The following is a 71829-nucleotide window of genomic DNA, read 5'->3' on the forward strand; positions in this document are numbered from 1 at the left end:
CACGGCAGCATGCAATCAGACTAGATGAGGCTGGAGAACGACAAGCTCTCAGAGGAGCCATGGTTGATTCAGCACTAGGTGATGGCTGTGTGTTGGATGTCGGTAAAATAAATACAATAAACATCATTACAGATTATCTTATTGATTCTTAAATCCTCATAGTTCTAAGATCATAATATATGCAACAACAAAAGAATCATAATGGTCTTCAATGCCAGCTGTGAAGCTCTTATGGTCTTTAAGGAATCATATTAATGAATCATATGAATCATATAAATGAATAATGACTCAATCGCTTTGTGAAGTGATATCACATAATGGATTTTTATTTGGTTTTTATTTTCACACGATTTGTTTATTTTCACATGATATTTATTTCAGGTTAATTAACTTTTTTATGCACTCAAAATTCACTTATGTTTACATGTGATTCACATCTTTACTTGATTAATTTTTTGTTCATGTTTGATTTTCTTACACAGTATGTATGTATTTTCATATGATTTTTACAAAATCAATTATTTTTGTGATTTTCTTTTTTGAGGATGCTTTTAAGTGACTTACAAATGAGGAAATACAAGTGGAACAATATTTTGAGCAGATTAGTGCTACTATACAAAATTATTATACAACGTGAGTGAAAAGAGTAGATTTCTTTCCACCTGATTCAAGTGATTTTTACACAATTCAGATTTTCCATCAGATGATTCGTTTATATTCATGAGATCCCTCACAATGATTCATGTTTTACCTGTGATTTGTTTCACTGATTCATTGTTTCATATGATTCATATGTTGTTTTTTCCACAAAATTAATTTTTCATATGAAAAATATGATTTTTTTAGTTGTATGAGCCCCCCACATACACACAGTTTGTCTTTTTACATATGACTTGTTTTTACAAATTATTTATTTATTTATTTATTTATTTATTTATTTATTTTATTTCCAAGTCCAAGAATCACAAATTCAAATTTTATGAGTGCATCAAAATTCAAACTGTATTTCATTTCTCAGGTGAATAAACAGGAACGAACATTAACTTAAGGTAATATCTAATACCTGTAGTGTGTGTAAGCCTAAAATAAAAATCTATAATCACCTTCACCTCTCTGTTCTTGCTGCAAAATTTGTTGCTTTGTTTTAATCAGTTGCTTCAAGCTTTTTTATGAAAAAAAACTGACTATATGACATTTTTTTCTTAACTAATAAGACTTATAAGGTTATTATTAATAGATTATTTTCTTTTTAATATTTATCACTTAAATTTTTATTTCAATTATTCCTTACTATATACATCTAGGATCTCCAAAATACTGTATTTGTTTTTAAAGCAGAAACCACACACTGTTTTTATTTCTATTCCTTTATGTGTTTTATGTTTTGTTAGGGTTGGAGATAAGTGTGTGTGTGTGTGTGTGTGTGTGTGTGTGTGTGTGTGTGTGTGTGTGTGTGTGTGTGTGTGTGTGTGTGTGTGTGTGTGTGTGTGTGTGTGTGTGTGTGTGTGTGTGTGTGTGTGTGGGAGTGGACTGGGGGAGGGATCTTTCCTGGATACTGCAATTATATGGGAGTAATGATGTTTATTGTTTTTAACTCTCATTGTTAAAACAAACAATTACAAAGGTGTGTGACATGAACTGCATTGTGTTTTAATGCACACAGACCTGTTTTAAAAAAATGTGTTATTTTAATAAATAAATCATGGAATTTATAGAAATATAAAGCAAACATTTTTATTATTAGGTTTATTTAGATGGACTGATTTCACAAGTAAAAACAGATTTGGATCAATTTCAAGAACAATATAAATGACATTAAAAAAAACAAAAAAAAAAAACAAAAAAACAAACTCCACCATACATGTGAACAAAAAACAAGTAAAAATAAATGAAAATCATGGGAGGGGGGTTGTCATTGTAGAAAAATAAGATTTAGATGTAGAAAATCAACCTGCGAAATAATTTGAAGATAGATAGATAGATAGATAGATAGATAGATAGATAGATAGATAGATAGATAGATAGATAGATAGATAGATAGATAGATAGATAGATGGATGGATAGATGGATAGATAGATGGATAGATAAATAAATAAAAATCACATGCTTTACATGAGAACACTAAATGTGTCCAAATAAATTAATTATATGAAAAAAATAACATCATGTACATGGGTAAAATTATCATTTGACAATAAATGCTTAAAAAAAATCACGTGTAAAAATAAAAGAAATAAAACCTCTCTGTCTACACGTGTAATAATCTGTAATGTTTGAGTTTTACATACTAAAATAATTTTAGTAGACAGAGTAACAGAGAGTTTTACAGGACATTTCATCTATCACATGGTCGGCACTCTATTCCTGTCACTCAGGCTCATGTGTGCCACCTTGTGGCCAGGGTTGGCGTTTGTCTAATCATCTCTAGTGCTTCCTGCTATCACAAACATCATCAATTACTTGTTTGTTTCTAGGACAGACTTCAGTATAGGCTACACATGAGGAGATAATATATTAGAGGCTTCATTTGTAGCCAGTAAGTGTGCATAAGTAATCGTAATAGCAGTTATTAGGCAAAATGAGTCGGATATTACTGCTTTATTTAGTGTTTTCTTATTATAATAGATGGATAATGAAGGATGAGTGAAGTGATTGAAATAAACCTTTTAAATTACAGTTTTTAAATGTTTTTTTTCAGCACACAGCTGTTTGTTTTACAGTTTCAACACCAAACTACTTAGTAGTTACAGAATTTAATACAAAACATTGCCAAATATCAAGAAAATGGAAGTGAATTATACTATATGCAATTAAATGAAAGATTTTGGCTTTTAGGAAAAAAAATCTAGTAAATTATGTATGTAAACGATGTTCGTTAACATATATAAATATTTCCTAAATATTGTTATCAGGAAGATATGACTTTACATGCAACATATTGATCCAAAAATAATTACTTTCTGAAAAAAAAAAAACCTCTGTCAAGTCTAACAACAAAAGAATCTTTATATTCTCTTAATATCATTTCTGAGATAAGGAATAAAACATGCTGTAATAGGAATCATCAATGATGGGATATTGTTTTTTTTCCCTTCTTGTCGCACTTTTTAATCTATTTGTTCTCACTTACATTATAGCAGCTGTAAACAGTCTTTCCTTCATCGTATAAACTGCTAAATACAATTTCCTCTGTACTAAAGATCTTCCTGTGGTGCTGAAAGTGTAGAATGATTTTCAGATTTCAAGTTTGTTAAATACAAACACACTACTTTTCAGTTTTAGATTATAAGGAGTAATATAATAATGTATTAGAATTAGTATAAAACTGATTTTTTTTTTATTACAGTGGACCATCTGTCAGAGCTGTTACCTTAGAAAAGAAAAAAAAAACACCTTCAGCTCAATCAGAATCAAGTATTCTTACAACCCTTTGGGATAAAAGCGAATGATTAGAGAACACCAAGCTACATTTTTTATTAAGTATATGTAAAACTATTAGTTATGGTTTCATTTGCTTGTAATAAATAACACTGTTCCTGCTTGGACAAATGAAGAAATTCCTCTTCAGCCTGTTTCCATTTGGCTACCTTCTGTTCCAGAGTATTATATCGATTTTGTTACCCATTCCTGTGTGAGGAAACTCCTGTGGGCTTCCTATGTAGATGTCATTGCTGTACTGTGTGGAAACATCGATTACGGTGGAGGACACAGGATATCTCTTTCCTGGTTCCATCCCAGGCCATCAGCCTCCTCTTGCCTTTTGTAGGAGGGTCGTAAGCGGGACTGTGGGAAGGGTGAAAGTCCAGTGATTTATTGAGCTTCGCAGGCCTCACTGCCCCTCGCTGTCAGCCAGCTTATACGCACAAGTGGAAACTTCTTGATTGCTTTGCCCCCTCTTTTTTATATGCCAATCATAGGCAGCACAGTGGGTGTCTGTAACATCCTTTTTCGGTAGGTTACGAGACCCAAATGTTACAACATTTTGTTTTGATTTGTAATGAGTGCATAAAGAGTGAATTTATTTAGTAAATCCAGAAAATTATCATCATCATTTAGAGTAATAAATCAAAAATTTTTACGCAATTAAGTTATCCTTAGGATGCAATTGGGTTCGCTTGCTATATTTATTCTATAAGATACTACTACTACTACTACTACTACTACTACTACTACTACTACTAATAATAATAATAATAATAATAATAATAATAATAATAATGTCAGTAAGAAATATTTGCAGTAGAACAAAGTTTCTTTGTGTCATCAATAAAAAGCGTAAATGGGAACGACCTATGTGATGCTGACATCATCAAAACACCTCTCGGTTTTGCAGCTACACAGTATTTTCTCCTGAGCAATGCTATTTCTCCCGGCTATGCAAATAAACCATTTCCTTCGTATGAGCATCTGTCTTTTCCGGGTGCTGAGGGTAGCTTCACCTTGAGGTCCTGTCGCCCTCCCTCTCTCAATCAGGCCTCTCAATTAAACCCCAAGCTGCATATGGAGAAAAGGAGACAACGGCAACAGCCTATTGGTGTGAGTCAAGGCCAGCCCAGGTTTGTTGTTTATCACAGCAAAGCACCCAAACCGTGTTGCTATGAAGTGAGCTATATAAATGCAAATGCCATTGGGCATCTATTAGAGAAGCTTGGGAGAAAGGGGGCTGTATGTAAATGTCCTATAAGAGGCTGGGGCACTCATCCCGAGCAGATTACTATGGCCCCTGATGAAAGCCAGGCCAGTGCACGGAGAAAGTGCCAGCGCTTTGTGGTAAATCACAGCAAACAAGGTGAGAACTTCAGGTAATTGAATAGTTGTGGGACCTGCATTTGATTTATTGTATATGCAGGAGCGAAAAATTGCTGGATTGTGCATATGCACGGTGGGGTTTTGTCTGACTTGTATGTTTTGTGCAGTGAACTGGTTTGGACTGTGATGCATAGCTCACAAGAGGTGGCATCAATTCAATATGAGGTATTTTAGCAGGAAGTAATCACTGTGATGTCATGGTTCAGTTAATTCTACATGAATTGACTTGTATTGAAATGTGATACTGTGTTGATGAAATATTATCACAAGAACATCAAGCATAATTCTTAATCGTAGTCTTAGTAGACATTACAGTCACTTGCTTTCTAAATACACCAAAATAAATGCTCATGAACAAAGTACAAATACTGGATTGAAACAGAAGATGCAGCATTTTTTTTTATTTAACAGATTGAAAAATGGATATCAACAAAATAATCATTATTATACATTCAGATGTTTATTTTAATGACTCTAACATCCATAAATCAAGACCAAGAGAACAAGTGAATGAACCATCACAAAAAGACACATTCCGGCTTAGTGTTTTGTCATAAAAAATCACGAGGATGATAAATATTTATTGTCCATAAAATATATGTCATATTTGTTTCATAAACATGCTACAACATTAAATGTTCAAAATTAAAGTCCAAAAAAAAATTCTTTATTTCATGATCAACTGTAGTTAATGCTGTGGTGTTAATGGAATAAAACACTTCAGGATTTGTTGTTATTCGAGTGACTCATTTCCTACAACAGCATTCAGCCATGTTGTATTATCTACATGTAACACATGAAGGCTCGCTTTCCATTAGAAAAGTCTTACCATTTATGAGAACAGCACAGATTCCTTTTATGACAGTTTAAAGGAAAGATCAGCCTCGTTGTACTGAATTTGTCGTGGAAGTCATTAAAGCTTTTTCGTCCGATTCTGAGCTTTCTGCCTTCATGAACCAATGTGTGTCATAAAGACAGTGTTTGTTTTCTGATACTGAATAAACTTTTAGTTAGATTCCAGTCGAGGTTTTCTGTTTTTTTTCTTCTTCTTTGCTTGGGTTACTGAATGCAGACGTTCATGTTCTCCCTGTGTTTGTGTAGGTTTGCTCACATACTTTAATAATTGTCCCTTGGTTAGAATGTGGATGTGAATGGTGCTGCAAGACGGACTTAGTGTCCCATCTGAGCTGTATTCATACTTCTCTTTCAACGTTCCCAGGATAGCTTCCAGGATCATCCCTGAACAGAATAAAATGTGTATCTAAAGATGAACAAGAAGGTCATGTTGGTCAGTGGGTTGTGGGTTGCATCACACAATTACCTCACAGGTCACTAGCTCTATCCTGAGGTCATGTCCGTACAGTATGAATGGGGTTTTTCATGTTCGGGTTCGGTGGCTTCCCCTGTGGTATCTCTATGGTATCCTTTCATATCCCAAAAGCATACTGGCAGGTAGACTGGCTATGTTAAACTGCCACTAGTTGTGAATGAGTGTCCAAATAGCACCTTGGTGTCCAGTTTCCGAATATGTTCCCAGTGTTCCCAGTACAGGCTCCAGATTCGCCTCCATTCTAACCAGGATAAAGCAAGTAGGTTAGAAAATATATTCTATATTTATATCTTTATATCTATATTTTGTAAATAAAGCTAGGCTTGTACTAGCATTAGTAGTTGAATGTCCTCAGGAGTGACATTAAATTGGTTCTAGTGGAAACATGGGGGAAAGTCGCCCCCTACAGGCGAGATGCGGTACGCTCTTGTGGGTATTGCTTTCTAGGGGCTTGCCTCAGTGCGACGCGACTGAAAACGAAAATATGTCGCTTGACATTTCTATCAGCTATTCTACCGATTAGTTTGTTTGTTTTTTTTCTTAGTATTTTTTATCTCTATGGTTTCTGGTGCTTTCTTACCGAAGATGAGGCAGAAAACTCTGGGTTCTGTCGTGGGCTTGCTTTGCACAGGGACCTGCTTGGCGCAGGTAAGCCAAGCTGAGCGCTCTGGATGCGGCCGCTTGTGTAACTCGAGCTCGGGGCTCACAGCTGGACGCAGGCCTTCTATTGTGCACTGTTTTTGTTTTCGACATAAAAGAAACTAGGCGTGCATTTCAAACGGCTCAAAGATTTACCGTAGAAGGACGACATGACATTTAATTTTGAGGTGGCTGTATTTTCCTGGTATTCTTAATGACAGAATAATTGTTAGCCTTTAACTGGGCAGTCTTTTTTTATTTCGTAACGTTCAGTTATAAATGCTAAGCTATTAGCCTGCCTCGGAACTAGCCGGCTAACGGTAACTGCATCAAGGTGAACAATAGTTCGGTTGTTATGAATTTATGAATAGACGTTTGTAAGAGTTGACATTCGGCGCTTGTTTATAAGTTACATTCCAAGTTGGCTAAACTAATTAGCTGAAGTGCTAACTCGCTTTAATTGTATTTGTTATTGACATAAAATTAGATTTATTAGCTAGCAAACCGGCTGTAAGAAAAAGCGAGTAACGTTTGTTTGACTGTGAATTAGCAAGATGGCTAATTACCGAGGAAAGTTACTGAGAAACTATCCGACTTTCTCATGTTTAATTTTCGCTTACGTTTGTCTTAAGTGTGTCAATTTAACTGCAAAATAACATGGTTACATATTCTTTGTTTTTATTTTTAATTTAACTTCTTTTGGTTTCGCTTAGACGACGTAAACGAAGGCTTAAACTGGACCATTACTTTTATAGCTCAGTATATCATTTTTATTTTCATTTTGTTTACACCGAATATCAATTTAATTCAACTAAAAAGTGCTTTATTTGGATTGTAATTTGTGTAAAACTTTCCTGGAAAACGGAAAGAATTGATTTCAGCTCTTGCTCTATTGTATAACATGAACTAAATTTCTTGTCTATTTATTTCCACTTCATGTCTCCACAGAATAATTAATTAAAAACAGGATAATTAAGCTATGGGATTAATTCTAGTATTCCAAGAGTATTTTCTAATTATTTTGTAATTATTATTATTATTATTATTATTATTATTATTATTATTATTAATCAAACAGTTTCTATATTGGTTTTTATTTTAATGCAACAAGTTACTATGTTATTAAATGACATTTCCTTAAAATTATGACAGTGCTTCGAAATGTAAAACTGAAAATTTGTAAATAAATAAAAAGAGGAATAAATCAAGCCTCATTAATATTCAAACACACTGCTGCACGAAGGATTAAATTTTCATATGACGTAAAAACAGTGAAATAAATATTTACCAGCACAGGAAGATGACTCATAACTACCTCTAACCAACACCCAATTAGAAGTATTATTAACAAATAGGTTTAAATACTTATAAGCAGCTTAATTTAAAAGCAAATGATAGGAATTAACGTGCATGTAAACATGTTGAAGTATATTTGTAATGAGAATCATTTCTGATGTATCATGTAAAAGGTACTGTTATATACACATATAATGTAAATATTGTTATGTTGTGTGTTTTTACTGTTTATGGTTTCACAGGGCAAGGAGTTCTGTTTCGGCGTGAACAATGAGAAGTACAGATGTGAGATGGGTTACTGTTGTGGTGAGACCGAGTGCTGCACTTACTACTACGAGCTGTGGTGTGAGTGTCATACACTGTCCTGCTTTGTTCTCTCCTCTGAGCTTTGTGATGTCTTTTTGTCAGGCTGAACATGGGGCAGACTGGTACCCATGAGCTCTACAAATATTTACTCAAATCTAAATGTATCTGTAGGTGTGTCATTTGAATCCCTAAGTATCATAAGTATATGAGGAAGCATGAGTAGTGAGAATGAATCTTTAGATATCCTTAAAACTGCAAGCTGCCTTTGAAGAGGAAATGTAGTTAGAACAATCAGTCAGTGCTGGGGAAGAAGTTTGTTTCTAATGTTTTTTTAAATAGCTGTGTGTGTGTGTGTATTCAGGGTTTTGGTTGGTCTGGACTCTCATCATCATGCTGAGCTGCTGCTGTGCATACAGACACCGGCGGGTTAAGATGCGCCTGCAGCAGGAACAGAGGCAGAGAGAGATCAGCCTCATGGCCTATCAGGGAGCCTCCAGTTCTTTCATCTCCCCACCACCCCTCAACCTGCGTAAGTGTGACTCTCTGACCAGTGATCTGATCTGTCTTTTTGTGCAAAGGAAAAGACAAGAGAAAACCTTGACTGTTTCCAACATTTCATCGTAATGTTTACCTCTGCAGCTTCAGGTCAGAACTGACTGAACAAACCGGTATGTTGTGAATACATCCTCACAAGTATCACAAGGTTTTACTGATTAGGGTGCAGGTTTGTCAGAATTTGGTAACCATTGAAGTGCTAAGCTTAAAAAAAAGGTGTACCTCAAATTTTTTTATTTGATAGAATAAACTATCCCTATACTGGAGTTTGGGCTTAAGTAACACGTGGCAATGTATATTTTCATTCATTTTGCTCTCATTTGTTTATCTTACATTAACAATTTGCTCTTGCTGATATCACCTTTGTTTTATGCTTCTTAGCCAAAACAGAATATGTTTAAAAATCCTCCAAGACATTTACGACTCAGAAATGGCTTCCTCTTTGCTATGTGTGTGCACAACATGGAGCATACACCACTATATTATGTGTTGGGAAAACATAGTTGTTTATGTGCATGTTTCGGTGCACGGTGATTGAGTCCTTTTGTGTAATGCTATTTAAATGCTATTTAAAGATTATCTGTTAAAGTTTAACTTTTAGTAGTCTTAACCAAGTATTGGCACCCTTGGTGGTTATTGCTGCATCTATATAATATAGACACTCCAAATAAAATTGTCATCATTTGATAGGTTTGATGTTATGCAGGTAGGAAGAGTAACACGTGAAGTTTAAGCATTTGAAAGATGTTGAAATTGACAGAATGATTTATATTTGTTGTAGTGTCTCTGTATTAGACCCTTATCCTCACTGCTCCAAGGGCTTTATGTCTAACCTGGCAATCTTTTCTTTCTATTTTAGGCTTCTGGACAGACTGTAAGCTCCCTGACTATGAGGAAGTAGTAGGCCATCCTCCCACACCTCCTCCACCTTACTCTGAGAACCCTCCAGAAATTTGCGCTCAGCCGTCTGTCGCTTGTTCAGAGTCAGCTGTGGTGTTGGAGACGGCGCAGGCGGAGGGCAGCACTCGCGAGTCGCAGGAACCGAACCTTGCAACAGCTGCGGCCCAATCAGAATGCATAGAACACGAAGTATCGGACATGCACCTGGAGGAGGAGCTGAACACCAGACGGAGACACGTGACGGGCGACTCGGGCATCGAGATGTGTGTGTGCCAGCTGGACACAGAGGAGTGCTCCGGGATTGAGGAGGACGAGGACAGGATGTGTCAGGGGCCCAGTGGGAGCTGCTGTTCAGAGAGACAGGCTCTCAGACCCAAAGAGATCTCTCACACACCAGAATCCAACGGCGATCATGTGGTGTGAGTGTCATAACTCGTAAAGTTACCTGCAGTTGAAGGGCATACAGCTTTTCCATGGTTAGCATGTTTTTTTTGTTTTGTTTTGTTTTTTCCGCTTTTTTAAAGCCAACCCGTAAGGTAACCTTGAAGGCAGGATGTTGGCATGTTTTGCCATTCAAATATCAACCGAATAATATAAGGACTTTGCTCTTACATTATCATTAACAATAACAATTAGTTTTTTTTCTAGAGAGAATTTTTGTATGTAGATTTTTGAAATCCTTTCATTTTTGCCATGCGTTTGAAAACATGAGAAGAGCGAGCCGCGCTTTGAAGCTCCTTCACATTTCACTTAATTGCACATCTCACTTGTCTTTGTGGCCTGCAACAGGACACTCACCACCACCACCCCCTCTCTCTGTCTCTCTCTCTCCCTCTCGCTATCTTTTTTTGTAAGATTCGAGTTCAGCCATGTCGTCATGGCCCGTCAGTCACTGACTTTATTGCACAGAGGCTGAAAGACGGAGCTCGAACTAGAGCACCAGGACAAGTCTGACTGCTCGTCTTTGTTTTTCACAAGGCTCTGCTAAACAGAGTGCAGCTGAGGAGCTGACATCAGCCGAGCTTCATCCCTCAGGAACAGAGACACACTCTGAGGAGCACAGAACTGTAAGAACACCTTCTGAAGGAGAGCTACATAAAGAAACCATCCTGTGCTTTGCGTCTATTTATCGCCTTTTTCACCTTTATTCATGACCCGTGGAGATGATGCAGGGTTGAGTCGCTACAAACCGCAGTGATTTGAAGCGGTGTCCTTATTAGCATCTTAATATAAGGATGGGCAGAAAAGATAAAAGGACTGACTTGATTCTAACCACAAACCAGCAAAGCAGCAGTGCCACAGTATAACGGCTTTTTGTTTTCTGATTCAAACTGTTACAAATCTAAACGATTTAAGTAGAAGTGAGAGTTAGGATTTTTACCTTTTTATGGAAATATGGGACAAAAAACCCAGGTCTCTATAATTAGGCTGCTTTCACAGTTTTTTTTTTTTTTTGATTAGCTTCTCTGTAACATTTAAGAACTTGCGTGATGTGATGTGACTATATTCGGATATTCGGAACTGTATACAGTTTAATTAGGAACGCCACATTGCACAGCAAAAATGTGAATCTCAAAAATACAATACAAAAAAGTTGTTAGTTATATGGTCATTTTGTAATATCTGATTTTTTAAATTTTTTTTAATAACATAAATCTCCACTCAGACTCGTTTTTCACCAGCATTATGCCCTCCGTGTTGCTTTTTTTTTTTTTTATGATACAAATAATACTCTCTACTTGGTGACTTGATTGGTCCGGAGGGATAAGAAGAAAAAAAAGACGTCACTTTTTCATTTTCTTCTTTTGAAGCTCCGCTGTGACTGAATGATATACAAAACACACTTCAAATGAAATTTTAGTTTTTAACCCTAACCCGGGATCATTTCGCCCCATGTTTGGGTTTGAAGCCAGCAATGAAGATGAAGAACATTTCTGACTGCTGCTTCTATTTATTTAGGAGACACTGCCAGCTTCACCTTTAGCTCCCTTGGACCATATGCCTGTAAAGTTCATTTACAAAAGAAAATCATACAAACAGAAATGTAAACCAGTGCAGAACGTGTACCAAGGAGGTTTTAATAGCTTCTAAAAGCAAGGGCGCTTTTTCATGATGAGAAACGGCATGCGTTGTGTGTTCAGAAACCAGACGTGGAATGAAAACCAGACGTGAATGATAACTATTCTTCAGCATGAACCTTTTAACGTGGGCCCGGATTTTGTAATTGCACTTGAGAAAAGAAATTTTTGATACCATTTTTTGTAAAGTGACTCATTTGCTTTAAATGGAAAACTCCAGCATATTTTTCAACCTTTTTAGCAAATCGTGTGTGTGTGTGTGTGAGAGAGAGAGAGAGAGAGATTAAAACAAACATTATGTAGAAAAATAAAACAAACCTGTTTATACCAAAACTGCCTTGTACTGGCAGTCTACGGGTAGTTTGGAGCGTGTCCTACTGACAAATATTTTTATGAACGTTTAAAACTTCAGTTATTGACACATTAGAGTGAAAGATTAATGACAATGTTTTACAAAAATAAGCTTTGCATAAACATTTATTTTGCAGTTCAACAGCTGCCCTTAGGCTTTTATTATAAGTGAGTTTTGTGTAAACAGGATTTCGGTTCTTTTCGAATTACAGCAGAGGTGCCAACTTTGCCGTAGGATTTTTACGATTTTGTAAACAGCCGACATCTCAAGACTATCCTTTTCTGCTTTTTCAATAAATAAATAAATGTAATAAATCCGGACGGCAGAAAATCCAGTAAAAAGGATAACGTTCGAATGGACACGACGTCAAAGAATTCTTCCACATCTGGATGATCTTTGACTGGATCATCTGGAGGATATTTGACTTTGACTAATGATTTCATGAGCCAGGGTCTTGTGAGCCAATAGAGAATGAGGGTGGGGCTAAAGTCTCTTTGGTCCATTAAAAATGAAGATGCTACTTACAGTGATGTACCTAATTGTTGTCATAATGTTCTCTGTTGCTTGGGGCACATCTAGAGCTAAAATTAGCCATCTTATTCACCAAAATTGTTTCCTTTCCTGGTAAAATTCTGCGAGTTTCTTTGTAACACAGTTGGCACCGCTGATGTGTATTCACACAGTCCATCATCCATTGTAAATTAGATTTGTTCTCTTCTCAGTACAGAACATGTTAATCTTTTCTACGGTAATCACACAAACTGTGTGTGTGTGTGTGTGTGTGTGTGTGTGTGTGTGTGTGTGTGTGTGTGTGTGTGTGAGTGAAGGTGAAAGAACATGAAATCTAATGTTTCAGCGAGGTGTTGGTAGGAAAGCGGAGTCTCGGCCAATGCTGCTGTTCTGACTCATATCTTAAGGGCTTCAGTCAGAGTTATATGCACGGGTGTACCAATGTTTTATATTGTATCATGCCGCATGACTGCACCGTGTTCAAGTACATGCTTTAGGATGGCTGCCTGCAAGATTGGCATTTATCCGTCTTTAACTAAGGTTGTTTATTTTCATAAGCCAACCCAACTAAAAAAAAATCGCACCGGACATACAAAGGTTTCTGTAATGCTTTACTCTATGATTATTGGCGCCAGCAGGAAATTACTAAGCACGTTCATGACACACCTAGAAAACTCCATAAAAGGCAAAGCTCACTAAATCTCCCACTAACGCAGCTCAGCCACTGCAGCGAATCACCTACTGGTTTACAGCTACCGAGTTTTACCACTGAACGCATTCCGTTTGATAAACGAAGCCCACTGATGCAGTGCGAACCACTTGATGATAATTTCCAGTCATATTGGAATTCCTGTGTGTGCGCTTGCACTCGACATCAACAATCCTGCGGAAAATGTGAAACACATGTCGGCGCATATATGTAACGATGCTCAGCCCTCGCATTCGATTCACTGTTATTAGCACTTGCTCTTATCGTCCCTTTGAGTAGCTTGTTTTCGTTTAATCTCATCATTTTTGACTAATCTGTGTGTATTTATAATCTGTGAAAACAATGAATTCTGTTACCTTCGTGCGGAATAAAGTACAGAAAACATTTTGACACATCGCGAAGCTGCTCTGCTAGGTGACTAATGCTAATCTGAACATACTGAGCATACAGCAGATGACCCGTTGGTGTTGCCCCACACTTAGCAGTTAATCAGTTATTATTATTATTATTATTAGTAGTAGTAGTAGTAGTAGTAGTAGTAGTAGTAAGACTGCTTTGGAATGATTTCTGGAACGTCCCACTGCAGGATTAGAGACTCTAAGTGGTAGATAATTGATCAATGAATAGTTTTTTTTTCTCCCCATGTTTGTTTTGTTGTTCGAGTGATTTCAAACAGGAAATGTGACGGTGCGATATACAGTATCTAATTTCAAGATAGATATATTCAAGATAGAATTTCAAGATAGATATTGTTCCATGTTTCTGGAATAATATATGGCATGAGGAATAAAATCTGATTGTCTGACTTTTTTTCATCTGGTTGAATCTCAGATGTTGGACTTGTCTTAAAATTGTTGTGATCATCTTAAATTTTTGCTCAGAATTTTGATGTGGTGATGGGTCTGTGCAAAAATAGATAAATAAATAAAGGTCTTTTGGGTAGAGTTTACTTTGTGTAGTGCATAGGTCAGAAAACTGGATAATCTACTTAGCTAGCTTTGCAGGTAGGTGACTAGCTCACTGGACTGATGTGTAACATTTGGTGAACCCCATCACTTTTTTTCCCTTGTGTAAGTAGACTGTAGTGATCAGTGTTTGAAAATGGGATCATGGGCTGTCTCCTATTAACCAATCACAGTTCTTTCCTCCAAAAAAGATCAGGAAGTCGGGAAAATTCTGACTCCTGAATGTTTGAATAAAGAAGCACATGAGCCAGAAATTTGAGAGTTAAAATTTTGACACAACGTGCTGAAGTTTTGAGATAAGCCAGAATTCTGAACTGGTTATTTAAAAAGTTGGAGAGAAGTCAGTTGTTTAAAGTATGATCTTGCAGTAATAAGCCAAACATCAGATAAAGTGTTTTGAGCTAGGCCAAAATGTCCAGACTTTGAGATAATAAGTCAAACATAATTGACAGACTGCAACTGGCAGAAAAATATTTAATACGATTACATTTTTATTTTCTGCTTGGTGGAATTGGCCTGTGTGACTGTTTGTGGTGGTTTGAGAGAGGTTTGCTGAAGCATGTGGTTGTGTAGATGCAAAGTTGCATGTCTCCTGAGTAGCAGTGTGAGCTGTAGCAGCATCTGAATGAGATTTGATAGGTTTTTTAATTTTTTTTTAATTTTAGGGAATGAAGCATTTAGCTTCCATATGTAATGTGTGGCAGATTTTGCCCAAATAGTATGGCGCTATTATTTGTTTTTTCTTCTTAAAAAAAAAAAAGGGCTAGTAAGTAATTTAGTTTATATTAAGGTTCATGTGTCTATTACATACGAACGATTGTACATTTTAAGGCCGCTGTTGTGGTGGGTGGTTAATTGGCTGCCATGTTTCTGCAGTTTTGTGTATATATAAATGTATGTACTTAGAGATGTGCAATGATCTCGATCTCTCTCTCACTTCCTCCCTCTTTCCCTCTCTCTCTCTCTCTCTCTCTCTCTCTCTCTCTGGACCTGTGGGAATATGTATGAATCTATCTGGAGACGTGTGTAATGGAGAGAATCATCTCTCTCTCTCTCTCTCTCTCTCTCTCTCTCTCTCGTATCTCTCAGCACAACCGAGGCGACAGGAACCTTGGAGACGGAGCTGCAGGTGTTTTGGCCAGAGGTTTAGATCAGTGATTCACAAAATGAGGTCTGATTATTTTAGTTACACATTGTCAGAACCTGTTGATGGACCATTTAGAAACAGAAGACTTTCAATGTCCCTGTAAAACAAAAATCTTATTCTGATCTTTAGACTGTTCAGGGATCTGTGAGGTTCAATGTTTAAGGAGTCACTGACTACAAAACACTTCAGTCCTTCTGGTTTAGCAAAGAAGCCTTGCAGCATTTCAGGTCTGTTTGGGTTGTGTTTTCAGATCCTCTCTGTCTCTCTCTCTCTTGCTCTCTCTCTCCCAAGAATTTAGCCATAACTCAGTTTCAGTTTCCATTACACATCCAGTAGGGATGCTTACACTCACCGTGCCTTGTTCTTCACAATGAAGCTTTCCCAAGGAAAAATTCCCACCTTCTCTCTCTCTCTCTCTCTCTCTCTCTCTCTCTCTCTCTCTCTCTCTCTCTCTCTCTCTCTGTGTTTTTGTGTCTTCACACCTTCGTACTGTATCTAACTATAGGCTATGCACGCGAAAATGAAATGTAGGTAGGCTCTGCAGTGGTTTTGTCAATACAAGCAATACTATTCTCAGTCCACATTGCACTGCATCTCAGTACACGTCTACTCGGAGATGAGAAATAATTTGCTACTACAGTCATTTTGTACACAAACGCTTTTGTACATTTAGTGACTTTTGTGATCTAAAAATAAAAAAGGGTGAAAGAAGCGAAAAAGTCTCTGACTTAAGACGGCTCAGCTTGCAGCCTGTCTCTCGCTCCCCTCTGGTCCAGACCTGTTCGATTCATTCAGTCCGGGCCGTACACTTCCATCTTGTCGACTTACTTTGATTCATTACTGCTACGTTACACACGATACACAGCTTTGTGTTGATCTCTGAGCACATCCCGTCGTTGGAACCGGTTTCTAATTTTGTTGATCCAGTTTTCAGCGACTGAAATCTGAACCGCTGCCTCACAGGACAACGCGCAGACTCGGCGTAATAGAGCCGTGTCCTCATATAAGCCTGTTCGAAGGCTGTAGGATTTTTTTATTTTTTTTTTAAGTCATGAGTAGGACAGAATTTCTGTCGCGCATCCACTGACATTTTTAGCTTCATAATCCATACTATCATTCAGTTCAGTTATAAAAAGCGTGTACACATTTATGTTCTTTGTTACTTATTTTACTTGTTACTTAGAAAAAGCAGTTGTTTAAGAGCACAGAACTGTTCCTTTTCTTTGTTGCTGTTGCTTGTTACTTAGATCAAGCCAAAAAATAAAAAAGGATTGTGAAATGGGAGGAAAAATCTGAAAATCACTGAGGAGCGTGGGAAATCCTAACGCTCGGGGTTGGCAAGAAGTCGGCTGTGTACTCTTTGTATTTTATTTTTGTAATAAAATAAATATCGCACACGACTGCCTCACTGACGTGTTTATTTGCTGAAAATGTCAAGCCTGCCTCGATCGTATATAACATGATATAATTAGCAGTATTGCAAACCAGGATATGATGATCTTCCAGCAAGTCTGAACATTTAAAGCACTTCTGTCATTTCTGAAGAATTTTTGAACAAGAACGTTCTGGAAAGGATGTTCTGTAGTAAGGAAGTGTGTGTGTGTGTGTAGTTTAGTTGTATAGTTGTTTGAGATATTGTGTTTCTGTCGAATGTCCTCTCAGGAACTCAACAGCTCTTGGCACAAACACTGAAATGATCTCGAGTCACATTCAGTAACGACGCCTCAATGACACAAGTGACCTTTTTGCCCCTGGCATGATGACAAGCAGACAACTCATGTTATGTACAACAGCACTAGAGGAAAGACAGCACGAACAAGCACAATCGATTTGCAGATTATTTTGCAACCTGTATTGACGACTGACTTATTTTAAGCTGTAATAATACTGAACAAATGCCATAGGCATAAATACTTTTTTTTTTTTTTAGCTTTTAGCAACCCCTAGGGGACAAATTCTGTAGTGTAATCATAATGGCACATTTATGTCCTCGAATCTACATGCTGACTAAAACATAGTCAATCAAAGGCGATTATTTTCGCATGGAAGTGTTTTATGTGCTGACTCTGGAGACATCTTCCAATTTCTGAGTACAATTTTAAGCAGAAATGCAGCCTGTTGGTAAAACTAGATGGTTTTAGTCTGTAGAAAAAAAAATGTCTGATATTAAGTCAAATTGGTTTATTTTTCTTTGGCTTTCTCTCTCAAGGAAATAATTTAGGCAGCTAAACATGCAACTAAATGTTTTAAGTAAAATATTGTTAGAAAAAAATTAATGACAGGTTTCTTAGTGTGAGGTTTTCATAGTGCAAACTCAACATTAATCATTCTATTTCTCCTCAGTCTGAATTTTATTTAGTATTTGGTGCAAGTTCACAGAGATGATCTATATATCACGACAAAAAATCTTTTCATGATGCAAAGTTTTGTCAGATGCAAACATTTAGGTGGACTTTAATACTTGAGCTTAGGGGGTTATCCACCTGTCAGTATTTGTGAGAACTGGATAAAGAATGATATAAAACCACTGCTGGGGGAATAAAAAAACAACCAACCAACCAACCTATTTCTGATTAACAGGTATTTGAATGTCATAGCACTCCCTGGTGGTCAAATTACACGGTATTTGTTTACTAAAATTCCAGCATCATGGTCACAACATATGAATTAAATTAATATCGGCTAACACGGCAAATTCCTGTCGGCGGTATCATATTCTACCAGCACTGCTCGACCGGTCCCACCATACAGCAAGACTCTTTTCTGTTCTAGTACCAAAATAGTGGAAAGAACTTCCCCTAGATGTCTGAACAGCTGAGTCGATTAGGTTGATGGTATCCTAAGTCTGTACCCTAGTGAAGTAGTGTTAATGTATTTATTGATATAGACTTCAAAGCATTTTGCATGTCGCTCTGGATAAAAGGCGTCTGCCAAATGTAGTAAATGTAAGTATATTCCCTTTTAGCATGACATATAATGCAAAACATCAACAGAATAACAGTTTCATAAATACTGGAAGTGGAGACTTGTAGTGAAAGACAGTCAAAGGCAGTTTTCTATTTACACGCTATTTAAAAAGCATTTATCCCAAACCCGTTCGAACGGATAAGGCCCTGCTGGTAGGGGGTTGAATCCTGTTCCCTACGTTGCTGCACCCTTCCTGTTTAAAACCCGTTTAAAATGTCTTTCTCAAGCTCGAGTCTTTCGTCCTGCCTTTCCTGTGTACAGAATCAAACCCCTTCGCTTGGTGCACACTGATGCTGCCAGTGTTTTGGTGCCAGTGAACCCGTTGAGCCCAATTTGCATGTTCTAGTCACAGTTTCAGCCTGCGGAGAGCTCAGTAGAAACGTTTGCGTCGACTCTCGTTCCAGTGGCTGTAAACCACAAGGCCGACGACGATGAGAAGAAAGAGGCCCAGCATGGAGAAGAGCACGGTGAAGAAGATGCCAATGCTGCTGATTGCTTCCCCTTCCTGGTAGTCTGCAAGAGAAAGAAAGATGTTTTGCTTGGAATTTTATGGAGCAGATCATCTGAAAACCAAATGTGTTCATTTAGTTTTTAACATAAATCATGGGCCTCTAGTTTTACTAGAACTGTGTGGAAAATTATATTCTTTTCTTAAAAAAAAAATAAAAAGTCTTTGAATTCTGATAATGATAGTTCTGTTAATCTGATAATCCAAAGCATTCACAACACAGCTGCCTAAAAAAGGCACAATGACTAAAAATGTACCAAAAATAATGTTCCAGTAATGCAGCTCAGCCACTGCAGCTACTACACACACAGACACACACACACACACAAACCTTCCCTTCTTTTTAAGGGCACCCTTTATTATGTCCAAATTCAGTCCCTCCGGTATTTTGCGATTTTACGATCACAGAAATCGTCTCACTATCAAACAAACTCAATAATCAGAGGCACTTGCAATTCTTCAAAATCCCCTCAGAGTTTTCACAGATTTACGCTGAGACATGTTACACCCTCAGCCAAATTGATTCAGTGTCGAACATAAGTGCAGCCATCAGGGAAAGTCATTACATATGTCTTCAGTGGTAGGAGCTTAAAAGAAGAATCCTGTGCTTCCAATTTAACCAATTCAATGAATTTCCTGAAGAAAAACAAAACAAAAACAAAGCTTTCAAGCTGCATTACAAATTGGGGGGTTGATGGGTGGAAGGATAATTAAGGATTTTGGTTGTAACAATCTTGAGGAGTGCGAACTGATGAGCAAGTTTTATCTACTTAATCTTCACAAGTTAATATGTATATCAATATTTCACAAGTTTTTAATACAAATCCGAGCTGGATTCTTACGAATATCTCACTTCTTACCAAAAAAAAAGCTTGTGTGAACGATTTAGGGGTAAACCTGTTCGTATCCTGCTGTGTTACGAGCTACTTCTGAAAATTGTCACTATTGTCACCTGCTCAATGCCTCTCTAAGTTGTGATAAATACAATTCCGCCTTACTCCTTATTAGCTCCATATTGTCCACGCTTGGAACAGTGACCTCTTCCTCGTCGTCTTCGTCTAGCTTACTCCGGAGTACCGTCAGCTGGTAGAGCTTCAGAGAGATGAGATCGTGGTTGTCTTTAAAAATAAGAGAGAGAGAGAGAGAGAGAGAGAGAGAGAGAGAGAGAGAGAGAGAGAGAGAGAGTTGGTTCTCTGCCTGGGACTCGAAACCTTGCCATGGCAATGAGATTGCCGGATCCTGCTTCTGGACCAATAGCGGTTCTGCGTGTCACTAATAAATAGCAGTAATGTTTAGGATGGTCGTGAGGAAGGTCATGAGTTTGACCCCCAGGTCCACCAAGCTACCACTGCAGCAAGACCCTCAGATGTATAAGACCCTCAGATGTATAAAATGAGATACAATGTACGTCACTCTGGATAAGGAAGTCTGCCAAATGTTGTCAATGCTTTTTAAATAAGGATAACATTCAAATTCATCCTTTAATTCTTATCCAGCAACAGAACAGAAAAATAATGGATAATAGTTTTGCTGTTCAGTGTCGTATGATGTCAGCAAATCACTGAAAAAAATCAATCCCGAATTTGATTTACATTTGTTTTCACACAGTACAGCTCCTGAAAGAATATTTTACCCGAGAGGTCTCCGGTGATGGCCGTAGCACCGAAGTAGTAGCCCTGAGGAAGTCGCACACCCGGGATGTCTAGACAGTCCCTCCATTCATGCTGACCATCGATGTCAATCATAACCTGTACAGAAACAGTAGCAGACAAAGTTCTTTTCAAACCCAGAAGCTGGAAATGCCACAAAGTCAACAGACTATCATGTTCTCTGAGACACTTGTCCTGTAACTTCTCACCGTAAGTCTGCGGCGGACGTATCTAATGAAGAGGAAGGTGTCGTGTTTGAGGTTGCGCACCATGGCGTTACAGCCACCCAGCTCAGTGGGTCTGCCGTCACGCTCATGATCGTATCCGATGGTGCCGTTCCCCACCATCGCTAATATGTACGGGAAGATCCTCTGTAATGCACAAAGGTAAGAAGTTCTTTATGCAGCTGCTTGCTTATACTGTATGTAAAGTATCCATCTGAGATTTTTCTATTATGCCCCATGAGTGGCTACACATGAAAACTGTAGTGGGAGTGTGAGGACTGTGACCAACCAACCAACCATCTTTATATCATATATCCTACACAAAGTTTTCAGGAACTTGGAGCCTATTCAAGTGGATGCCCTGGACAGGGTACCACCAACCCATTGTAGGGCACACACAAACACGCTACAGACAATTTAAAGATGCCAATCAGACTACAATGCATGCCTTTGGACTGGGGGAGGAAACCAGAGCTCCTGAGTTTCCCCTGAGCACTGGGAAAACATGAAACCTTCTTTCACACAGCAGCGGAAGGAATCAGTTGCTCTCCTTTCAGTCAATGTGCAAGAAATATGTATATTTAAAATAGTAGCTTTAACGTAGATTAGATCTGAGTCTGGATTAACACCAAAACAAAGCAAATGGAACTTAAGCTAAACTTGGATGTATATCAGAGATGTATACCTGTGTGCGAGGGGTGTACCGTTTCTTCTGGGCCTAAATGCAAAAGACACAGAAGTCAACCATTACATAGAAAAATCTTTTAAAACTCATATTTCTATCAAATAAGATAATAGTAATCTTACCAAGAATCTTACCTCTATATGTTTTTCCTCATTAGGGTAAGTATCTACAAACACACCTAACCCTGTGAAGAAATCTTTATTTCCAAACACCGGACCTGTAACGATATCAGTGAGAAACGCTGCTATGATTTAGATACTGAATTCTGTGCATCATCATAGGTGTCAGAGCTTTACCTTTCTGTATGCGTTCTTTTGTGTACCACACTGCCAGACCGTCTCCGTTCAGGTTCTTCTTCCCATGACCATGGATTTTAAAGTGCACCTGCAGTTCCCAGTCTTTCAAGTGACACGGCTACACACACACACACACACACACACACACACACACACACACACAGCAGTAACTGCTAGTAGTACTAGTAGTACCTGCAGTAGTAGCAGTACCTGTAGGTGTCACTTGCTGAAGGGAATGTAGTGTTAAGAATTAAAACAATGCTAGATCAGACACTTTAGATAGAGATGAATCCTCATCTGTGCCGTTATAAAATCCTTCGCACAAATGATCACATTTTTTATATATATATACACATACATATACACACACACACTGTACAGTCTGGAACTTTCCTTTAATGGATGGGAAAGGTGTTACTCACAATGCGGCTCCACACTGCCCCCTGCTTGCTCTGCATATCTGGAGTGAGGCGCACCTGATCAGTGGTTACCATGGCATCACCCATCAGCTCCCAGTGGGAAGAGCCGGAAGAACCGATTCCTGAGTCAAACACCCGCAGAGATATCAACTTGTCAATTCAAACCTTCGAATGTTGTTATAAAACTTATAAATCTAGATTCTCATGATCCCATCGCAACATGGGTGCATGCTAGTTTTGAAAATAAATAAATAAATAAATGAATAATAATGAATAAACCAGTGCACGTGCTTATTATATTATAATAGTCATGCTCTATTAGGGTCATTTTTCATGCATGTCATTTTCATTTAACACCAAAAATCTGCACAGCTCTCAATGTGCCATCTATTATATGTATAGGTATAATAATAATTCTATGAAGCGATTGGGACGCATTGCATGAACAGGACACTGGTTCCTACCTTGATATGGTTTCGACAACGAATATTCTCTCTTTAGAAACTCCTCCATCTCATGGCCATCATCTGACAAGCAAGATCTTAAAAAAGCAATAGATATCACACAGAGCGCAAGCATAATTGTAGCCATTTTCGCACACATTCACTCCCCTACTGTGTGTTTTCAGCACTAACGTAAGGCGGCGGCCATCGTATTTCTAGTACAATCCTCTGAACGCTTCCTATTGGCTGAGGTCATTACATGGCGCATTCCTATTGGGGCGCTGGATAATCAATCAAATCGCACTCTGAACTGTCCTGCTATTCTACTGGTCTCTGAACTTTAAGTTTATTAACTGATAAATAATTTATTTAAAGAAAAGCGCGTATGCAGTCGAATAAAATAAATAAATAAATAAATAAATAAATAAATAAATAAATAAATAAATAAATAAGAGAGAAAAATACACGCTCCCACATGCAAACACACACACACACACACACACACACACACACACACACACACACACACACACACACACACACAATCACACTCCCTCACACCTACACACTCTCCCTCACACACATACACACACTCTCCCTCACACTCACACTCCCTTTAATTTGGTCAGCAATTAAATATTTATCTGCAAATACATTAACAAAAAATTACAGTTATAATATCGTAGTATTATAATATAGAAGTCAATCCCAAATGAGAATTTTAGTATTATCTCTTTTCCTATATATTCGTATTTGTATCTAATTTTCCCTAAGTTTTCTGTATGTATTGTATTGTAAGTTTGTATTATTATTATTATTATTATTATTATTATTATTATTATTATTATTATTATTATTATTATTGGTGATGATGATGATGATGATGATGCTTGCATGTTATCTCCTTCCCCATCATGTGTCCCAACACAACTAAATCTCTACGTTTACTACACTTAGATTGTTTATCATTATATTAAATAACAGATACGGATCAATCCAATTATTATTCCACACAATGCGTATGGACAATCATTTCATAACACACAATTCTAATTAATTTCAGTAAATCATAGTGAAAAGTTTTCTCTTGGATCGTCTCAATTTTCCGGGTAATATTACGTAATCACTACTAAGGAACGATTTCAAAATAGTCTGCTAAAAAAAAAACGAAAAAAAAATCTATTTTTAATATATCGTGTGAAAATCATCTCGAAATAATGAACATTCATATTTAATAGACAGACTAAAACATATGGGCAGTTGCTTGTAAAACCATGTTGTTTTATTCTAAATAAGCTTTTTTTTATTAGGAAGTTAAAAGTTCGCATTCCTGCTTTCAAAAAATATTGACGTTAATTTACTTATTATTAAGGTGTCTAACAATGACTGAATTGTCCATCTATTAGTCAATTCTATCTAGAATGCAAGTGTAGCAGCTCTCAACTCTATAATAGTTAAAGACGCCATAAACCCTGGTAGGTAATTTGTACATAGTCCCTTAATTTTCGCACGCGACGCTGCTGCAATACATTGTGTCTTTACTCAGGATTGTAATATATTAATATACAAGCATTTTGTACGGAAATGTACTAAAGCGGAAGCAAAGCAATGGATCCGATACCCGAGACTGAGAGTAAAGAAGTCGACATTTATCGGGACACATGGGTTCGGTACTTGGGTGAGTTAGGTTAGGATTTCTTAGTTAAAATGTCATGTATAGGTAAAGTATAGTAAAGTCTGAATGTATGCTAGCTGAATATGGCTAACAGCTGTATGAAGCTAGTAACCTATGAGGTCAGGGTTGATACTGACTGAATATTAGGGCTTATAAAGGATGATGATATAGCACACTATCTAGGCAGTCACACAACCTGTGAAAGGTTACAACATATTTATATAAAACGTGTTTAATGTCAAGGTCAGTCAGTGTGTTTTGGGTCGAGGGTGCCAAAACTTTTGGTTAAGAACCTCGTGTCGTTGTAAACGGGTTTAATTCGCGTCCATAAGTATTAAAATTAAACTAAAACACTTTTTCACGTGAAAAAAAAAAAGCTCGTATCTGACCGAAAGAACATTGTTACCAGAAAGCTAGCTAACTGTATGACGTCATAACAAAAGTAAGTCAGTCAATAAAAAGCAATAGAAATAAACCTGGTTCACGTTCAGGCTTTCAGCTTCACAGAATATAAACATAGAAAAAAGGTTATTATAAAGGTAAATAGAATACAAAATTCAAGATTAATATTAGATATTTTTGGATGTGTTTGTATTTATCCCCAATGAGCAAGTCTGAGGTGATTCAGGTGACTGTGGGGAGGAAAAACTCCCTTAGATGGAAGAGTAAGGAACCTTGAGAGGAACCAGACTCAAAGGGGAACCTCATCGTCATATGGGTGACGCCGGAGGGTGTGATTATAGTGTTGTATTGATGAGGAGATTGTTGTCCTCAAATACTAAATGGAGTTGGCATCATGACCTGTTTGAGCTGAGTGTCAAGCTAATAGTAAATGTGATTGAGCTTGGCAGGGTAAAGTACTAAAGCGCCGCTGCATCACTCTTGAAATAGAGACAAAATCGAACAGTATTATGGTTAACGTAGCACAACAAGGGGAAAGTCAAGGCAGAATTTTCAAATCAAATTTCAAATCAAATTTTATTTGTCACGTACATACAGGGCACGACACGCAGTGAAATGCTTTTTGCAGCTGTCAGGTATTTAAGCATAAAAAAATGCAATTAGGGATAAAAAAAAAAACCAAAACCAAAAGGAGAGATAAAATAAAAAATATAAACTATATAAAAAACTATATAAAATATTAAAATATGAAAATATATGTGAAAAAATATTGTACATACATAAATGCATATGGTTTTTAATGATTGTCCTTAAAGTGTCTATGTGCAGTATGGTGTGTGTATAGAGTGTATAAAGTGGCACTGTGCTGTGCAAGTCCGGAGTTAAAGTGAATTTTATTGCAGAATTAATCAAGGTCACATGTGAGTCCTTCATTGTGGATTTTAGCGTTAAGATTTAGAACGGTTCTAACAGAGCAGCTGAATATACTGTACAGTGAGTAGAGCTTTTAGCAACACTGACATTTAGTCAGGGTGACTTTGAATCTGCTGTGCTGCTAAATTAGGTACTAAAGTCTACATCATGCACCATGATTCAGTCTCTCCCTCTCTCTCACACAAGCCTCTTGTGTACCTGTATCTTTTGTGCTGTTATGTGAAAGTGGGTTAGCCAAAGCACAGTAGTATTAATGCTTAAGGCAAAAAAAAAAAAAAAAAATTATACTGATGCTGTGACCCTGTCCAGACCTGGAGCTCTTCAGTAAGGTGTCTGTATTAGATTCCTATATACATCGCTCCTAGGGCATGGGTGAGTAAGGAAGTGATTTCCGACACGGGACTGAATCCTGATGCTGCAGTTAGGACATGTGAAGGTTGTAGACATCAACAGCATTGATATTTGCAGAGCAAGAATATATGTGCTTTTACATTTCACTGTTAATTTGATCAAGACTTTTATTCAGAGGTATTTTTAGGAATTTTAGAAATCTTGTAAATGCATGAACGAAGGATTAAAATAAAAAACAAATTAGGATGTATACCATCTTTTCTCTTTATTCATTCATTCATTTATTCATTCTTTAATCCATCTTGAATAACTGCTTTATCCTGCTCAGGGTCAATGATGGATCCAGAGCCTGACCCAAGAACACTGTGTGTGAGGCAGGTATACACACCAGAGGCATTTTAGCATAGCCAGTCTGCCTACAGACATGTTTTTGAGAGTTAGGAGGAAACAGGATAACCCAGAGGAAAACCACAGACACACGGGAGGGACAGGCGCAGTAACCGGAGGGTTTCATTTTAGTTTTGAGGTCTCAGTTTATTAAGGTTATGTCTCACTCTTGTGCTCCTTTAGGATATGCCAACGAGGTGGGCGAGGCGTTTCGTGCCCTCGTGCCCGTCAGCATGGTGTGGGCGAGTTACGCAGTTGCAACAGCATACGTATCGGCGGATGCAGTGGATAAAGGCAAGAAGGCAGCTGCAGTAAGTGTGTGGATATATTTGTGGAAAGATCAAGAACTGTATTGTTACAAAAATATACGCAGATTTTGTATTAGTCAGATTCCTTCATACATGTTATGGAGGGATTATCTGTGTCTAGATGCACTCTTTACATTTATGTTAAGCAGAAAAGCGTCTCAAAGCACAACACCCTGAACCACACAGAAAAAGAGACATTTTGTTATTTTATTCTTCAGTTTAATGTGTGCTTTGTGTTAAGGCTCATGGTGATCACCCGGGGAAGACTACACGTGTAGCTGTTGCTGTAGTGGACACGTTTGTGTGGCAGGCGTTGGCGTCCGTGGCCATTCCCGGCTTCACCATCAACCGTGTGTGTGCTGCTTCACTCTACCTGCTGGGCAAAACTACACGGTGGCCTTTACCCGTGCGCAAGTGGACAACCACCGCCATCGGCCTTTCTACCATCCCCTTCATTATCAAACCCATAGACAGGTGTGTGAGGGAGAGGAGGAGTGTGTGTGAGGGAGAGGAGGAGTGTGTGTGAGGGAGTGTGTGTGTGTGTGTGTGTGTGTGTGTGTGTGTGTGTGAGGGAGTGTGTGTGTGTGTGTGTGTGTGTGTGAGGGAGGGAGTGTGTGTGTGTGTGTGAGGGAGGGAGTGTGTGTGTGTGTGTGTGTGTGTGTGAGGGAGGGAGTGTGTGTGTGTGTGTGTGTGTGTGTGTGTGTGTGTGTGTGTGTGTGTGTGTGTGTGTGTGAGGGAGGGAGTGTGTGTGTGTGTGTGTGTGTGTGTGTGTGTGTGTGTGTGTGTGTGTGTGTGTGTGTGTGTGTGTGAGGGAGTGTGTGGGGTGTGTGTGAGGGAGTGTGTGTGTGAGGGAGTGTGAGGGAGTGTGTGGGGGTGTGTGTGTGTGTGTGTGTGTGTGTGTGTGTGTGTGTGTGTGTGTGTGTATCATAAACAGTGTTGAGGTTAGTCATTTTTGTGTTTTGTAATACATTTCTGAAATGGTGTGTGTTTGTGTTGGTAAAGGTCTGTAGACTTCCTCCTGGACTCCAGCTTGAGGAAGGTGTACGGTGAAGGAGAAAAGCACGAGTGAAGCCGAGCTACACGTCCATGTAAAACCTCATCAGAGCACAGCAGCGTAATAAAGTAGACCGTTTTTATAAGGCACATTATACTTGTTAAGAGTCTGAATCAATCATAGAAACACTTATTTTTATTACGTATCGAGACACCACAATAACATATTTTATTACACGTCACACATACTGTAAATGTGGAGCTGTATTACTGAGCTGCCGATGAACAACTATATTCTCTTGCACAGGATTCTGGGAAAGTCACTTCATTCTTTTTTCTTTTTTTTTTTTTTTTAACAGTTACGTTGAACGTTTTCCATCCGACACCTCTATGTATTTGTCTTGCAAATCATTAATCGGTTAAATTCATAGCCAAAGTCAATGAAAACGTTACTATGAAGGGGTTATTAATTTTCTGACACAATCTGTGTATAATATTTGGCTCTGTTGTACCTCAGTGCATTACATCCATAGCTGTCAAAGCAGAAAGTTGAGAGCAAACTATGCAAAAAGACGTGAAGCCATAAGCTGCAAATATCTACATTTGACCTGCATTTTAAAGCTTTTAACTCGTAAACTCATCCCAGCATAGAGGTCAAATGACAAGAAACAGAACTAGTGACTATTTTTTCATTCCGCAGGTGAACTGTATTACTTTCTCTATATCTGAATAGTCAGCGTATCGTATTCCGTGTCCACATGCATCTGGAACTACTCTGAAAAACAGAAGAAAAAGAGTATTTATCTGTTTACTTGGTGTTTATTTTTAACAGGGACATTTTTATGTTTTAATGTTTTGTTATGGGGCTTCAGAAATATTAGGATAAAATGTGACACTAAACATTGAGAAGGGTTTATTTTTTTAAATTCATTTATGACTGTACAGTGATGGCATTCGGGGATTTTTTTTTTAAAGAACTCTGGTGTGAGGCATTTATTTAAAAAGATATCTAGATGTTTAATATGTAATAAAAATAAAAAATAAAAATGCTGCAACAAAGCCTATAATAAAGTGTAGTATAAAGGAACAAGCCTTACTTTTAGTCTTGCTGGAACCTGATGTTTAATGGCTGGCAGGACAAAGTGTGACCCAAACAATTGTCTGTTGTACTATTTTTAAAAAAAAAAAGAAAGGAAGAAAAAGAAATGGTTTATGTTGAAATATTAAATAAAAAAAACACCATTGTGTTTATATTAAACATACTTGTCACTATCTATCTATCTATCTATCTATCTATCTATCTATCTATCTATCTATCTATCTATCTATCTGTCTGTCTGTCTGTCTGTGTGGTATACAGATACAATCTGCCACCATTATAATTCTCATGGTTTGTATTTTTGGAGCATCCTTAAGATTTCCAGAGATAATGGTGGACATTTTCTTAATTCACGTGTCCTTTTTGCGGAGCCTTTTATAATCACCTGATCCCATTTCAGTGACCTGTCAATCTTTCAATACCCATGATTCCTTTCAGAGCATTTATATTTGGCATAATAATTTAAGCTTTAAGATATTTTCTTAATCGCCACCCAAGTATGTCTCCAATAAGTCTTTCTCTGTTTCCCAACCTTCACCTGATTCCACCTGGTTAGTCAGAGAAGATAATTGACAGTCAGTCCTGAGAATGTGATTGGATGGCTGAAACAGCCCCGCCTACATGCTGGCCTTAAGTACTGACAATGATTAAAGTAATTAAGTTCCTAGTCCACAGTTTTGGTGTTACTGGTTGGCAGGAAGATGATTTTAACTCAGGTTTTCCTGTTATGGCTTTTTCTTGCCTCTACTTTTGGGCAAAAAGGTAAAATTATATGTCCTTTGTGTTTAAGGAGAAATGGTGGAATCTTGACCTACTGTATATTTAAAACTTATGTCTGAAAAAAGCAGCTTTCAATATTTTCCTCATGGTTTGTCTATTTCAACTTAAGTATGGTTTGATGCATTTGACTTATCTGTGACCTTCTGGTCACAAATCTAGTGATCGACTGTTCAGCTAATGCAGCAGTCACTATACAGTGGAGGCCAGAGTTAAACTGGGGGCAAAAGCTGGATCTTTCGAAAGCTCATCTGGGAGGTTGTCCACCTTCGAGTATATCTATGGAACAGGATATGCTGCTGTTCTCCGTCTGGCTTCATGACTGTGGCTTTAAACGACAGGTAACGTGTTTTGTTCTGTATGTGTGTGACATCTAGAGTTTTTCAGGCATCCAGGTTGTTTGAACTGTATAGCTGTATCAACTTCAGTCAGGTCCGGCAACCTGGTTTTCTGAAAATCTGTCTTTTTGCAATGCTTTTCATGCAAGAGATGTTGGTTTAAAAACTAGCTGAAGACTAGTTACTTATGGCCTCAAGAAAGAGATGCATCCAAGTTTTAACCTCTAAAAAAATCGCTTTTAATTCACCTATTGATCCATTTTGACTTGTACATGGTTACCCACAATGCCCAGCATGATGGGATTTATGGTGGCCTTTACTACTTCTGTACCTGAAGCAGCTGTGTCCAGTCTTGAATGTAAAGGGCTGGTTTGGGTGCAGTGTTTCATTACATTGATTAAACTGGTGAAATCAGGTGCATCTCCTGCTTGATTTTGGATTAAATGCTTCTCCCACATGAGGTCTTTGCTGATAAGATTTGAACTAAAACCACAAACCCTTTATTAGGCCTTTCCTGTTCCGCTCATGCGGGCGGTACAGGCTGCGAAGCCTCACTTTTCATGTTGCTCATATGAATAACATTACATTTACAGCATTTGGCAGACACCCTTCTCCAGAGCGACTTGCATTATTTCATATTTATACAACTGAGCAATTGTGGGTTAAGGGCCTTGTTTAGGGGCCCAACAGTGGTATCTTAGTGGACCTGGGAACGAATTCGCAACCTTCCGATTGGTAGCCCATAACGTGCCAACTAACAAACTAGCATCAGTCTCACTGCACACTCACACTCGGGGTGGCGTATCCATGTAATCAGCTATAAAGAATGTCTTATCAGTCATTATTACAGATTGTCTGTCTGATTATAACCAGCTTCTTTCAGGTGAGTGAGGGCAAAGTGACCTACACCAATGTGCTGACTTATAGCCTGGATGCTGGACTGTCTCCCATTACTGAGCTGGTAGAATGCATTTATGACTTGTAAGTAGTACGTTTTTTAAAATAAGAATCTTTTCGATCAAATAATGATGTGGATGTGTGTTGGTTTACTGTTCTGGTAAATGGTATTGAATCGATCTAGCAATAGCACTGATCTGGATATGGGCAAGGTGAACAATGACCCTGTCTTCACTCTGGAGCTGATGAACAGTAAGTGAGACATCTTCAAAGTTATCTTGTAATGTGTCATGCAGAGATTGTTGAATTTTCTATGGAGTTGTAGAAACTGGTTATGCTAATTTGGCTGAAAAAAGTTCCCCTGAGCCTGTAAATGCAATCTAAATTATTCCACATTTCTGATTGGTTAATAATAGACAGAGGACCTCTTGACATGTGCTACATGGAGATGCTTTACATCTTGATGGCTAGCTGCTAATAAACCAAATTTCATTAGTCACAGTGCAAGTGAGATTTCTTTATTTATTTTTGCGTTATATTTCTTGTAACTTGCAAGTTTTTTTGTTTATCACTAGCATTAGCTTGTTGAGCTGACTAGCATGCATGTTTTTGTACTTAAATCTCTGACTTGTGATGAATCTGAGAGACAACACTGAGTGTATTCTTAACCATTATTCTAATACCCCTTTAGGTTACCCGTGGTTCAGGGCTACTATCTCTTGTTAAATGTTTTATAGGTTCTGTAGTGTAGAGGTGATGTACAGTACATGCCGTGTTTTTGTTCTGTAGGTGATTTTAATGGCCCTGCACCATCCACCATGTTCACAATTGGCACGAAAATTCACATCCGGGCCAAAGTGAAACCTCAGGAACTCGCACCTGTACAGATTTACCTGCAGCGCTGCATGCTAGCAAACACTCCAGATCTCTCTCAGTACAGCCAGCTACATGTGCTTATTTCTGATGCTGGGTAAACATTTTTGTCCAGTTTGTGGAGGTAAATTTTTAATTGACACTTGAGTGAATAAAATGCATTAACTGGTGTTATTTCAAAGGTGTCTTACAGAAAGTAAAGAAGGAAACGCGACGTTCTTGCCCAGACGGGAGCCCTCAGAAATTCGCCTTTATATTCAAGCCATTAGATTTGCCTTGGGAGAACAAGTGAGGATGGGTCGACATCTAAATATAAAGCGGTTTAAGTACAAGCTGGATTTCAGATTTTTGGCTTTTTAATTAACATGCTAAAAAATAACAATTATATTTCAGGTTTTCCTTCATTGTGACATGACCACCGGGGATCTTCAGCACTTTAGTGTTTATGAGAAATCCTGCCAATACTTGCATGACCAAAGCAGGTAATCTACACTGGCTGATTTTTATTCTTATAGAAAAGCATTTTCATATCACATTTCATGGCACAAGCCTACAAGACAAGCTCTAGAACCCGCTGTGGTGCCAGTGTCAATAATGTGACAACAATTTTGGTGCCGATGAGGGTTCTTTTGGATGGTCAATAGATCCAGACATCTAAACATGTTCTGCTTGAGCAAAATCAAGAACAAGGGATTTCACAAATCCTCATTGGATCCTTGGGATCTAAGCACTCAGTTGTACTTGTTCTGCTGTATGGTTTATAGACCCCGGTGGAATGAATCAAAAACACCGGTGTGCCAAAGGGAACTTTTTTTTATTTTTTTAACATTAAACAGTATATCCTGTTGAAGACAAATGGACCTTTTTATGTTCTAGGTGGGAGCTTCTTGATGATCCAGCCCAAAGTTATATCTGTAGCTGCTGTGAATCTCTTACTTGCATGCATTGGAACAACTTTGAATCTGGTACTGTAACTTTTATGCTCATTGGTGATTGGGTCCAATAATCTTTAGGACCAGTGGTGTTGAGGGGGGCTTGAAGTTTCTAGTTCAGTTTTCAGCTTCTCCAGTAGCTTCCATTTTTGTTTTGTTTTTTCCTCAAGGGACATACACACGCCAGGTTCTTGGGCCTTTTACAATGGTTGAGTCACGACCTGGTGCCTCAGATGAGTACACATTCTGGACAGCAGAACAAGGTCTGTATATTTTAAGTGAATTTGTTTTTTTTTTTTAATATAATATATATTATAGTGATTGGAAATTGTATCTTTAGTCTCGCACAAGTGGTGTTGGCATGCTGTCTTTAGGATAAGGTGTTGGCAATGGGGCTCAAAGTTTCTAGTTCAGTTATCTTCCTGTATGACCTTTTTCTTAAGGGATGGAGATATATATAATTACACACACTTACAGCCACTCTTATCCAGAGTGACTTGCGTTGTCTTATTTCAGTTTATATACCTGAGCAATTGAGGGTTAAGGGCCTTGCTCAGGGGCCCTGCAGTGGCAGCTTGGTGGACCTGGAATTCGAACCAATGACCTTCTGATCAGTAGTTGAACACCTCAACCACTGAGCTACCACATCCCACACCAGGCTCTTGGGCCTTGTGAGCATGATCTGTGTGTTAAGTGAACATTCAGTAAAAGAACATGCTGTGTGAATAACATTTTTTGTTTGTTTAGATTTGGGAGGTGTTCCTGTGTGGCTCGTGGCGCTTGCTGTTTGCCTGATTCTGATCTTGATGGCTGCAGCCGTCGCGACGAGTTACTACCTGTGTTTTTGGAGAGGTGGAAGGTTGGGATACCGACCAAGCCGAGAACTTCTGAATAAATATTAACCTTTTTGGTTTAAAGATTGAAAAATAGTCTTTTGGTGATTTTTGTTTTTAAATTGATGTGATGCCAGTTTGAAGGAGGGTGTAAGGTTCTCCCTATTGCTTATGATTCAGCCACCAAGCCAGATAAAAAGCCTAATCAATTATTAACAGCAGCATAATGTCAGGACAGCCCATGTTTACAGCAGCTGGAATATGAGGCTCTTGAATATCATAGGCTGTCTGTACTGCTTTGCTTCCACATGGGGGCTCCACCAGCACTGTCGATCTCAATCACGCTTCTGTCTGGCTAAGAACCTGCAGGAACAGTTCAGGCAGCCAGCATAAACATGAGCTGGCAGCACTCCATTCTCTGGGGACGATCACGACTGAATTTCTCAACAGAAGTGTGTGTGCAAGAGGAAAGACAAAGCGCAATGCACTGGAGAAATTTCGTGAAAAATCCTATCAAGTAGTCCTCCAATTTTCCCTGTAGTTTATTGTGAACATGCAGGTTGATGATTTAGCTGCATTTTAGCAGACATTTTCTTTCATTTTCATTAATTTTAATCTCTCACACAAGTGCCAGGTTGCCAAAAAAGACACATTTGTTACAAATATACCCAACCGTGTTAATGCATATTTAAACTGGCCCTTGCAGTGTAATTAGAGAATCCAGTTCAGGCTCTTTAAACTTTTCTCCAGCTGCAGGAAGCATGTACTTGTATTCAAGATAAATAAATGCAAGATTTTGGTTTTGTAATAAATCAGATCAAAAACTGATTCAAACTTTTTTTTTTTAATTTTTCACCATAACATTCCTTTCCTATGCTCTGTAGTCTTCCACCCCTCCACCCTGCCTCGCCTTAGGGTTGCCTCCGTGGCCTCATTAGAATAATGGGAATGCTGCTGCGACAGGCAGGTCGGTGGGGAGAGAGCGCGGGGGAGAGAGAGTAATGTTTTAATTCGCCCGCACGAGTGTCGGGCTCCGGCTGCATCCAAACATTTATTATGAGGCTCCCTTGAGCAATATCACGTCGCATTAGGAGGCCTGAGGAGACAAAGAGCTGATGAATTGAATTAATCTGCAGAGCCCGGTGATAGATGGGCCTGTTCAGCCAGGCTGGGAGAATGGCCACATTGTTCATCTTTCACTTCAATGGCCACAGAGCCACTTTGATTTGAGCCTTGTATTGTAGTCCACAAGTGGGCAAGGAGGGGTCCCTTCTCACTCCTGCTTTAAACATGCCCAAGGTGGATTTACACTTGCCCTGATGCAGTCCAACATAAACTTCTCTATAAATGTTTTTGTTTCACAGGAATAATTTATTTTACCTTCCCTAATAATAAAAAAAAAGAGATTTTCCCCTTAGAGAATAAAATACCCTTTCTTTATCTAATCTTCCTTTAGCACATGGGTCGTGTACGTGCGGTTGCCACAAGCCAGAATCTCAGCATGTGTGTGTGTGTGGTTTTTTTGTTTGTTTTTTTTCCCCTGTAAAATCAATCCTGTGTTCTCGAGATGGGATAAAATAAAATGGAAGTCCATGGGCGGTTGTTGAACTGTCAGTCAGACCTTGAGATGTAAGACTACATAACACAAATTCAAACACATCACGTTGCACTCTGACAGCCGAGGTGTTTGGATGAGACAGACAAGACAAAGTCTTACAAAATCTGAACTTTTCACCATCGGTGCTTGTCAATAATAGAATCGTTCCAGATGTTTACACTTTATCGGAAATTCTTCCATCTGAAAATAATGTCAAGACTGAAGAATTCCGAAAAAAATCGATTTCTTTCTCTGAATTCAACAGCTGCCCCTAGACTTCCATTATAAAGTAAACCAGTTTTCAGGTTACAAGAAAATCTATTAAGGTTCTGGTTTTGTGGTTATCTCACATGCGCTTGGGATCCGGGTGGGAAATGTTAAATAACTTCTTTAATGTTGACCCTGATGAGGATAAAGTTGTTACCGAAGATGAATAAATCGATGAATGATGTACAATATAAACAGCACCGCAACCTTTGTGGTTATTCAGGCACTGAGGGCAGAAGTCTTGCATTTACACCTCTCATATTTAGTTTGATTCTGCGGTCAGTAGGGAAGAAGAAGAGGTTATCTCGAAGCCAGTAACATAAGGAGGTTAATTTATTGGGGTCAATTTCTGGCTCAGACCAGTCGCTCTGCCTAATGGGTGGCACTGCGCTGCCCTTACAAATGCACTACAAGTTCAAATTGATTTTTATGTCTGATAATGTAAAAAAAAAAAAAAAATGATTTACTGGAACATGGGAGAGATTTGCTGCTGTTCACTGTTGTATTAATTTTTAACAAGGTTTTAAATCATTTTCTGCAGGAGGGGGAAAAAAAGCTTATACATACACTACATTTTCATGGATTATAAATAGTATAATATATAGTATAAGAAATCTGCGATATGGTTTACATTAGATATAGATCGATATAATTCCTAGATATAATAGATATAAAAAAAGACATACGGACCCACCTCGTTCACGAACACTTAACTAACCCCTAACTTTTCCACTCTTCTAAAATAAATAACTAAACACAAACAAACAAATAAATAAATAAATAAATGCAATATCTTGTATAAATAAATAGCTTGTATTTTCTTGTTTGCGACTCGTTTTAGATTAAAGCGTCTGCTAGCTGAATAAAGGTAATCGGTTCTTTTTAAAGAAAATGAAATGCAGCTTTTCATGTTCAAGACTTTCCTGTGAAGTAAGCCTAAAACTTTACCTTTTATTCATTCATTCATTCATTCATTCATTTTCTACCGCTTATCCGAACTTCTCGGGTCACGGGGGCGTCATCGGGCATCGAGGCAGGATACACTCTGGACGGAGTGCCAACCCATCGCAGGGCACACACACACACACACTCTCATTCACTCACACACACACACACTACGGACAATTTTCCAGAGATGCCAATCAACCTACGATGCATGTCTTTGGACCAGGGGAGGAAACCGGAGTACCCGGAGGAAACCCCCGAGGCACGGGGAGAACATGCAAACTCCACACACACAAGGCAGAGGCGGGAATCGAACCCCCAACCATGGAGGTGTGAGGCGAACGTGCTAACCACTAAGCCACCGTGCCACTCTTTACCTTTTACAGAATTTAAAATAAAGTATATTTGATCCAGGAGTACAATTAATAGAAATATACTAGTAAGGTCCAGTTACTGAGGCCTTCCCAACTTTGATAAGCTTTAGTTCTGTAGATAAATGTCACAATGTCTGTAGAGAACTGTGGAAAAGTAACATGAGAATGAGAGTTATGGCCAGATGGTCATGTTTGGGGGAAAACACATACATTTACAAGGATCTTTCTTGTCAAGCTCGTAAAGACAAATCCGTCATATTAGATAAACATTGGTTTCTCTATTCTTCGAGAAAAGCAACATCCATGTGGCTTCGACAGGCTGTCATGAGAACAAACTATGAATGACTTCACTGATGCTTTTCATTTGGCCAAAATGGTGAGAAAAAAAGGCATTTTCAGAAGGAGACAAATGTTTGACATATTGTTGCTGTTGAAGTGGCACGACGCAAATGCATCAAGGCATGTGGCAGTAGAAACGGAGCAGAATGCCAGCAGCAGTGTGTGAGGCCTGAATGAAAGACGTTTGCCTACTGAGACACGCTTAGCGGTGACGTAGGAAAAGATGAGCGCTAAACTGTGATCAGCAGACTGCAACTGATGCCAAACGATTCAACTCGAGCGTTAAACAAGTTTTTTTTTTCCTTGATATAATTAAGATTGTGCTGAGCAGAAGAAAAAAAAAGATTTGGTGGTATTGATGAGGAATGTTGGAAAGTACAAAACATTAAACAGCCACCATATGCTGGAAATAACAACAGATCAGGGGATCTCTACTGGGCATGGCAGGCTTCCTGCAGCATGCAAGGACCTTGGCAAGGTTCGTGCATTCTTTTAAAAAAAAAAAAAAACAGACATGCATGGAATTAATTAGGAGCTCGTCGTAAATGAGGACTGATGCAGAAACTCATCATCTATAAAAATCATAGAGCAGTCATAAGTCTGGCTCAAAACAACAGCGGAACAACTATAAGTAAAATTGCACATAACTACCCAAAATTTATGCCATCTTTGTTGGAGGGAGCTCAGATCCTTAGGAAGTGAGCGTAGCTGAAGCATTTGTAAAAAGGCACAAGAGTGCAACTTTTTTGTTTTTTTTTTGGGTTTTTGTGTCAAGTTGTTTCAGACTTGTTTTGCAGACATTAAATGTAGCTACAAATGGATGGCGAATGGAACAACGCTGTGGTATTAGAGGATTAAACACTTCAGGTTTAGAAAATGAATCAACATCGGTGTAGCTTAACACTGTGTTTTATTCCTTATGTAGCAAGAACTGCAGTTGAATATTAACTTTAGTGGTTTTACCGTTTATGTTCAGATCAAAGAAGCTTTTTTGATTTGCAGGAAATTTTTCAGAATTCAGACTCGTTTCGCTGACGTTCCACAGCCTGAAAGTATTAATAACTCTTGAAGGATTAAAGCATAACATTGTTCATTAAAACGGAAATTGTTAGCATTGGCAAATTTCTCCAAATTCAAACTTGATTTATAACTTTTAAAGCACATTAAAAGTTTTATATATATATAACATTTAAAACATAAAAATTGTTAGCATTGCTAAGATGCTGTTTTAAAAAATAAACAAAATAGCAGATAACCAATCAAATGGCATCACATGGTGTATATGAATATATGCTTGTTGTTTAAAACGTGAAAAGGAAAAGGACGTGAAAAACAAGATTCTTTCAAATGTCCTACAGAGTTTTTTAAAAGCAAATTCTCAAAATTCGTATCATGAGCCTATTAAGCTTATTATCCCGTCGCTATCGTTTAAAAGTCGGTTTCTTTTCATTTTTGTTCATCGTTGTTGTGGTTATGATTGTTTGCTGTGTTTCATGATCAACATTTTTCCATTCTCAGTCAGCAGTAGGATAGTGAAGGACCTACCAAATGTAAATACCTGTGATCTTGCCATCACATCTCTTCCTCCACTATCTACCCCCCTCTTCATTCTCATTGCGTTTATTTTGGCGAGGGCATGGAGAGTGGGGTTTTTCATCCAGCACCGTGCCATTGCGAAGTGGCTGTGAGTGGCTCTCGTGCCGTCCGGAGTGCTATAATTTTCCCAGGCTGGATGATGGATGAGTCGATGTCAGGCTCGGTTCATTATAATGCATGCCATCTATTCTTCTCTCAGACAGCCTCTTCTCCAGGAAATGCCATAGAGAAAAGAGAGAGAGGGAGAGAGATAGAGAGCAGAATGTGATTATTTTGTGATTGTTCTTATGGACTGTGCTTATGAAAAGTAGATGCATTTTTCTTTCTAGATAACCAATGTGCGTTATGCACTCCCTGGAGCGGTTTCAGGCCCAGCTGGTCATTTCATACTGGAATTTGTGTGAATGGTTTGTAAATGGTCTGAACCATAAGCATAATAAAGGAGTTTGATCTTTAGAGAGATAGGGTTTGTTATCTCTCAAAGCCTAATTATTACAAGATAACATATGGGAAGTGGTGGCTGAAGCGGTTAAGGCTCTGGGTTGTTGATTGGAGGATCGGGATTCAAGCCGCAGCACTGCCAAGCTGCCCTTAACCATCTCTCTGCTCCAGTGGTGCTGTATCATGGATAACCCTGCACTCTGACCCCAGCCTTCAAAGTCGGGATATGCGAAGAAAAAGCTCACTGTGCTGCAATGTATATGTGACAAAATAGACAATTAGATGTGTCTTTCCCCTCCGTTTTTACTTACATGCTAATATGACGATCGTTACGCCAATGGGTCTTCCCTGTTTTGTTATTAGACCTGCAATTCTTTGGTAGTCACTGATAGATTGGTAGTTCCAGTGCCAGGACTTCCAGACAGACTTACGTGAGCCATTAATTAATTCCTTTTAACTCTCCACTGCTTACTCATATACAGTAAATATACAGTATATGTTTGTGTTCCACTTGCTTTCAACTTCCTTGTAATTTACTTTGGATGCTTGTTCCAGCGATTTACCAATTATTACTGTGATTATCCTGTCTGGTAAGCTAATATTTACAGTCTACCTGTAATTAATCCTTTGGTAACACACTCCTTAGGTACTGTTGCGTGCTGAACTCTTGATTCTGATTGGCCAGAAGGTGGTGATTATGTTTCTATTACAGCTGCTCTGACAGTTGTACTAGCTAAAAGGTTTATTTTGACATATTTGTTCTAATATATTATCATTTCCATAAGAGTGTGTGTGTGTGTGCCCTGTGATGGGTTGGCACTCCGTCCAGGGTGTATCCTGCCTCGATGACGCCTGAGACAGGCACAGGCTCCCCGTGACCCGAGGTAGTTCGGATAAGCGGTAGAAAATGAGTGAGAGAGTGAGTATTATCATTTCCATCACTTTCACTGAGACTTTTCTTGTGGATGTGTCTAATTCCGGGCCACACATTCCAGTATACAGTATATACTCACCATCCAGTATATATACCACTCCACCCACTATATATACCACTCCACCCACTATATATACCACTCCACCCATTATATATAACACACCATCCAGTATATATACCACTCCAACCACTATATATACCACTCCACCCATTATATATACCACTCCATCCAGTATATATACCACACCACTCACTATATATACCACACCACCCAGTATATATATACAACACGACCCACTATATATAACACACACCACTCAGTATATATACCACACCACCCACTATATATACCACTCCACCCATTATATATAACACACCATCCAGTATATATACCACTCCACCCACTATATATACCACTCCACCCATTATATATACCACTCCATCCAGTATATATACCACACCACCCACTATATATACCACACCACCCAGTATATATACAACACGACCCACTATATATAACACACACCACTCAGTATATATACCACACCACCCACTATATATACCACACCATCCAGTATATATAACACACCACCCAGTATACAGTATATACCACACCATCCAGTATATATACCACACCACTCAGTATATATACCACACCACCCACTATATATAACACACCATCCACTATATATACCACTCCACCCAGTATATATACCACACTACCCACAATATATACCACACCACCCACTATATATAACACACCACTCAGTACATATACCACACCACCCACTATATATAACACACCACTCAGTATATATACCACACCACCCACTATATATACCACACCACTCAGTATATATACCACACCATCCAGTATATATACACCACACCGTCCAGTATATATAACACACCACCCAATATACAGTATATACCACACCACTCAGTATATATACCACACCACTCAGTATATATACCACACCATCCAGTATATATACCACACCACTCAGTATATATACCACACCACCCACTATATATACCACACCATCCAGTATATATACCACACCACTCAGTATATATACACCACACCACCCAGTCACTGATTATATTTCCCTAACAGGACAATCCATTTTATCTCAATAATGTTGTTATAAAGCATAGCTTAGGGCAATTAGTTAAAAGTGTAATTCTTGTGTAGAGTGTAGAGATTGTCAAAGCTTACATTATCACTCGTGTAACTATATATATTTACACGCACCCACACTTGCTGTGCCATGCTGTGACAGTTCAAGCTGGTACAAGATGGACCTACACAATATAAATAAATATATATATAGTGCAATCAAAACAGCTCAGGCAATTTGAGGCATCCACTAGATTTCTGAATGTCTGCTGTAGTATCTGACATGCCTTATGCTTGCCCATTTTTCCTGCTTACCACCCCATCCTGTATATATACTACACCATGCAGTATATATTTCACACGATCCAGTATATGTACCGCACCACCCAGTATATATACCACACCACACACTATATACACCACACCACACACTATATACACCACACCACACACTATATACACTACACCACCCAGTATATATACCACACCATCCAGTATATATACTAAACCATCCAGTATATGTACCACCTAGTATATATACCACACCTCCCAGTATATATATATACACCACACCATCCAGTCACTGATTATATTTATATAACAGGACAATCCATGTTATCTCAACAAATGAGTTATAAAGCAAAGCCAACAGTGTGGATTAGGTTCTATTCTGTCTAACCAGGCTTCTTTTTACATTTGAGGTTTGCTTTCTGGTTCCAGTCAAGATTCCAGTAGCTTTCTGGTGCTTACATTTGTGTTTAGATGAAATAAAAGTCTTAATACATCAGGTTAATGGCTCTGGGTTAATGATCAGATGGTCATGGTTTCAAGCCACAGTACTACCAAACTTCCACTTCTGGGCTCTTGAGCAAGGCCCATTAACCCTCACTAGTCCAGGATTGCTGTATCATACTCTGACCCTATGCTCTGACCCTAACTTCCTATCAAGCTGGCATATACGAAAGAAATAAACATGATTTAATGTATATGTGACAAATAAAGGCTTCTTCTTTTCACTTCCAAGTAGTTTGGTATGAAGGTGGTGTAGAACTTCTGCCTTGGACATAATGAAATATATTATCAAGGGCTAAGCTTAAATGTGGTAAAGTAAAACTAGTAAAGTAAGTAATGTGTAGAAAACATTTGCTACCATTCACCATAATAACCTTGACAATTAAGTGGGTGCAGTTTCCCAATTTTTAAGTAACTTTCATTGTTTAATATCAATATTATTATTAGTAACCCGGTAAGATTATACCCCAATCCATCAGTCTGTGAAGAAATAAATGCTAACGCTAGGTTTATGATTGATCTGATTCCACCGTAGGCTTTTACTCTAATTTATGAAAGATGATAAGGCTATATCAGAGGATTCACACCTAGCAAACAAAGCTGCAATGCTGTTTAAGTGAGGCCTTTCCAGGCCTTGAGGACATATTGAACAAGGGGAAGAAACTACAGATGAATTCTGCCGTGTTGCTACAGAGACCTGATCAATAAATGCTGGGCTCAGCTCTTGCCAAGTCTGATACATATCTCCCATCTCGCTCTCTTGCTTCTACTCCCGTCTTTTCCTCCCAGCTATAAGAAACGGCTCAAAGCCAAAAGCCACTTCACTCCGAGAGGTTATCAGATACAGCAGGGTTTACAATGCTCGCCAAAATAACCATAATTTGGCAAATTGAATACCACTCACTGCATCGATTCCTCCGCTGATGTTTAGTGTTTTCCTTTCGGATCTGAGGCGGCTCTACTGGATTTCGACTAGTTTTACTTGCAGCAGTTAATGCAGTAATAAAGCTCCCTGTTATCTATTGACTTATGACATCTAAATGTTCACTTATTCAATAATGATAGGCTTTTTTTTTTTAAAGATAAAGAGAAGTAAATTAAAATTTTTCAATAATTTTTTTATTATTATTACACATGGTTAGTGGCCTACTTTAGAATTTAATCAAGATGACTGTAACTACTAACACTATCAATTATGAATGATGGGATTTCCCCATTCCTCTCCATTACTTTTGAAGGACATATATTAGACTGACTATGGCCCAATTTATTATGCTTTTTAACTGTCTTTCCATTTACATTCAATTGCATTTTTTTTCTTCAAAACTAAAAGTACAACGTAATTCTAATCACTAGCATACACTGTATACTTACCATTCTAATACATTTGATGTTGTTTTTGATGCTTTTTATATTTCAAATTTCATTAACAATTATTATACCCTGTATATAATATTTGTTATAATCTTGTAACCTATTACCATGAATACTGTTAATGTTTATTAAATGATATTTAGATGGAAATGCCAGAATTGTTATTATCCTGCATTTAAATGAATATATAAAATGGTTTTGCGAGCTGAAACATATTGTATCACATACGTTTTTAGCAAATAAGCTATAAGTAGCAGCTGATTTGATCAAATAGATTATATTTGTTAGTCAACACTGGTTTTAAAATTAATGGCACGCCTTTGATTGACATTTAGTGAAGCCTCATTCTCTTCTTGTAATCCTACAATGTGAAGGACTTTGGTCCTTTTTTCCTTCCACAGATTTCAAGCTCCTTTATATTCCTAGGTTTGCGCATGTGTTCTTTATATGCTCAGGTCTGCAGTCTATGAAACTGAGGATAAAGTTCACAGCCAAAACCCTTCACTTATGAACTCATCTGACCACAATACACAGCTCTAACTGTACTGTAGATCCAGTGACTCCTGATCCTGCACCCATAGAGGCTTGTTGTTATGGAGGTGGTAGAGAGTGACAATCTTAACTGTGCAACTGTGATATTTCGGGTTATTCTTTGCCTCCCTCACCATCCTTCTTACTGAGCGTGGGTTCGGTATGCTCATGCATCTAATTCCTGGCATATTTTCAACTGTTTCAGAGTTGTTGTTTTTTTTTTTAAAAAAAGTTTAAGCTTGAAACTAAAATAAAATAATTTGTCTGTGTGTATTCCTCTTTATATATGTAGAATTATATGTGTTGCACCCCTGGAAAAGGGGGGAAATATATATTAACAAAATAGACATGGTGCTGTTTTCTGTGTGCATGTATCACATAACATTAAATTGAATGCACATAACAAGACATTAATTTCCTAATGTAAAACATCACGTTAATATCCAGTCTATATAAGATATGCAGATGTATCACAGTCAGTATAACACTGTTGTTTAAATACTTATTTGGTTACATCTTCTTAACTTTTCAATTGTATAATTGTTTTATAATAACACTAAACATTTCTTAAACATTCAGTCCTCTGATTTCCAAGTAAAATGGAATAAAATAACTATTTGAAGAATGTTTCAATTATCAATCAACAAGTTAAACACGAAATATAGGCTCAGGCCTTTGAGTCCCCCTACTGGACACTCCTTGAATTACATCTAATTTAGTTAACTTATGACATTAATAAAAATCCCATACTTTGAAAAGGGGGAAAATATATATTAATAAAAATATATATTAATAAAATAGACACGGACTCGTGCTGTTGCCTGTGTGCTGAGCTGTATTGGCTGTGATGCACAGCATAGCTCGAGTCAGCTACTCCCAGCAGCATTTGAGTCCCCCCTACTGGACATTCCTTGAATTACATCTAATTTAGTTAACCAACAGAATTAGAACAATAATGAACACTCATTTTGCCTTAGCCTTATGATGCAGTTAACAAACTGATAATAGCTATGAACTGTAAAATTTAATCATATTGATGTTTTTAAACCACTACATATGCACTACTAGGCTTGGATGTGCAGGTTAACAAGCCTCTGTTTGTGGTGTGTTTAAAGCTCTTGAGTTTTCCGACAGATGATGGATGATGCATGCAACCATCATGTATTTATACCCACGGGAACAAGAAGAGGGTCAAAGGAAGCAATAGAGTTACTGAGCTCTGAGAGTAATTATTTAAAAATGTCATTCTTGTGTAGAGTGTAGAGATTGTCAAGGCTTACATTTATCACCCGTGTAACTATAGTATGTGTCTATATATATATTTACAGACACCTACACTTGTGGAGTTCATGCCGTGACAGTTCAGAGCTGTTTTGGTGGTACAAGATGGACCTACACAATATAAATAAATATAGCAATATATTGTGCCACTAAAATCCACTAAAATGTCTGAATGTCTGCTGTAGTATCTGCCTCCTGCTTGCCCATTTTTCCTGCTTACAGCACATCAACTTTAAAAACTGCTTACTTACATGCTGCTTAATATATCCCACCCCAATCAATCAAAAATAAACAAAGTTATTCATGTTATTGTGTGTGTAAATACAGGGTATACAGAATATTAATTACCTATACCTGTTAATTATAATAGTTGAAGGGTACCAAAACAAGTTCTCCAGGGTCCCTAGTTTGACCCCAAGTCCCTAGTTTGGTAATGGACTCGGGGTACTGTAAATGAGGAGTTTCACATGAAGTTTCACAGGAGTTTCCCCAAAATATACAGGCAGGTAGACCGGCTATATAATACATTGCCCGTGGGTGTGAAATGGGGTGTAAAGAATAAATGAATGAGTAAATGAATGAATGGTGGGTAACATTGCCACCTCAAAGCTCCAGGGAACTGTCTGTGTTGAGTTCCTCATGTTCTTCCGGTATCGGTTTGGGTTTCTTCAGAGTTCTTTGCTTGGTTTTTCTTCCACAGTCTGCAAATATGATGTACGTTGTATGGTATTGTTACTAATATGTATACGTATAAGAAAAGTTCTTAAAAGAATGATTTTTGTTAAAGAATTTTTTCCCCCCAAAAGTCACCAAAAACACTATTATAAATGATTTAGCCATTTATAAAGTCTGTTCATGCCTGTGCTTTACTACAGAAGGCTACAGTCCAGTTTAATGTTAAGGAGATTGCCACATTTCTCCTCCAGCAAATCCTATAATCATATATTTAAGTACACTGCACACAATGTAATCCCTGGAACTAAATCAGAGAACTAAACCTGGCGCCTGGCTTTCATATCGAGCTCGGCGTCCTACTGTAATAAACAGTCCGCAAGGTCAAAATGGGTTGTTGTTGTTTTTTGTAATATATTAATACACTGTTTAATACGGTAGTGTGCTTGCGCTTTGATCACGTGAGCTTGGTTAAATGGGAAAGCGAGTCTCTTTGGCAGCCTGGCGGCCGCCATTACATAGCTATGCGTGAATAGTGCGAGAATATGCCAGCTACTGTACACACACACACACACACACACACACACACACACACACACACACACACACACACACACTTTTTCTCTCTCACTCACTCTCTCACCAAGACACACACGCCTTCGCGTGCACACACACACACACACACACACACACACACACACACACACACACACACACACACACACACACACACACACACACACACACGCTAAGAACTATTGTGCTTTATTATAAAACACACACTCGCCAATGTTAATGGGTGTCCATATGCACGCGCAAATAAATATTCTTTCTTTTCTTTTCTTTTCTTTTCTTCTCTTTTCTTGTGCACCAGCCTCGACATGTTTCTAAACAGATCTCTGTGTTTATTTATTAAGTTAGATTTCAGGCTTGGTTGAGAGGATTTATAGACACGAGTGCTGTAATCATACAACAAGCAATAGAGGAAAATGTGCTATAGAAACTGATAGGATCTGAAACAAAGCAAGTTGAGAAAAGGGCAAGAAATCAGAGAGAGAGAGAGAGAGAGAGAGAGAGAGAGAGAGAGAGAGAGTATGTGTGTGTGTGTGAGAGTGTGTGTGTGTGTAAGAGAGAGAGAGAGTGAGAAAGAGAGAGAGTGTGTGAGAGAAAGAGAGACAGAGAGAGAGAGAGAGAGAGAGAATGTGTGTGTGTGTGTGTGTGTGTGTGTGTGTGTGTGTGTGTGTGTGTGAGCGAGAGGACGTTTCGTAATGATCTACCAGAAAAAGGAAGGAAGATTTTTTTTTCTGCTGTTATGCTCTGTTCCTGATGGTGCTGACAACTTTTTTTCGTTTGAGTAGAATTGTGTGTTGTTGTTGTTCTTGTTGCTCGACTGTGCATCCTCAAGCTGAACATCGTGACTGATCGGAGAGGGTCAGGCTTTATTTTTAGCCCTGCAGTGTGTAGCTACAAAGTGAAACGGGGATTTGGACATTCCTTCCCTCTCTCTCCTGTGTGTGTGTGTGTGTGTGTGTGTGTGTGTGTGTGTGTGTGTGTGTGTGTGTGTGTGTGTGTGTGTTTGTCAGGACCGGAACGGTGTCCGTGGTGGAGAAGAAGGCGATGCAATTCTAGGCTATAAATAGCGCACGCAAAAAAATCTTGGAAAAAACCTCACAACTGCTGCACGGGTTTTTTTTTTTCCGTGTCCGTGTCTCGCGCGGAATGCCGTGGATCTCGGTAGCTCTCTCTCTCTCTCTCTCTCTCTCTCTCTCTCTCTCTCTCTCTCTCTCTCTCTCTCGCGCGCGCGCGCTCTCTCTCTCACTCACACACACACACTCGCGCTCTGTTTATTGTTCCTAACCGAGACAGCTCAATAAAACGTGTCACTGGGATTATGGGAAACTTCTGCGACTTGGCGATGGTCAATATTTAGACAATTGGATGGATTTTTGTGCTTGGAAAATACGCCAAACCCGCCGTAGTGGATTACAGCAGCGTGTGATTACAGCATCGTATTTTTATGATTAAAACAATCAAGCGGGAAGAAGAAAACGAAGAGAGAAGACGAAGCAGAAGAAGAAGAAGAAGAAGAAGAAAGGAGGAAAAGGGGAAAAAAAAATCTGGCATGGACACGACTCGTCGTGTCTCCTGGTTCGGTTTAAAAACCCACGGCTACACGCCACATCGCGCGCGACAATGATTCGGTTTCAGAGTGTAAATCGGCCCGGTATTTACGCACATATCTGGATCGGCGAAACAAAGAATCGATTTGCATGAGGACAGGATTCTCCGTTACGCACACCTTCATCACGCCTTTTCTCGAAAACAATCATTTACCCTCGCAAAGGCTTATAAACAGGGATCCTGTGTTTGCATTCTCTTTCTTTCTTTCTTTCGTTCTTTTTTTTTTTTTTTTTTTTAATACGGAACCGTTTTGGCACCGTGGGCTCGATCCTAATACAGATCGATCGAGGATTTCGACATGCCCTACACTGAGGAAGCCATCGGCGGACCACTATGACTACAGCGGCGAATTGGGTGGCGAACGGGGCAAGCCTCGAAGACTGCCATTCCAACATTTTCTCTCTGGTACGGTGACTATTGTATAGTGTTTTTATATTCTATTCAATCATTTTATCGATTTCTTTTTTTTTTACATTTAAAGACGAAAAACACCTTCAACCGACTATGGGTAGTGCGCAAGGGTTCGAGGTGGAAGGGCTCATGCTTAGGATAGGGATGTAGCCGTATTCTAGTGTACAAAGGTGAAGCAGTGTTCTGGTAGCTCACTGTTATTAGACAATCATTAACAATGACACGCGAGCCGCGATCCTTTTGAGCTGAAAATGAGTTTAAAGAATCATTTTATATGCACATGTGTCCTATCTAGTGTTTAGTAGTGCAGAATACTTCCTAATGTGTAGGCTAGTCTAAACTTGGCCACCAGTCTTAAACCTCATATGTAACTGAATCTATTTTGCTATTGAGTCATTTTTTTTAGTGAATACATTTAGTTATATATATATTTTTTCAATTCAGTGCTATGGATGTCAGCTTACAAAAATAACAATAAGAATGAAAAACATTACACTGTGTTCAAGTTTAAAAAGGAAAACAGTGACACATAGGGTTGGATATTTACAAGCCAGATTCCCTCACACTGTAGAGGTCATGAATGCTGCACATCCTCCTGTATGGAAACTTGTCTCATGTCACATCTTTGCATACCTAATTTCTTCCGCTGTGATTTTTATTCATGCAATCATGGTGTTTAAATTGCACCATCATCTTCCATGCATGTACGGTAAATATGATGCACTGATATGTTCGATGTGTCATATTGTTATTAGGAGAGCTGGTCTGGATTAAAGGGATTTGAGAGAAATATAGAAGAAATTCGTTTGAGTCAGTGTCAGGAGAGATGACGGGTTTGGGCTTGAGAATTTGTAAAGGACGAGGTCCAATTCTGGAGGGAACACAGAGAGATAGATCGACACCCCAGATCTGACTCACTCATGTGATCACAAGCTCTTAAGGTCGTGCCCCTTTTTAAAGACATGGCTGAGATGTATGGGATGGCCCAGTTTATTTTGTTAAGCTTCCTGTGAAGTAAAAATGCTCAATGCCTGAGGAAACATGAGAGGTTTAGCCAGTGACTGACCTTTTTTTTTTTTTTTAGCATAGAAGAGAAGCCCATCAGTGCTTCTCACTGCCTTGTTTGTATTATGTCCATGAATTACTAAGAGTTCGTTTCACATTAAGTAAATGATCCCAGAGAAATGACAACCATGATATTCTGTTGAAATATACAGTAACATTACAGGACACTGAGGTGAACATTTCTCTTCAGTTTGTTAAACAATTTACCACAGAATGCAGATAATAAAATAAATAAACAAAGAAAAATCAACATTAGTCAGAAACACAGATAAAATAATTCAGAGAAACCTCAGCTGTTAGTTTGAAAGAATCTGTGTAAACTCTTGGACTCGGGAAAAACTAGGAAAACATGATGGCCGAGTCTTAAAAAAGAGCATTGGTTTGAGCTTGAAGAATGTTGTCCAGCTCCAGAGTTATTTTTTTCTGCTGTTAGCAAGAGGAGAAAAAAAAATCAGAGTTAGGAAAAGAAAGACCATGAGAGAGAGAGAGAGAGAGAGAGAGCGAGAGCTGGGGAATCTGTTTTCGCTTTAGGAAAGTATTATGTGTGATATGTATTTCCTGAGCTTAGGCCCAGGCCCAGTTTGAAAGGAACTGTCTCTCTTTTTGTAGCTTTGCCCTGACTCATGTTGTAGTCACCACTGAAATATGAAGAGAGAAGATAAAATACGAGGCTGAAAAACGTACACGTGTTCACGGGCTTCTAAAGACGTGCTACATTGACACATTTGAGATGCATTAAGGGAAACACTTATATTGAATATAGTGTTGATATTTTTCTTTTCAACTGTTATGATGTGTCTAGAGATTCTGCTGATAATTTGATGGTCGATGCTGTTTTTGTTATTGCTGTCGGAAGTTATAAGTCACGTATTGCAATTATATCACATTGCTAATGGAGTTACAATGGTGTTCTTAGAGAGAGATAAAATCGAACATACAGTAAGAGTGTTTATGTATTGTTCAGAAAAACTAAAAGCTAAAGCTTCTTTTCTCACTTGATATTTTTCAATGACAGTCAATACAGCTATGTCACTAAGTTATAGCAAAGACTTGACTTATGAAATAACTAGCCTGATGGCAGCAATGGTGGTTTTAGTATGAAAGCTGGATCTTGGGAAGCTGATCTTTTTGGTTGAAATGTAAATAGAAAAGGAAGTGAGAGAACTGGACAGACTAAAGGACTAAAGTGCTGCTGCATCACTCCATCACTATTCTTTAGGTTGAGATGAATTTCAAATGCTGGCGCTAATGTAGCAAACCGTTAGCCAGTGAAAACAGACCAACTTGTGTGCTTGTGAAAGATGTTTAGCCTAAAAACATCACCTCATTCCAAAATAAATCTTCGACATCACAAAGAGCGCGTTATTTTAAACGATTAATGCACGAGTCTTTCGTGATGGATTTTTCTCCTTCATTTTTATGGTTTTAAGGATTTCTGTGGTCTGACCTAACAGGGCTGCTCTGACCGAAATGTTGGTAATGAAGTGTTGTCAAGTGGCAGAATAATGTGATCAGCTAAAAGGCGCTTATTAACCAAACTGTATTCAGACAGTGAGCTGTGAGTAGGCTGGAAACAATTCTGCGACACAGCCAGTAGGACAAAAAAAGAGTGAAAAGAACATGAAGCTGAAAAAAAAATGGTGGAAGGAATTCCCTTAGATAGCTGAGATTTGTGGAGGTTTGGTATCCAGTGGGACAGGAAACTTGAAGGTCTCAGCTATGTCACCGGACTGCTAAAGCTTCCCTGGTGTTGGGTTACACTGGTCCAGCTAAATGCCACCATGGTGCTTTTCTAATATCTGTCCAGACTGTCAAATTATGCAAGAAGTAGTAGTAAAAATGGAAGATCAAGCTAAATGGGAATAAATAGGCAGGTATAATCCCTTTATAACAACTGTTATTGATAAGATGAAGTACTCTGATTATTATCTTGGGGTTTCTAACATGCTAAACTTAAACCCTCAGTTTACAGAAAACCCTCAGTTTACAGTTTTCACTGTACAGAGAAACTGTTGTCCTCTAAGGTGAGGTACACCAACCTCAGAGGCTTGCTGCAAGCAATATTATTCATAATAATTCCCCTTAGGAGTAATATTCATCATCCAACTCCCCCTATGAGCATCTTCACCTCTTACAGATTAGTACACTAGAAAGAAATTGATCCATTAACAAGCCTTGTCGCTTCTGCCAGGCAAAGCACAATGATTAAGAGGAATGGAAGCTTTGTGGAAAAAGAGGAATAAATCCTTCTTTGTAAGATGATGGAGCTCGGGGATCACAGGGTACCCAAGCCTGTCGAGGGATTGAAGTATGTTTAAAGAGCATCCGTTGTGTTGGTCTGTGGGTATGGGCGTGTGTATCTGTGTGTGGCTGATATTTAGGAGTCGATGTGAGTGTGAAATATGTAAGCCCTGCAGTGCCAGCTGTGTGTGCTATTCTTAGCCTGCTGGTGCTCCTGCGCGTGGTGCAACACGAGGGAGTAGTGGAAGAAGAATTGGCAGAGAGGAAGACGCACGCACGCGAAGCCCAGATAACGGATGGCGATTGTCCTCGCCATTGCCGACAGTCTGCTGCCCTTCAAAGTTGTATTGATGGCTCTAAATTTGAGTCTCATTGGATGCTTCCAGTCTCTGACTCTGGTGACTTTAGACAGTGGAGTCGCTCTAACCAAATTGCATCACAGCAAGGCCTCATCTGCAATCTCCAGAGCCTAATCTGACACAGTGGATGATACCATTGTGTCTAAGTGATCTACTGAAATGAGTATTTTATACAGTATGTGCACAACAGGAGAGCAAATTTTCTTGCTCCATAATAGGGATGCTTTGGTTTGAGATCATTATAAAGGGTATTAAAGAGAATTCCCTAGTTCCCTTTTTTAAAAATATGTCTCAGTTGAGGTCACTGTGTACTTTTTAAATGAATGGGAATATCCCAAATTATGTAATCCCTTTATGGATTAATTTCTGTGTACCGAGTAGTAGGTTTTGAATAACTTTGAATTAGTAGCAAGGATCTAGTAGGATGCCCTAATTTGACACCATGGGAAGTCCTATGAAGAACAGTAATGTGGCTATGTGGATGTATATGAATAAAGTATGCTTTGCCTAATTATACAGTTCATAGAGCACCCCAAGGGTCTTGACTCATAGATGCTGTGATAAGTGAACTTGATCGGTACCACATTGAATATGGGTGTAATAAAGGAGTCATTAGCATCCAGTCTTTGCTGCTGGAGGTGCTTTCACTCACAGTTTTGGCAGCTGAACTGAAGGCCACACCCACTCTATATGCAAATGCTAGACTTCAGGTTTGGGCAGTCTGCGGCAGGTCGAGGCTTGCTAGTTGACTGGTTTGAAATTCCCACGTTATTCTGGTTTGGTTTTTCCAACTTCAGATAAACGTGACCTCTTGTGACTGATTTGACAATTTTAAAAGCATCAGCTGCTCTTATTTCTATATTCAAAGGGACTTGTATGGTGGAAGCACCAAATAATCTGAACTGGTTAATCTAACCTTTATAAGATAATAAAGTAATCTTTAAGAAGATTTTTATTTAACACTTTTGGAAGGAGTCTACAGTGTCCGTGCCTTGGGAAAATCTTTAAGCTGATATCAAGATTTTAAGTTGACTGTATTTTTGTCTTATTAACCTCAAGACAATATAAAAAAAATGACTCTTAATAGCTGCTTTAACATTAAACTCAACCAGTATTGCAGACATCCCATAAAAGGAAGTGTAACAATAGATGGTTAAAAGTGCAACATGACCGTGATTATTATATAAATATGGTAATCGAATAGGAATCAAATTGTGCGTTAAGTCAGATAAAATATGTTGTTTAAATAAAAAGTAAACCATTAAGATCTGTATCAAGCAAGGAACGCATCTCTTGTTAAAAAACCTATATGGTTAAAGTGGCATACTTAGGATGTTGTTTATATTAGTGTCTAAGTACCCTTTAGGTCGCTACTTTGATGCACATACTTTATTACATGCAGGCATTCAGTTGAGGAATATTATACTACTGAGGCCTAACAAGCTTGTAATCTTCTGCACCAGCTTTTTTTCCCCTCCTCGACTTTCGAATCAAACCTCAGCAAATCCCCTAAACCTTCAGCACTTGCTCTGGCCAGGACTTTATTTGGATTACTGTTAACCAGTATGAATTTACAGTAAGATTATACAGTCAGGTAGTCATGAGATGGTTATGTTTTTACAAACCGAGTGCACAAATGAGCACTAGGTGTCAGAAACTATACTCTGGAGGCAAGTGAGTGGAACGCTGAAGATCAGGAATTACGTCTCTTTGTAATTTGCAGTCAATCGGAAAAAAAAGATCCCTAAACAGCCTGCAATGTTATCTGTCTGCTGTAACCCTGGAGACTGAATCCTGAAAATTGAATAAGTTGCTGAAGTCTTACAGATGTTATATGTTGCCTAGCAACTGTTTTTACTTCCCTTTCTTTACCCTCCACCCTTCTTCTCTTGTTCTCTCCTTCTCTCTTCTTCCTTTCCATGCCTGTCAGAGTTAATTAAGTTACACCGGAGAGAATCTGGTAAAGGAGGCCCTGCTTTATTTATTTGCCTGGTTAATAATTCAGGCTAAACAGTGATAGTGTTTTAGGGTAGCCAGTACTTAGAGGAAGCTGCTTTATGGTGCTTGACTTGTATCTTTGTGCAAATGTTAGGGTTCCAGGGAGCTTTGTCTGTCACACTTTGGCTCGTTTCCACAGCCAGCCCCTCCCTCTGTGAAAGGTGAATCTCTTGACTGGCACATCCATCCATCGCTCTGCCCGAGGGACACCAAACTGCTCTAATTAGGTCTCTTACTCCTACCTTGTAGGGCCACATCCCCGCTACGCCTTGCAGCCGAATATTCCCATCACAGAATGCCTTGTAGAGGTGAGAGGCTTCATGGCGCTGTGCTGCACACCTGACTCTCAGCCTTTCTTTGTGCCCCAAATATATGGGTGTGACGGTTATCAGTGTGACACTGTAGGGAATCTGAAATAGATACAGTATATGTATTGTTATGTACTAAGATAGGGGGAAAATGGAGGCACTTCATTTTGCATTCAAGTACGCTTATCTAAAATAGAATTCACATTTTTAAACCCAGGATGCTTACATTTTGAGGAACAATCATATCAGGTAGAATTTAGAGAAAACATTATTTCTGTGTAGTACTTCCCATAACAATTCAATTAAGTGGTTTTTTTGTTGTTGTTGTTGTTGTTGTTTTTTAATTAAAAATGATTAGATACCCATAGGAAATTATAAACACAATCCCAATTTTCTATTAATTACTCATTTTTTTGTTTACTTTTATTTATTTTTGTTTTACTTAAATATGATTGCTATGGTGCTAAGTGAGCCAGCTGAGTTAATGTAGCTTTTGTATTAACTGAGTCACCTGAGGTACTGTAGCAATGGTACTAAGTGAGTCAGTTGAGGTAATGCAGCTCTTGTATTAACTGAATCAGCTGAGGTAATGTAGCTCTTGTACTGAGTCAGCTGAGGTAATGTAGCTCTTGTACTAACTGAGTCGGCTGAGGTAATGTAGCTATGGTGCTAACTGAGTCAGCTGAGTTAATGTAACTATGGTGCTAAGTGAGCCAGCTGAGGTAATGTAGGTCTTGCATTAAATGAGTCAGCTGAGGTAATTTAGCTCTTTTATTAATTGAGTTGGCTGAGGTAACGTAACTCTTGTACTGAGTTAGCTGAGGTAATGTAGCTCTTCTAGTGAGTTAGCTGAGGTAATGTAGCTCAAAAACAAAGCACAGAAACAAATCTCCAAATTCCACTTTTTTAAAATTTCAATAAAATTTACAATAGATTTCAATTCTACACTGTGGCAGCATCACATTTTAAAAAAAAAAGCAAAATATGTTTAAAAGCAATACATATGATATAATATGATATTTAATTACATGGTTATCAAACATTATTATAATATTTTAAATTGTTTATACTTTGGACACATATATTCTGTGTTGTTAGCCTAGTTTCTGCACAGTGTACCCAAAATCAAATCCATGGACGAACCAGATGCAGTCAATCAGGTTAACCTGATTCTGATGGCTTTAAATTGTTTGCCAAGTCCTTTTCCACTTAAGCGAGGTCATTGAAACAGCAGGAAGTCAGTCTTCCTCCTTCTTGAGAAAAGGCAGCTAGCTTTTTCCTTTGTTGGATCAAGGATGAGATGATCTAGCCAGTTCCTCTTCTGCTTTCAATGTAACTGTACAGAAAAACCCAAATCAAGAGAATTTGTTTACTCGCTCACTCTCACTCATTTTATACCGCTTATCCGAACTTGTTTAAACATATGCAAATACTATTCTTAAGTATTGTAAGTAATAATATAGGGCTTAAAGCATGGTTTTGTTTTTATGCTCAAACTAAGACATCTAAGACACTAAGTTTATCTCAGAATATTTTATTTTAAGCAGCAGTTGAACTTAATATCTATCCCTCACGCACATGGCGTATGTGATTATTCTGGACAGACATTATTTCAAAGATATTATGAATCAAAGATATTTCTTAAGAAGTTTTTAATTCACTTAATATTTATAAGGTTTATTGTGGTTTATTAACATTATATAATTTTTCTCATCCAAGTTTTTAACTTGTACGTCTTTCTGATATTAAGATTCTATTTTTAGTTTTCCTCAGACAAAGTTTTGGTTTCTTAAATCTTCTGAAAGGTTTGAATCATAATTCAAAGGACAAAAGTGATTTAGAGCCTCATGTATAAAATATATTTAGAATGTGGTACCAAAAATATGTTTCAGGTAAAACATTATTGACAGACTAAAAGGGTTTCGATGACGAGGTATTTTCTATAAACATTTTTTTTAGTTTATGAAAAGTTTTGTGTTGAAATTCTTGTGGTTTATGACTACACAGAAGCTACTGATGTTAGATAGAGATAAGGTTGAAAACAGTGGAGTATTATTTAAAGTCTTGACACAATGTTTATGGTTAAAAATGAATTATAGATACAAATGAATTGAATACAATTAATTACAATAATTTAATACACTGAGTATATTCCAATATTCAGTATAATTCCTTCCTTTTAACAAACATTTTTCCTCTCTGTTCTCTTTTAACCCCCAGAGAAGCATGAGGACTCTTAGCACATGGAAAATAAAACACAACAGTGTCCAGGAATGATCACTGTTCAGCCTTTTTAACTTTCACTACTATTTGATCTTTGTGAAATACCGCCTGGGCGTCTGTATTTACGACGGGTGACATGTTTCTCTCCAGTTATCTCACTTGTTTTCAATTGTTTGACATGAATTCCTTGGGAGCTATAATCAGAGGGAGGTACTGACAGATAAATACGCACTCGTCCTGTGTTTTAGTGTTTCAGTGCCACGCCAAGATTGAGGACCTGTTTTTCCGGCTTTTATATCTTTTAATTTCTTTTCTTCTGTGCATAATTGGCTGACACCATTGTATATGTATCACTTAGTACCACTCCCTTGTTCCAGCATAATTAGCAGCAATGCACAACATTGCACTGTAATGCAATGCAATGTAATGTCATAGCATGAAGCTGTATAGAAATTACATGGCATATAATTACACATGCAGTGTGGGTAGGTGAATATAATCTAACAAGAGTGCCATTATAATCCGACTGTAAAATTCCGTCCGGATTGTATTATTCAGTATATCCCCAGCGTGATAAACGGCTTCTCTCAGCGGCGTAGTAGACTTCGTGTATCTAATCATAAACTCACTGCTGTGACAGTTTACAGGCTCCCTCTGAAGCCGGCTCTTTGGAGAGCGCATGTTGGCTTTTTATGAATGGGGACTTTTGTGTTTGCTTACCTGGTACGATAACAAAAGGGCCGCTCCACTGTTCAGTCAATGGAGCAGCAAGGCACTTGGTTAGAGAATGCCAAAGTGTGCCATAGACTCAGCGAAATCCCTTAGCTCTTATACGTGTTGCTTGCATTAAAACATTGTAATTCTGTCTTTTTTTTCCCCCATCATTCCATCATCGGGTCTGGTTTAGGACAGTATTTAAATTTGCATGCAATGTGACAATGTCACATGAGACCACAAGTTTTGGCTTTATTATTCCTGGAGTGTTGCACAAGATGCCTGTACTACAATCTCTAGGAATCGTTGTAGCACTTTTATTTATTGTGTCACAGCTTGCAAAGCGGATACCATTCTGCACAAGCCTAACGTTTCCTCCGTTTTCTTCTTTCACTTTCGTTTTGGTTAGCTTCTGAGTGATATGCTGTGTCACTTTTTCTCACGTATGAGGTAGAACATTGTTTGCTAATCTTGATAAAGTCTCTATCGCTCGTGCATGTTGACTTTCCTCAAATAAATCACAGTTGTCGTAGAGTAAATTTGCCTAAATGTGACACACCTGCTCTGGCAAACATGCGCTTGTCTTGTAGTTTTGTGCTTTGTGTAAATTATTAGTTTAAATGTTTGCTTATGTTATTCAGAAAGAACAGGGCAAAATTAACCGGCTCTTTAAAAAAAAAATCAAACAATTGTATACAGGCATCGTATGAATTCCTTACTGATTGTTTTCTGCTCAACAACTTACCGAACTCTTTGCTCATTTGACGCATCACAACAGAAGTCTAGTAAGAATGCTACCTAGCAGGATTAACCTCTTTGCTTGTGTGCACTCTCTGGCTTTTGTCCAGGTTATTTGCATTTTAACTTTGTGATTTTATTTCTTTTAGATTTGCTAAAATTTGTACATGTTTTTTCAACAAAATAGCAACAGTTTTATATTTTCACTATTTGCAATATGTGAACATTTCCTCCCACAATATATTTTATTACAGTAGACCTGCATCTCCCCATTGGCCTACAGTCAAATCAGTCCCTTCCAGTATGGCAGAAACATTGACATATCAAAGCATTGCCTAGAGGGCTCTTTAGAGCTGTACTGCTAAGGGAGGGGCTTTAAGCCCTACTATAGTGTTCCCTTTGGGACACTACAGCTGTAGTAGCAGAGCGCACCATTAGTGACTGGTCTTGTGCTCTTGTAGAAGACAGTAGCCTTTAGAACTGCTTGTAGCTTTGGAAAGGAACCTTTAGGGCTGTATCACACATAACAGTGGCGTTTAGGATTGTGCTGCTAGATTAGAAAGGGTGTTTATGGCTGTGAGGCTTTACTACAGAGTGTTTTTTGGGCTCTAACGCTCTGTTACAGTCTTGTCTTTAGGGCATTTGGCTGCTGTAGAGAGGGACCTTTGGGGATGCTTGTGGCTACTGCTAGATTGCTGCATTTAGGCGTTGTACCTGTAGTAAATAGGAACATTTGACTATTATGACACTATTACAAAATGGACTATAGGTCTGTCGGCTCTCATAAGACAGCTTATACAGGCTTATTTCTGCTAAAGACAGGGGACATTATGGCTGTGTACTTTAGGAAAGAGGAGCCTTTAGGGCTGTGTCTTTTCATTAAAGAAGAGGGGCTATATATTTCTGTTAAAGGACATTTAGGGCTTTATGCCTCTAGTAAAACAGGGCCTTATGGGCCTTGAGCCGCTAGTACAATGTATCTATTGTTCTGTTCAGGTTCATTACAGAATGGATTTTGGGTGGTCTATTTCAATTACAGATGCATTTAGGGCTTCTTGCTGCTGTATAGTAGTGGACCTTTAGGGTTGTATGCATCTAGTAAAGAGGGACCTTTAGAGCTTTGTATATTGAGTGAAGACAGACCTTTAGGGCTCTGTACATTGAGTGAAGACAGACCTTTAGGGCTCTGTACATTGAGTGAAGACAGACCTTTAGGGCTCTGTACATTAAGTTAAGACAGACCTTTAGGGCTCTGTACATTGAGTTAAGACAGACCTTCAGGGCTCTGTACATTGAGTGAAGAAAGACCTTTAGGGCTCTGTACATTGAGTGAAGAAAGACCTTTAGGGCTCTGTACATTGAGTGAAGACAGACCTTTAGGGCTCTGTACATTGAGTGAAGACAGACCTTTAGGGCTGTACGTATAGATCTATTGAAGACAGACATTTAGGGCTGTATACTTCTAGTGAAGAGGAACCTTTAGGGCTGTGTATATCTAGTGTTCACATCTATACTACAGAGTATAATTTATGGCTCTGTAGAGCTCTATTACAAATGCCTCTATAGAGCTGGCTGAAGTAAACAGGTATTTTTAAGGTTGTAAAGTCCTAGAAAAAAGGGACTTTCAGGGATGTGCACATCTAGTAAGACCAGGCCTATATGACTGTACCCCTTTATTACAGAGTTGCCTTTAGGGCTGTGCAGCTCTATTATAAAGGCATCCATGGCTATTAGCTGCCATGTTTAAGGCTGTGCACTTTTAGGATGTTTTGGGGTGTGCACAAATAGCAAATAGAGAACTGTAGATTTGTACAGCTTTGCTACTGAATGGCCTTTAAGGCTCGGCAGTTCTGTTACAAAGGTCTTAAGGGCTAGTGGCTGCTGTGCCAAATTCAGGCTCTGCTGTCTCATTTTTTATATTGACCTTGGAAATGTATTAAAAAGATAATGTTGAAACAGCCCCGTGGTGTGTCATTACTGAGCTTGTTCACAATACAGGGATCTCTTCGAAGTGTACAGTAACATTGTAGAGCTAGCCCTGTCCTCCCAGAATCAACAGCTACAAAGGTGTGTGTGTGTGTGTGTGTATGTGTGTGTCTATATGTGTGTGTGTGTTTGGGGGGGTTGTTGATGGAAAGCACAAGAGTTGAGATGGGAGACTCAGTGCAGCTTTCTTTTGGGGAGATAAGCCGGTGATTTCTTTATAAAGAAGCTTTGACAGGCACATAGGAAATAATTTACTTACACTTTACATCAGAATTATGGCTCAAAGCTAAATCTTCCCTTATTGCAAAGCAGAAACAATTTAAAGTTTAAAAAAAAAGAAAACCAACAACTATAGAATGTGAATCAGGGTGTGAATCATTTACTGCAGCAACAGGACAAAATCTCTTACAACAAATTTATTTATTTATATCTTGAACAATATCATCTTCTTTATATTGATACTGATATTGTTAATTTTAATCTATAGAAGAGATTAACGCTCAAACACAACAGGGAATGCTGTTACACGTAGACATGACAAATATTTATTGTAATCCTGTCATCTAAATTACAGCCAGCAGAGAAAACAGCCTTTAAACAATCAAATCTGGGATTTCACCAGCACCATAGTGTGAATTATATACCAACAATGGGCAGAAATTGGGTCTGACACATGTGCAACAACAGAAGTGCAATACAAATGCAACTGGTGTTATGAATGGAGCTTTTGGGGACAAAGATTTACCCCAAAGCAATTTTTTATTGAATGATAGGTCTTGGGACATGAACCTCTTCATCCACACGTGATAACTAAAAAATAAGACATTTCCTAGCCGATTTTATGGCAAACACTGTCACTTTGTTTATAAGTGTCACCGGTTGACATTTGATGTTGGCTGTTCTTGGTTTTAAAAGCCTGCTCTATGCTATCAGTTCTGTGACGTTCCCTACGGCCTCGTTCACAACGTCACGGCTGTTCATGGGTGCCGACACGCCAGTGTTTACATCTCCGCTGTGCACTCTCTGTGATTAAAGCTAGGACCTAGAGAGTATTTGTGTGTATGTGTATATATAATTGACAGTCTTTTTTTCCTATCTTCTCTCTTCCTTCTTGTACCCCCCCCCACACACACACACATACACGCATACACAAACACACACACACACACACACACACACACACACACACACACACACACACACACACACACACACACACACACACGCATACACACATACACACACGTATATAAACCTTATCATAAATTTCACAGCACCTTCTATAACACAAGTGGCCAGGTTGCAATGGTGGTCTATTGGCAGTAACTCAATAATGGGAATATATAGTGAACCAAGAAGAATTTAGATTTGTAAATAAAATGTAAATGTAATTTAAATGTAAATAAATTAATGTTAATCTTTCATTAACTAACGATCATAGTAAAATGTAGTAAGTGACTTTCTCTGAAAACCTCTAATATTTGAAAACATACATGTTCTTACATATATCATATTTAATATATTTTTTTTCCTTTTCGAAGGAATTATATAGCCGTATTCCGTAAAGCAATGAGTTGCTGATGTTCGCCGCGTCACCTAGCATGTCCACAATACTACTGTAAACATGCTGCTCAAACTCGTTCACAGACTGAAGTCGAACCTTCAGAATGAATTAATACAGAAGTCTCTGTTTATTTACACCGAAGAGATTTTCATCATTGCTACGGCTGGGTTTAAATCCCGTGTAATGACTGGCGCGTTACTTGATCTGGACGTGCTAGGTCTTACTCTTACTCAGGTAACAGTTCAGATGCTTTTATTAGTGATATTTGGCAATGATGTTAAAAGTGAGGGCTAAGAAAATGTGTTGCCTTTCAAATGTGCATTATTATTCTGTGTGTATTAGGATTGCGCTTTACAGCAAGGGCTCTCATAATAATAAACGCGGAGACAGGCATTCAGAAAGACAGATAAGCAGCACAATTCTTTATTGCTTCAAGTCTTTAATAAAGTAATAGTGCAATTTCTTTTTTCTTCCTGTCATCTATTTAGCTCTCAAAGAAATCTTCCATATCCACAACCCCAAATCTCTGTCCTTGTCTCTGAACCCACGATGTCCTGCATTTTTTTTCTTCTTCTTTTTCTTTTTTCCACCAAACACAGCGATATCTCTATTTGAACATCGTCTGCGTGCTGCTCTTTTGACTACTCATCAATAGGCCAAGTGTCAGCCCGTGTTTGACAGAGCCCGGGACTACCATACGGCTTTCCATCAAGCCGTGCGAAGGAGACGTCAAATAGCGAGTGATTCATTCTGACAGGATTTCGCTCATTCTCTCCCACACCGTTTTTTTCCTTGACTTCTCCTCCTCTCACTTTTTTTTTTTTTTTGCGTCAGTCTACTTATTCCTTACTCTTTAAAATCGTCTGGTCCAGATTTCGACTCTTAACAGGCTGAGGTTTTTTCTGTTTTCCCTTTCCTTTTTCCTGCTCTCTTTATTTTTCCTGCTTCTGCTCCTAAGACTTCTTCTTCTTTTTTTTTTTTTTTTGTAACTCCATCTAAAAGAAACTATTGTTTCGACACCATATGAAAATCCTTATAGCATTTATACAGCAACGGTATTTTTTAGGAAAAGACTACCCAGGAAACGAGGTTCATAAACACACCATTAATAGATACATGTGAATTAATCTGGAGAATCTTTGCCAAAGAGCTCTTGTCTGATTTTGTAGATATCAGTAATAGAGAGCGTTGTTTAATAGTTGTTAACACGGGCTTAACACCAGCAGAAGTGGGGAAAGTTGTCAAAAACAATAATTAAAGTAAAATATATTATTGTTAATGAAAGAAAATCATGCCTAAACGTGGTCGTCTAAATACTGCTTGAGTAACAGTAAGGAAGTGTCTTACTCATAACATGACTGTGATTGCAAGCAAGATTAAACAGTTAACGTTAGCGGTTACTGTTATTACAGACAAGAGACATCCATTAGTTTGTAATTCTTTGATTTTTTTTAATACAAATGTAGATTTGGGGGGGGGGGGGGTCAATAATAAGCATAGAGTTTTCCATTGTTACAGACCAAGTAAATGTTAGCAATAGTGCTCGATAAAAATATGGGAAAAGAAATTATTTTTATTACAAATATGAATGTTTATGGGGGGCACGGTGGCTTAGTGGCTTAGTGGTTAGCATGTTTGCCTCACACGCCAAGGGTTGGGGGTTCGATTCCCGCCTCCGCCTTGTGTGTGTGGAGTTTGCATGTTCTCCCCGTGCCTCGGGGGTTTCCTCCGGGTACTCTGGTTTCCTCCCCCGGTCCAAAGACATGCATGGTAGGTTGATTGGCATCTCTGGAAAATTGTCCATAGTGTGTGACTGCGTGAGTGAATGAGAGTGTGTGTGTGCCCTGCGATGTGTTGGCACTCCGTTCAGTGTGTATCCTGCCTCGATGCCCGATGACCCCTGAGATAGGCACAGGCTCCCCGTGACCCGAGAAGTTCGGATAAGCGGTAGAAAATGAGCGAATGAATATGAATGTTTCTGTTTTTTCCTTATCTTATCACGACCCTATTTCTATTTACTTTCTAAAACCAACTAACACCAAAGTTGCATCTTAATCACTACACGGTATTGAAAACATATTTACTGCAGCCTAGTTCAGGAAAAAGAAATTTTTATCCACAAATGAAATCAATCCTTTACAAAATAAATGCTTTTACATTGTATATTGTAACATTCCTCAGTGTGAAACTGCAGGTTCCTCTTCTGTACTTAAGCTTCTTTGTTTTGGTTCCTGATAGGCGGAGTTGACGGGCATCAAATGGCGCTGGTACAACTTCCGTGGCGGCGGCGAATACGGACCCGTGATCTCGGCTCCGGCACAGGACGACCCGGTGCTGTGCAGCTTTACACGCTGCGTGCAAGCCAACCTGCTGTGTGTTTGGCGACGTAGACTCAAACCTGACGCCAAGGAGCTCTGGATCTTCTGGTGGGGCGACGAACCCAACTTGAGTGACATCATACACCACGAGCTCGAAGGTGAGGCTGCTGAAGGAATAACGCAAGAGATTCTTTGTGTGTTTGTTTGTGTGTGCGGTGGGTTTGTATGCTCTGGCTACTCATTTCTCGAGACGGACAATTGTCTTGATAGTTTTCACAGTGTGTCCATGTTTGTGTTAAGGACAGGGGTTTTCAAGAACACACTAACTGCTGACGCACACTTCTTTCTACCTCATCTCATCAGAGCCCCTAAACGGATGTTGCAGGACTGGCCTAATTTCTATTATTACACATATTATGGCTACGATGATGCTAATAATGCATGCAGCTTTTACGACAAGCCTGTATAACCTTCGAAATGGACTCTAGAGATAAAAGTGGAGCTGTATCATTTTCCAGATGCTCTTCCCCAGGATTTGCAGGACCACAGGGAGACAGACAGATGTGAGAGAGAGAGAGAGAGAGAGAGAGAGAGAGAGAGAGAGAGAGAGTTTGATTTCGCATGGGTGTGCGACTCCCTGAGTGTTTCGTTGAAAGTAGGATCAGCTGAATCTACACTATTTATAGAGGCATTTGCATTATCTTATGGCTCATTGGGGATCTCACAACTACTGACCATAGCAATGGACTTTTGATTGGGGGAAGGTGGAAAAAACAGAATTATTAGAGCACAGCAAGAATTTTTCTCACAAATCATTTCAAGAACAAGTGTTAAAAATGTCCGTCTGCACACGTTACATGTCACCCAAGCCAGCATCCCCCAAGTGAAAATCTCTTTCAGGTGAGCAGCAAAAAATCCAGAAGTTCCCTGTAGATGGTATTATGTTGCTGATCCTTCATCTAAAGTGCCTGGAACCAAGGCTTTAAACAGGGAGCGTAAGTCCCCTGTTCCAAGATCCCGTGATTATAGGTCACGTCATCGATTTGTTGAAGAATCTTCAATGGCTTGATGTAATGGTACAGAAATTTCCTGCATCCTTGACATACATGAAGGTCCTTGGTTGAAAGCAATACATCTGAATTGTCCTTCTAGATCTAGAAATTGTGATGGAACGGTTGCTGGTGATCATTCATTTAAGGAACTGGAAACCATGGTTTTCAACAGGGAATAAGAATGTGAGGGATGAGTGATACTTGTGAAATGGAAGAGCACAACATGGCCAAATACTGTATATATGGAAACCTGTCCAATCACACCTGCATGCGCTTGTTAATCATCCTGTTCCAGATTTTGTTCCCTCTTTTCTGTTATAACAAGCTTCACTCTTCTGAGAAGGTTTTCCACTACATTTTGGGGAGTGTGCTTGTGGGGATTTTGCTCAGTCTGCGAGATCAGGGGTCTGTGCAGACAAATTGAGTTCTTACACACCAACCTTGACAAGCGATGTCTTCCTTGACCTCGCTTGATGCACAGGGGTATTGTCAAGGTGGAACAAGTTCGAACTCTTCTAGCGCCCGATCAGGTGTCTGCATATTTTTGCCTATATAGTGTATTTCTGGGATTTGTACAGTATCATGGTTTGTGTCAAGGTTAATCAATGAGTGTTCCATACAATGTTTCATCTTCCAACAAGTCATTTTGAAGCAAAGGGATTCCTAGAGCAACTGGGTACTTGGGCTGTAGCTACCGTACAAATGTGCTGACACATATGTCTCCACACTCAACAATGGAGTGCTATGGTTAATGGCTTTCAACCATTGCACTGGTTGGCTACAACAAAAATTGAAGCCTTAACTGGTCTGACTAGTTAAGGCTTGAAGATGCCCAAGGTGATATGTGGGACTGGAACCCTAAAGTCGGGCTTTTGAGCTCGCTATGACTAGTGGGGATGTGGTGGCTCAGTGGTTAAGACAACGGACTGCAGATTATGAGATTGTGGGTTTATACCCCAGGTCCATCAAGCCACCACCGCTTGGCCGTTGCTCAGGTGTATTAAATGAGATAAAATGTTTGTCGATCCGGACAAGGGTTGTCTGCCAAATGCCGTAAATGTACAGTCTAGATAAGTACTTAAAAAACAAACCAATTGTCCAAATGATATAAGTATAAAAAGTGTGTAGAGCAAAAGATAGTTTGGTGACTCACCGGATTAGCATGAGACTCGTCTACCATGCACTTTCCCCTTAGCAGAGTGTCTTTGTGGGCATGTTGGAAATTGTGCAGTGAGGTGAGTGGCTTCTGCACAGTAGAAAAACACACCCCTCGCTCTACGCCGTAGACTTTCTGCTACGGCAGGTTGAGCATGGGTTCTGCTTCTCTTTCTGGCAAGTCATGACAAAGAAGGAGAGTATTCGTCTCCTCTCTTTCTCAAGAGAGCAAATGGCTAGGTCAGTGAGAGTGTCCTTGGCAGGAAACGACAGTGAAGCCTGACTCTTTCTACCGGCTTGCCTTCTGCAAGTATTCAGAATTCTGGAGCTCATTCAGCTCAAGTCGAGTCGAGTCCATTTGCGAGTCAATCAATGTTCACTTAAGTGCATCTCAAATCTGAGTCCTTATCTCTGGTTCAGAGCAGTCTACATTTCATTCCTAGAGAGAAATTATATAGATAATTAGTTAGATATATTTATGCTTATCGCAGTTTACAGACCTAAGCATGCAACACACAACTGTGTCACTCGGCTGTATTGAGTAAATGACAGGACAAGGTTAAGTCCAATAATCTTTACAGTATACCCCGTTTTGCTGTCTCTTGGTGCCAGATTCATCGATTGTTGACAGTGGCAGAATAAAAGGCAGATAATGTCGCTCTGTAATAATCACATTGGAGGGAAAGATGATGTGAAGCCTTAAGTCGTGCCTTTCAGCCTTTGTGTGAGTGCCATTGCTTATTAGCCCGGGCTGCCATCATGCCAAGCATGTCTCGCTTGTCAAAATATTTCAGGAGATGTGGGTATTAGATTCATAATGTAATGTAAGAGTAACAATCCTATGGTAGAGTTTGAACGTGAATTTCCCTCAATTTCTTTCCTCTGTCATTTTGTCCAACCCTGATCTAGTGAAACATCTCAGAGATAAACTAGCGACGGTCAGCTTTCAATTAATTACATAAAAAAAGTAGTAAGAAAAAGTACAAACTCTACCTAACTCTTATCCTAACTCTAACCCTCATACCTTCTTAACCTTTAAGTACATTCTAGGGTTAATAATTAGGTAGTTTAATGATTATTTTTCACATTATATTCACACAAGCGTTTGTTAGCAAACATTTCATTTCAGTAGAGTTTTGAAAGCAAAACTTAGGAAGTATTTCATGTTACATTTGTAATATATTTAATTCAATTGAGAAATGCTCATTTTAATATTGTGTAATGAGATTTTATACAAATTTGGAAAGAAATTGGGCACATATAAGTTAAAAATGATTAGCTTTACTATGTCTAGAACTATATGTTTGCAGCTAGCACTTAGCACCTAGCTTGGACAGGTTAGTAAGAAATGGTGATTCTTATCATTCTTTCCATTCATTAAATATGCTAAAATCATTAAATATGCTAAAATAAAAGTTCATAAACATAAAAGTTGTTTGTATTTTTAACACAGAATCCTATGAAACAGGTAATGAACCCTGAACCGCTAACCACTCCAAAATGACGACTTTTGCTAGTTCACTGCAAATCTGTCCTTTTCCTCTTTGCTATTATTCCTAAAAAAAAAAACTTACACCAGGTACTTCTGTAACACTGTTGCATAATCTCTCTCTCTCTCTCTCTCTCTCTCTCTCTCTCTCTCTCTCTCTCTCTCTCTCTCTCTCTCTCTCTCTCTCTCTCAAATCTCATTTAAAAGAGAAGTGCTACTTTTGATGTAAGCAGACATTTTGATACGCCATCTGCTGAACTTGAGGGCACTAAAGTAAGAGCAGTTTTATTAATTCAGAAATACTAAGTTACACTTTTTAATCAAACGCAGCAATTGCTTTACTCAGAAAAAAAAATCACTGAATGTCAGAGTCTACTCTTGTTTTCCCACAGTCTTCTTTTCTCTTTCAAGTGACCTTTGTAGAAGGGGTCATGGAAGGGCAGGACTATGAATGGAGCCCTGAGCATCACCTAATGGGGGGCTTGCACCCTGAGCTGACCTTCTACAGACTAGCGCTTATCCAGCTATTGAGAGGCTTAAGAAGTGGAGTCCAGGCTCGGCAGGCAGAACCGTGTGTGTGTGTGTGTGTGTGTGTGTGTGTGTGTGTGTGTGTGTGTGTGTGTGTGTGTGTGTGTGTGTGTGTGTGTGTGTGTGTGTGTGTGTGTGTGTGTGTGTGTGTGTGTGTGTGTGTGTTAGAGAGAGTGAGTGATAGTCTACAGTCAAAAGGCTTAGAGATAAGACACTGCGTATTAGTCAAGTTGGTAAGTTCAGGCCATGGAGCGAATTTGGCAAGTAGATAATTTGCTTTTATTTGTCCCTAGAAAAATTTCATTGTGCTTTCAGTGACAATAATGATGATGATGATGATGATGACGACGACGACGATGATGATGATGATGATTATGATCTCATGGCTGGTTGTGCAGTGATTTTTACATTACTTTGTAAGAGTGCTTTGAATTCTCCTATAAATTTCTTTAGTATTATTCATTTATGTAATCTTACATAAATTATTATTATTTCTATAAAAATAACAGCAGTTCTTGACTGGTTCAGCATAAGCACATCATAAAGGAACACGAAGCATTTTTCATACTAATTACATTCAACCAATTAGATATTTTCATGATTCATTGTATCGGCCACTGATGGCGAGTCCTGACTTACATTCCTCACTCTCGTAACATTCGGTTTGCTATAATTTTTATTGTAGCTGCTGAATAATTCATAGAGCTTACTGAATAATGCTCTTTATGATTAACAACCGAAAAAGCTCTAAGTGGTTAAATGGATTGCTACATACAATAGCAAGTCACCATTTTAGTAATAATGTTGTTATTAATGTTAATTATTATTACACATTATTATACCACAGCTGTTGAATACTTAAATCTGATAGGGTGAGGAAATCTGTTAGCTGCGTATTAGAGATTTGTATTATGTTTACATTCTAATTCACAGAAACTTGTATAATGGACGTGTCACACAACAGATTGAAAAACTTTTATTTAGTCATTTTGGAAGTAGCCTCTAGTCTTTTGTCTTTCCTTAAATATAATACAAATATAATAGCATTAATACTATATTGTGTCTGACAAAGAAACATCTTTTCAGACCTGTCAAGCCGTTCGTTCTGACCTACAGAATGCTGCGGAAATGTGTCTTCGCATTCTGTTTAATGATTGAGGTTTATGCCTTCTGAGTTAACTGCAGAAGATAAGATAAGATAAAGCCCTATTCGGACGGGATTAGTTCTACGTGGGGACGTGGGGGTAAAGTAATTATTACCAGAGCTTTTCGGCGATTCTAGTCCAGCCCGAATGTGCCATCTCGGTAATCATTACGGACAATGTCAGTAAAGATTACGGCGACTTTTACCTTCTGTAAAAATGTCCGGAAAAATTACCTCAGGTAATACTAATCCCGTCCGAATTGACCCGCTGTAAATATGCACGGTAAAATTCTGTCATTTCCTGTTTAAAAGTAGTTTTTGGCGCGTTTTGCAAGCATGGAGGCGCCATGTTGTCTGTTTGCGCACGTGATAACAGGAAGCGACGTCATACGCACATGACGACAAGGAGGTTACTGTGGTACGTAAAGTGAGTTACCCCTCCCACTTCTGCTAGTTTTACTGAGATGTCTTGTCCCGCGCGAATTGGCCAATTAATATTACAGACGTCCTGAGGTAAAATTGCATTACTCCACGTCCCCACGTAAAACTAATCCCGTCCGAATAGGGCTAAAGACGTACCTTTATTCGTCCCACAATGGGGAAATTTCTCTGTTACAGCAGCAAAGAGAAAGAAATGCAAATATATAAAAATAATAAAGGCATAATATAATATACAATATATACACCACACAATGTATAAATACAAAGAAGAAAAAAGAGACCACGAGTAAGTAGTCACGCTAATAGACATATTGCACACATGTAATATTGCACTTTTTTTTTTTTTTAATTTCTGTTATTACACGTGTTGGTTAATATTTTGTTATTGTTATTATTTCAGTTAAACAGTAATCCAGTGTGTAATTATGGTGACTGGTTTACTGGGAGCAGCAGGGAGAACCATAACTAGGTCATATCCACATCTATTTTACTATCAAGATGAACATATGATATATTTAAATAAGCTTTAATCACTGAACATTTTCACATGATAGGCAATACTGAAAATCAGCACTTTCTGAAACACTCAAACCACTAACTCGTCCTATGTCTAGCACCAGCAGCCACAAAGTCACAGAGATCACATTTTCCATTATTCCGGAGACCGTGTGAACAAAAGCTCTTCAAATGCATCTGCAGGGTTTTGTTCACTGAGCTGCTTCCACACGATTGGCGAAACAAGCAGGTGTACGATCATTAAGTGTTCCTATTAAAGTGTCCAGTGAGTGTGTATTAATTTATCTCAAGTCACCTCTCCACTCCTACTCAAAACACATGATGATCATCGCGATAAACAGATCATTGTTGCTTAGCATTTCGGGCGAAAGTGTTTACGTTGACGTGCGAAGTGTTATTCTACTCTGTAATCATATGACAAGTGTGAGACATGCTTCTGCAATCAGAAGTGCTCAAGGTTGTTGGTGACGCACCAGGAAGCCAGGACGTGGCCCCCAAGTGTGTGTTAAGTGGAGTTTTGTGACTCACTTGCTGCTCCGAATGCAAATGGTGAAGCAATACTGCAACAGCGTGCCGGTTTTATTAGCCTCGCCTGAGCAGACGTTTTGCGAGCTGAGATGTCTGTCAGCGTTCGCTTGTTTCTCATGCCCTAGTTGGACCAAAATTTCTTTGAATGGCACAGTTCATGAATATCGGAGCAAAGTAACAGAATAAAAAATCAAAACAAAAAAACAAAACAACAACAACGGATAAGGGACCTGGGTCAAGTGTGCATTTAAACACCAGTGTAGAGAAATCATCCCGCTTATCAAGACTTCCTGCATGTAAATGACTTTTTCATATACGACCTTGGTTTGAGACAAGCAATACAGTAACCATGTAAAACTATATTACTTTCTCGTGACAGCCAGTCAATTTCCTGCCCTCTCAGTATATTTGTATCCGAGGTCAATGAGAGAAGCAGAGGATGAAATCATGGTGCCCCAGAATTTATGAAAATCGCCGGGAGTCTTCCGGCGCTGTAGTCGTAGACGTTTGATCCGAGTCTTTAGAGCGCAATTCTTTTAAAAGAGCCATCTTGATTTTGGGTCACTTCGGGTGTGCTGTCTATTGTAGTAAAAACCCTCGTACCTACCCTGAAATTCTGTCACTGAGAAAAATATTTAGATTTTTATAAAGCCTGTTAGGTTGCTCATCTAAATAAAATATACTTATATATATATATATGACTTTGTTTATTTATTTTTTTACTTTATGAACATCAGTGAATTCTTGAATCCTTTATTTATGACAAGGTATAATAATACAAGACCCTTTGAAAAAATTGTTGAGGAAAACGGCTGGTTTTAATCCTGGTTTGTTATAATAATATAATAATAATAATTTTTTTTATAATTAAAAACAAACCTTAAAATCTTGAAAAACTTGAATGTCATGTTATACAGTCTTTCCATTAAGAGTTACGTACAACATTGCAGATCATCATCAATGATGATCACACCTTCCTTACATCACATATATTATTATTATTATTATTATTATTATTATT

General features: G+C 38.5%; 5 protein-coding genes across 11 annotated transcripts in view; 4 read left to right on the forward strand and 1 right to left on the reverse strand.

Moving 5' to 3' along the window:
- Positions 1 to 6551: 6551 nt before the first annotated feature.
- Positions 6552 to 16994, forward strand: wbp1 (WW domain binding protein 1). 3 transcript variants are annotated; one of them, XM_027143533.2, is made up of 5 exons: positions 6552 to 6788; positions 8318 to 8420; positions 8743 to 8910; positions 9796 to 10255; positions 15540 to 16994. In XM_027143533.2, exons 1-5 carry the CDS (start codon positions 6699 to 6701, stop codon positions 15598 to 15600), a joined length of 882 nt encoding a protein of 293 aa, XP_026999334.2. In that variant the 5' UTR covers positions 6552 to 6698; the 3' UTR covers positions 15601 to 16994. The 3 variants fall into 3 exon arrangements, with proteins under 3 accessions (XP_026999334.2, XP_047664996.1, XP_026999347.2); XM_027143546.2 differs by lacking the exon at positions 6552 to 6788 and adding an exon at positions 6808 to 6967; XM_047809040.1 differs by having other exon boundaries at positions 6553 to 6788; positions 9796 to 16994.
- On the reverse strand, positions 16977 to 23019 carry lman2la (lectin, mannose-binding 2-like a). The gene is made up of 9 exons (XM_027143526.2): positions 22810 to 23019; positions 22349 to 22467; positions 21927 to 22044; positions 21765 to 21847; positions 21631 to 21663; positions 20931 to 21092; positions 20706 to 20820; positions 20071 to 20190; positions 16977 to 19077 (listed from the first exon to the last, which is right to left on the reverse strand). The coding sequence occupies exons 1-9, from the start codon at positions 22946 to 22948 to the stop codon at positions 18935 to 18937; spliced, it is 1032 nt and encodes a 343-aa protein (XP_026999327.1). The 5' UTR covers positions 22949 to 23019; the 3' UTR covers positions 16977 to 18934.
- Positions 23020 to 24278: 1259 nt separating this feature from the next.
- Positions 24279 to 29030, forward strand: mtfp1 (mitochondrial fission process 1). The gene is made up of 4 exons (XM_027143568.2): positions 24279 to 24466; positions 26720 to 26847; positions 27086 to 27318; positions 27847 to 29030. Exons 1-4 carry the CDS (start codon positions 24397 to 24399, stop codon positions 27911 to 27913), a joined length of 498 nt encoding a protein of 165 aa, XP_026999369.1. The 5' UTR covers positions 24279 to 24396; the 3' UTR covers positions 27914 to 29030.
- Positions 29031 to 29538: 508 nt separating this feature from the next.
- LOC113640961 lies at positions 29539 to 33680 on the forward strand. Its single transcript, XM_047809588.1, has 10 exons — positions 29539 to 29698; positions 29876 to 30054; positions 30935 to 31032; positions 31133 to 31200; positions 31738 to 31918; positions 32004 to 32109; positions 32215 to 32303; positions 32698 to 32786; positions 32924 to 33016; positions 33501 to 33680. Exons 1-10 carry the CDS (start codon positions 29638 to 29640, stop codon positions 33653 to 33655), a joined length of 1119 nt encoding a protein of 372 aa, XP_047665544.1. The 5' UTR covers positions 29539 to 29637; the 3' UTR covers positions 33656 to 33680.
- Positions 33681 to 47076: 13396 nt separating this feature from the next.
- LOC113641011 (mediator complex subunit 13L) overlaps positions 47077 to 71829 on the forward strand; it is a 96825-nt gene continuing 72072 nt past the window's right edge. For 3 of the 5 annotated variants that reach the window (XM_027143589.2, XM_027143612.2, XM_027143605.2), the window contains exons 1-2: positions 47078 to 48435; positions 63876 to 64113. In XM_027143589.2, coding sequence (XP_026999390.1) covers positions 48364 to 48435; positions 63876 to 64113 — 310 coding nt within the window. In that variant the 5' untranslated portion in view covers positions 47078 to 48363. Of the gene's footprint in view, positions 48436 to 63875; positions 64114 to 71829 lie in introns of all 5 variants that reach the window. The other 2 variants (XM_027143620.2, XM_027143596.2) reach the window with 2 other exon arrangements.

The sequence above is a fragment of the Tachysurus fulvidraco genome, chromosome 26, assembly GCF_022655615.1.
Source record: "Tachysurus fulvidraco isolate hzauxx_2018 chromosome 26, HZAU_PFXX_2.0, whole genome shotgun sequence".
NCBI lineage: Eukaryota > Metazoa > Chordata > Actinopteri > Siluriformes > Bagridae > Tachysurus > Tachysurus fulvidraco.

Coding starts and splice junctions, on each gene's coding strand:
- wbp1 (XM_027143533.2), top strand. CDS start 6,699: ATGGTTTCTGGTGCTTTCTTACCGAAGATGAGGCAGAAAACTCTGGGT. Junction 8,421..8,742: donor TTACTACTACGAGCTGTGGT/GTGAGTGTCATA, acceptor GTGTGTATTCAG/GGTTTTGGTTGGTCTGGACT. Junction 8,911..9,795: donor CCCACCACCCCTCAACCTGC/GTAAGTGTGACT, acceptor TTTCTATTTTAG/GCTTCTGGACAGACTGTAAG.
- lman2la (XM_027143526.2), bottom strand. CDS start 22,948: ATGTGTGCGAAAATGGCTACAATTATGCTTGCGCTCTGTGTGATATCT. Junction 22,468..22,809: donor GTTGTCGAAACCATATCAAG/GTAGGAACCAGT, acceptor TGTTTGACTCAG/GAATCGGTTCTTCCGGCTCT. Junction 22,045..22,348: donor GGGCAGTGTGGAGCCGCATT/GTGAGTAACACC, acceptor GTGTGTGTGTAG/CCGTGTCACTTGAAAGACTG.
- mtfp1 (XM_027143568.2), top strand. CDS start 24,397: ATGGATCCGATACCCGAGACTGAGAGTAAAGAAGTCGACATTTATCGG. Junction 24,467..26,719: donor CACATGGGTTCGGTACTTGG/GTGAGTTAGGTT, acceptor GTGCTCCTTTAG/GATATGCCAACGAGGTGGGC. Junction 27,319..27,846: donor ATTATCAAACCCATAGACAG/GTGTGTGAGGGA, acceptor GTGTTGGTAAAG/GTCTGTAGACTTCCTCCTGG.
- LOC113640961 (XM_047809588.1), top strand. CDS start 29,638: ATGATTTTAACTCAGGTTTTCCTGTTATGGCTTTTTCTTGCCTCTACT. Junction 32,304..32,697: donor TACTTGCATGACCAAAGCAG/GTAATCTACACT, acceptor TTTATGTTCTAG/GTGGGAGCTTCTTGATGATC. Junction 33,017..33,500: donor ATTCTGGACAGCAGAACAAG/GTCTGTATATTT, acceptor TTGTTTGTTTAG/ATTTGGGAGGTGTTCCTGTG.